The 54,794-nt window shown below is 41.2% G+C and overlaps 1 protein-coding gene across 1 annotated transcript; it reads left to right on the top strand.

Annotated features, from left to right (window-relative positions):
• The first annotated feature begins 3,073 nt into the window (after positions 1-3,073).
• RTKN2 (rhotekin 2) lies at positions 3,074-31,057 on the top strand. Its single transcript, XM_008941268.1, has 11 exons — positions 3,074-3,267; positions 5,328-5,386; positions 9,562-9,615; positions 10,540-10,657; positions 12,182-12,382; positions 16,849-16,943; positions 19,136-19,242; positions 20,243-20,374; positions 26,807-26,972; positions 28,901-29,008; positions 30,504-31,057. Exons 1-11 carry the CDS (start codon positions 3,107-3,109, stop codon positions 31,055-31,057), a joined length of 1,755 nt encoding a protein of 584 aa, XP_008939516.1. The 5' UTR covers positions 3,074-3,106.
• Positions 31,058-54,794: the final 23,737 nt, after the last annotated feature.

The following is a 54,794-nucleotide window of genomic DNA, read 5'->3' as shown; positions in this document are numbered from 1 at the left end:
CTCACTACTTGTCTAAGTCAGTATAGCAGGTCTACGGGATTTAGGTGAAAGCCACGGTGGTAATAAATTAGAATTGTACCTTGGAATAAGGGTTGGAAAGCCTGAATTTAACATATCAAATAAACTAAAACTTCAACCGGCAACCTGTCCTGCCATCAGCAGTATCTGTATCCATTTTCTTAGCTTTTTTTTTGATTTGTTTGTTTTGTGACTCCATCACCTATGTAAAACTAGAAATCCTTTAGAATTTCTTGCGTTCTAGGTATGCATGGATCTGAAATCCTCAACAGCTGTTAGGAATCTGACTGGATTCTTTTGCCACTGCTGGGGGGAGAATGGAGACCACAAGGAAAGTGGTGCATTAGTAGGCAGCATATGGCAAAACAGTGCTGTGTCATTCCTCTGAGTCCAGATGGTGTGCTCGTATTTTTAGAAGGAACTGAAATTTTCTTTTTTTTTTTTTTTTTTTTTTTTAGATGTGATGAACTTCATCCATTCTGAATCAGGCTGCTAAGTCATTCCTTCAGATGAGATTTATATAGTGTGATTATTTAAGCAATGGCCAAACAAACATTTAATGCTAGTGCAGCGTATTTTATATAAGCCTGGTTGAGATGCAGCATGGACTGAATCCTTTGTGTAGTTCTGAAAGTCCCAGTGTGGACACATGTAGATGCCACAAACTTGGAACAACTTTTTTCCTCACCATGGTTACCTGCCAAGTGATAGACCTGGAGAGGAGCTGTAGTCTGTGCTGGGCCAGTGCAGAGGCCTGTCCCCCTGGGAAATGTTAGGGGGAAGCATTATTTAACTCTTCTGAGATGAAATTCAGCTTTGTACCAGCTGATGTATTAGTTTAGGCTCAAAGAATGAGTAATTATTTCTTAGGGGCAGGTGTGCGCCTTGCTTAGCTTTTCATAGCTGCGTAAAATTTGACTCGGAATAAAAGAAGATTGATGAAAGCTATTTGCTTCTCCGTGCCTCCTGGGAGAGGAGAACAAGTGCTGAGAAAAAGCACAGACAGAGGAGCAGGTGCTGGGGCTGTGGAGGTGTTGAGCACTGCTTTATCCCACGCTGGCTGTGGTTACAACTTTGGAAAGCGAGTCCGTGAGGGGGGGAGAGTGGGTGATTTGTGGTGCCATACTGGGTCCAAGGCCTTTGTGTATTGACTGTAGGGAATACCAGCAGAACTTCTATGGAAAAACCTCTGATGTGAGCTTTGGGAGCTATTTACCACCAAACAACCCACTGGTATCAGAAAGCCTGGGTTATGGTGACCTGTGCATGTTCCAGACATTTCTCATGGGGTCTCAGGTTGAGAGTTCCTAGTTTCTGGGGAGTCCTCTGTACTTTATTAGTGTCTTCCTTCACAGTGGTGTCTAGTCATCATCTGTGTTCTTGCTATGTAACTAAATTGTCTTACACACTAGCAAATTTAGTAGGACATATATTTTTTGTTTGTTTTACCTGATTACACAACCCTGGGGTCTTTATCATCCCCCCTTTGAGTGGGGGAAACCCACTTCCTTTATTACCTGAGGAAAATGAGAAACTATGTGTATGGGGGCTTAGTGACCTGCTGGCTCTTGATGTGGGGATGAAGAACCCTCTGTATGGGTCTAGGTCCCATTTTAGCAAGAATGAAGTTGCCATCTGTAACAGAAGAGGTGGGAGATAGAATGAGAGGCTTACGCCACTGAAGACATCCAACAGTCTCCTGGTTTTTAGAACAGTGTTCTGAGGTCGCTGGGAACCAGTGCTGTTTCAGATGAGTAGAATATTGCAACTTGAGCATGTTGCTGTGCTGGTGCTGAGTGTATCTTATGCTCTGGAGCTGCTCTTCCTTTAGGATAACACAGGAAGCGTGGTTTGGAAGGAGAAATGCTCTGTGAGCAGATCAGCTGGAACTTCATATTATGGCATGAGGCCTCCAAAACCACTAAAACCCACTCCTGTGAAGATGATGCTCTTGTTCAATGTTGAAAAAAGCTTCACTCATCAGTGACTTGCAATGTATATGCAACACAACAGTGCATTATTTTACTGACAACACTCTGGTTTTGGTGTGTCAGAAATACTTGGTTTGGCCAGGGATAGACACATAACAAGGAACTGTGTATTGGAGTCACCAGGCATCTAGCACGCCTTTGGGAGACAGGAAACTGGTTCTTTGTCTTCATTATCTCCTGGCTTGGTGTGGATTGACCTCTTTGAAGTGACAGGTGAGGAATCGTGCACATTAATAAATGTTTGTTTCCTCTGAAAGTAGTTAGGGAAAGTTGATTTGCCAGAATTTTCTAGAATACCTTAAAAAAACCCATGCCTTCATAAAAACAGGGACACAGGATTCTAGTGACTTGACAGGCAAGTTTGTCTTATTTCATACTTTTGAATGAAAAGTGTGCATGGCTGTGCCATTGGTCAGGGTGTGATCCTTGGGTGGTGTTGAAGTTATTAACACAGCTGTCTGGCTTGTACTTCACAACTTGAAACAGTCAAGTATTGGAATATTCTCCTGTTTTTTTGCTTCTGATGTTACCTGAATTTTACATCAATCAGGAGTGAAAAAAACCCACATTTTTTTAACTCCTTTTAAGATGGCCAGAATAGTAAAGTGATTGAATTTCTGATGTAAGATATTTAAGTCATTTTCCTGAGTTGAGTGTATTTTAGTAGGGATCACTGTAAAAAGTGGGATGCAGATTGATCAGCTTTGTTCAGTTGGGCCTCTCTGACCATACGAAGGGACCATATGTTATTGTCCTATGAATGACACAGCAAGGCACAAAAATTTTTAGTAACTATCAGATGCTACGGTGAGTTAATGTTACTGCCTGGTTTGGAATCTGCATGTCTAATGGCTATAGTGAATCTGTTCCATCCTATGTTTTACTCTTGTTCCTGAGGAGAGAACTGTTATTTTTACCTTTATTAACCATCCTAATGGTTGCACATAATGAAAACCTAGGCTTTTCTATTTCAATGGTGAAATAAGCAGACCTCGTTAAAAGTTGAGGGTGTTGTTAGCTGGGCTTTTGTTTAGTCCTTTGTTTTTTTGCATATCTAGGAATGTGACATCCAAGAGAAGATTAACTTTGAAATCCGCATGCGAGAAGGCATCTATAAACTACTTGCAGTGAGCACACAAAAAGACCAACTCTTGCAGGCAGTTAAAAACCTGATGGTTTGCAATGCTCGCATACTTGCATACAGAACAGAGCTACAGAACCAAAAAGAGGAGCTGATCTTGTGCAGAACCGAAGAACAGTGAGTAGCAGCTCAAATTCAAGTGGAATGTTATGAAGCAGGCTTTTCTTATGTGACTTCTTAGCACCCTGTCTAGGAAACTGGATTTAAACCCTTCCTTCTGTCTTCTCCCATGCCAACTTACATTACTGCTGCTTTAAAACATTATTTTATAAGGCCGTTCCAGTCTCTTTATTATAGAAAATGAAATACAAGTCATGTTTTTCTGGGTAGTTTTTATTGTGGACACTAAACTATAATTCAGCATCTGAATATCAGGTAACACTAGACGTATTGTTTTGATTACCTTTAGCTTACAAAAAGGCACCTACCCACGTCTGAAAGAACAAACCAAAACTTCTGAGTCAGAATACACGTATTTCTACTTTTTATTCTTTCTCTTGTTATTAAGATGTGTTTAATGAGGGCATCATCGTGGTTAATTGGTACCCTCTGCTGGACACTTCTGTTAACTACAGCAGAGTAATAAAATTCAAAGAAAAATCAGTTTAGGTGAAAATATTCTCACACTATAACTCTTGAATGAGCTAAAATATATATGGTTTATTTGAATAATGGTATTTTTTTTGTGTAATGGAACATATTTTTGGTGCCATGTTGAGAACTGCAGTGCAGAGACACCACTGATTTCAGGTTATTACTTTAATGAAACATACTGCAATTTAGCATAGAAACACTTTGAGTACATACATGTGTAACTCCTCTTAAGTGTATCTATAGGAACAATCATGCTGCTTTTTGCTTTCAGAGATGTGGTCTTATAGGAGAAATTTATTGCAGGAAAGAACTGCATTTTCTGATGATAGAAACTATTATTGTGAAAGATAATTTTGAAAACTAGCAATTACAATGTGTGGTATTCTGTCATTATAACAGTTGTATTGCTTTTTCTTACTAAGTTGGAGACCTTTATAATGATTCATCCTGAATTTCTGTTTTTAACAATGGGCTTACATAAAGCCTATGCTGATGTACTCAACTCCTTGCCTTTGATGTCAGTGACCACAGAATGGCAACAGCACATATCCAGAACAAAGCTGAGATACCTGGAGAGGTATCTCAACATCTGTATTGTTTTCTTACAGCCATAGCCAGCCACCATGTTTATTTGATTTGTATCTGCCATGCATTGCTTATAGTTCTGTATTCAGGGGTCGTTTGAATTGTCAGTGGAGGTCCTTAGAAGAGGTGCATGCTTTAGAGTTATATCTCTACCATTGAGATTGTCTCTGTGGTAACTGATGGTGCATCTGCACTTCTTTTTTCATTATTTACTCAAGACTGGAATTTGGTTAAAGCTTAATCCAGATAAGATGATGATGACTGAGAAAGAAAATTCTAGGATTTTCAAGTGAATTTTGCCCCTGTTTCTTGTTCATGTGTGCCTGTGATCTGTGAATCCTGAAGATACTATAACTGCCTCTGGAAGACAGGATGTTGGTAGCAGCTAGAACTTTTCATTTCACCTTATTTGGCTACGAGTTAGGAGCAGTGGCAGATAGGAGAACAGTCTTGTTACTCATTATCTACAGACTGTTTTGACTCAGTTGAAGGTTGACCTTGAGATCTTCACTGTAGCTGCTTAGCAAATTCTGCTTGCACATAAAATCACAATATTAACAATGCATCATTTTGTAATTGGTCTCTATTAATAGAAGGGGTGGTAATTCTCTAACCAATAGTAGAACTGATCAATTAATTCATTGCTTATTCATTGATGTACAGAAGGGGAAAAGTTGATAGTGTATTTGATTCTGTTCAAGCTGGAAAAGACAAGGAAGATGAATCTGCTTGTCTTTTAATACCCAGGTTAAATAAGCTTTGGAATAAAATATTCTAGGGAATTAAGAAAATTGATGGTATACCTTCCTTCCAGGTTATCCTCCAGGATCTAATGACTTGTAGCTTAAACCAAAGATACCAAATTTAGCTTTAAAGAAAAGTGCTTTAAATGAACTCTAATGTGAAAACCCTGACACTTTTTAATGTTTAGAGGATGCACTTTAGAAGTCTAAATGCATAGATCTCAAGCCTAATTTTTCTTTTCTTCTTTTTGGCAGGTCTTCAGAAAATGGGACAAAAGACTGGGTGGCATGCAGAGCAAAGGTTGCTATATCAGGTAAGGGGCTGCATAGTCAATTAGAGGACCTAACTGGCTGGACAGTAACTTGTAATACAAATTATACAAACAAGATAGTGTTTTCAAACTGTATATGTGGTTCAGGGGCATAAATCCTCTTGTAGTTCAAGGGTACTTGTGCTTTTAAGTGGCCTATGTGCTTTTGAAGATCTTACCTAGTATTTCCATCTTACTTTCAGGGACTTTCACAGTGGGAAGTACTTTTTTTCTGTTTGTCACTAAACACTGAATACATTTCAAATTTAAATAAGTGTGAATGTACTGAAAAGGTTTTTTTCTTCCCACAAAGACAAACTTTGATGTGATCACAGAGGATGCGTCTAACAAATCAAGGGCAGAATTATAACTAGTATGCAAATGTTGTTTAGTAAACACAGATTACATTACTACAGGAGGGGTATAGTGGTATGGCTTAAATGCATACTAGTGAGAAGACTATTTAACAATTATTTCCAGTAGGCTGTTACACTGTTTCCTAGCCTGTTCTCAAACTTTAGCACTGAAGTTGGCATTTTGTTTGCCTGAGCCAACAGTGGATGTCACTACGTTCAGCTTTCCTGTAGTTGTTCATTGAGGCTGTTCTGCTAGCTTTGCTAACAGATCTGTTTGTGCTCCCTCACCTGCTTCATTAAAAATAAAGTAGTGTAGAAAGGTTCACTACTTAAACTGTTAAAGTTAATTCTGCGTATTTTGACATATCTTTAAGCAAGGTAACTTGTAGTGGAAGAGCAATGAGCACATGGTTCAGTAATGTTTTGTGCCAGCACAGCTGTTTGCAGAATGTGTGTCTGTCTTTCCTCCTTATGGTGGTTGGATGAAAGCATCTGTTTCCCTGTCTGTGCTGAGGTTGCACCTTGCCTTGGATTTGTAGAGTTATCTGCAGTGAAGACTTTAGGATCATACAACACACTTTTCTGATCTTTAACAAATCAGAGTTGTGCAAGGACTCTATTTTTAGTATGAAAATATTTTTTTAGGTCATTGAGCGAGTTTCTTTGGATGGGAAAGAGAAAAGAAGGGTAAAACAGACCACTTCCTATTATGTGCCAGCTGCTAATGGTACTGTCCTGTTACTAACAGTGGTTCTTGAACAGGAGACTGTGATCCTCAGAAGTGTGGCATAGATTGAGGCAAAGAAGAGAAAGAGGCATCAACTACCCCACTGTGAACTTGAGCCTGTGAGTGCTGGGGTACTGCCATGCCTCACCCCTATTCAGATGTGTTGGGAAGCTGAGCCAGGCCCAGTTTACAGCAGGAAGGCCCAAATATTCTTGGCCTCTGCTGAGAGATTTATGCTTTCTATAGATCACTTGTTAACTCCTTATTTTCGACAGTATGTGTCTGAAAAGCAGAGAACTGGAGTACATGAGAGGTAATTGTGGGGACAGGCTGGTTTGTACTTGGCAAGGGCAGGATCCTCTGGGCAAGATACATGATTGGGAGATCCCAAGATGATGTTAATACGTCTCCCTGGTTCCTCCTTGCATTGTCCTCTGACCCATTACCCGTGGCCGTTTAACAGGCCAGGTCAGGTCCTGTCTGCTTCCTTAGGTCCAGCACAGTCACAGCTGTAATGTCCCATTATTCTTCTTTCCCTCTATTTCCCAATCTGTGTGTAGCAAATGGGGCATGCTGCATTTCTTCTCTCTTGTATGCAGACCTTCGTGTGGATTTGCAGCTGGAGTTGCCCTGCGTGTTTGGAAGGCACAGGTGTGTGTGCATGTGCCTTCCTTGTGGAGAATGCATCTGTGGATACAGGCAGTGTGAATCAGGAGATGTCATGACTCAAATGTCTGGGAGAGGCTGGAGATGAGGAGTGAGTGGTAGTCCATGTAATATGACAAGCCATGTACTTTAAGAATTGAAAATATACAGTGGATTTTTTTTTGAAAGTAATCCATCCACGTATAAATTTATTAATATATTGAATGGTTAGTACATGCCAGAAACTCAGACTATTACCAAAAAAGTGTGATCATGTGGCCAACACCAAAAGTTCAGGAACAGCTATGCAGGAGGAGTGAGGAATGTACTCCTACAGAAGGCATGTCAGATACTGTGTGGGGAGTGTCTTCCTTAATCCACAGATTTTCACACGTCATATTATTTTTACTTATTTATCCCCCACGTGTGTGAGTAAATGATGTGATTTATGTTATCTTTTCAATCAATGATTTTGGCAGAAGACGATACATTAAATGTTGATCAAAAAGCATAATCATAATTTAAAGTAATTTTAGAAAGGAACCATTGCTTTAAATCTGATTAACTGTAGTGCTTGGATATATCCAGTTTGAATCTACATGGATTTACAACTAATGGTAGCTGAAATTAAGGTGTGTGAAAATTGATCTTTGTTTTTGATAAATCATAGCTCTTTCCATCCAAGAATGAGTTGAAAACTGATTTACAAGTGTCGTGTTAAACTTGTTCAAGTGATTGACTATCTATATCCTGATGATATTCCAAGTAAGGTGTAAATTTTTCAGCTAGCATGATATTGAAAGTGGCATACAGAAGCAATCTTTAATCTAGTACTCTAATTGTTAACAAGGCCTAATGAGGGCATCAAAATTGTTGTTCAGAGTTCGCTGTGTTTAAAGATGAGAAAAGCTTTTATTGTAACTCTATTTTCATGTATTTATGTAAATTTAAGACCTTTATCTTTTAGGAAAGAAACGTTCTGTGTTTTGTCTCTGATAGAAATAAATATATGTATTTAAAGTTCAAGAGACTTCTGTAACTGTTTTGCTGAAACTACTTCTGTTTCCTTCTTTTAAAAAAATAGAAATTTTTAGAAATGCTTACAATGCAAATGCATGTTCAGAAGTGAAAGGCAGTTTCAGGACATGGTGATTTTTAGGAAGCTGTGGCAGTCTGAAGCTGTGTACTGGCAGTCCACCGTTGAAAACATTAGTTTTCATGAACACTTAAAAATAAATATGTGCAAGTTTCAACATTGAAATAGAAAGTGTAACATATCCCATAATATAATGAAAACTAACTGAAATGTAAACTTTTCATTTAATATAACTTCTGAAACAGAGTGACTATATGTAGTTTTCACTGAAATCAACAGGAAGTTTTGTGGGTAAACCCCTGTAGGAATACATGACAATCTGTTACCAAAATACCATTACTGTTTTGCATCTTAGCATACTGTGTCTGGATTTTTCCACCAGCCTGGTATGAAGATCAACACTGGAATCAGCAATGCTCCTTTATAACAGTATTGAAGGTTTTTATCAAAAGACAATTGAGCTAGTGCTGTTCACTGCTGCCATCATGTGTCACTTAATATATTGCATATTTTTTTTAACTGCTGTGTTGTATTAGAGAAACCAGCTTTGGATTTATAAAGCCCTCACTGCATTTGTCATTTAACAAGGGGCTAGTAAGAAATATTATGTCTAAACCAGAGTCCTCAAAACTGGAGGAAGATGTCACTCAGTACTATGTTGGATCGAGTGTACAAATTGGAAAATTTGTTGAAGAAAATACTTTCCTAATATTAAAATGACAGGCATGACTTAATGGTTCTGTAATTGCCTCTCTGCTATGGTTTTGAAGTAGAAGGATCTTTCTGAGTTTAAAAAAAAAGATTTCTAAACTCTTCTTATGCCAACTAAGATGATTCTAACAGGGAATGGGATTACAAGTGATATTTTCGCTGTGGTTAGCAAAACAAGACTTAAGTGTTTGCAGTATAAGTATCCCAGTCTTTCCATTAAAACAGGAAGTTTTCCTTTTTGCAGTTGGATGAGTGGTTTCCAGCAGAAGGCAAGCGGAGTTTCAGTTTACATCTGTGCATAATAATGGGCTCAGAACCCCTGACTTCTGAGAATAGCTCTCAGAGCTATGTTACACAGCCACTCTGAAATGTACTCTAAAGTGCTCTTGGATGAGATTTAAAACACTCTTTACCATTGTGTAATTTCTAAAAGAAAATGACACTTCAAGTTGAACTAATTGATGAATTTTCTTTTGGCATGGATAATAAAATTCAAATAGTTATGCTGTTCTTTGGGTAGAAGTTCCTGTTACCCCCATAACATGAGAAAAAGAAACAAGAAACATTTTGTAATTTGTTTTGTTTGCAGATCTAAAGTATTGGCTATAACTTGATTTCTCTGCTTTTTTTTTTTTCCCTTTAGATATTCGAATACCATTAATGTGGAAAGGCTCTGATCACTTCAGCAATAAAGAAAGTATGTAAGATGTCACCAACTACTGTAATAAGAGATTGCTTATGCCTGTAAATTTAAACTGGATGGAGAGGTCCATACTTGTTTCAATCCCTTCTTTGGCCTTTCAGTAGGTCCATATTTTACTCCTTTGTGTAGCTGCTCTCAACTTGAAGTTGTTTGCTGTAGCAAGTTGAGTTAGTTCAAAGCTCTGTGGTTCTGTATGTTTAAACCCTAGTCTCTAAAAAGTCCTCCTGAGGAGAAATGCCAGAGAACTAACAGAAAATTGTTATTAAATGGATAGCTGGGAAACTTGTAATTAAATATGTTGTTCTGTGTCTTGGCTACACTTGAGAGACTATATTGGAGGGTGTTTTCAGTGAGAAATTTAAATGAAAGTTGTCTGTTGGTGTTGAGTGTATTATTGGATAGTCTTCAAGTACATGCATTTCGCTGTGTCATGGAGATTAACCCTAAATCTGTTCCAGCTGTCACGTGGCATTGATTTCACTTTGATTTTCAATAGGGTCAGAGGGGCTAAGCATGGCAAAATAGTCTAATCCTATGTAGTACATTCATAAAATGATGCAGGCTTTGGATCAAATGTTAGGGTTTTTTTCTTAAAATCAGTTTCATGAAAGAAAATTGCATTTTTAGTAACATTTCTGAAGTTTCTAGCACAAACTACCCCTGATTATTTGGGGAAAAAAAAAAAAGCTGAACAGAGGTAGGCATCTTTCCCTCTGTGAATGTTGCTCTACTTAGACAGCAGCTTTGATTGTTCAATTATCATAACGTCCTATGATGAAAATTTATGGTGGGAAGAATTTGAGGGCAATTCCTTAGAGATCTGAATTACCATTTCTTCTGCTTTTGTTTACTGGAATCATTTAGTCTTGTGATGTGTAGTATGGCTAATAAAACATTTCTTTGGCTCTCTCTCTGCAGAATCCCAGTGCTATGCAGTTTTTTGTTTGCTCAGAATGGGAGCTGAGGTTTTTGATACGGAGGTGGCTATTGTGGATAAAGCAATAACAGATATCTGCTTTGAAAATGTAACCATATTGTGAGTATTATTTATTTCTGTTGAATGAAGTACAAATACAGCTGTTTTCTTTTGAAGGTGGATATAATTATGAATGATATTGGCTGTGGTCCACTAAGTTTTGTTGTGGGCAAAGGAATCAGTAGGGATTCTGTTTATTTTAGTGAATGGTGGCTCCCCAATTCTGGAAGGTTTTTTTTTCATGTGCATAATGGTGCTGGTTGATGTACCACTTGAACTATACTTCTTTTCTTTTTTACCATATTGAAGCATTTTTCTTTATATAAAGAAATAAACTTGTACCTGAAGGACAGAATTAAATTAGTACTAAAACCTGAAAGAATTATGAAAGTATAGGCATGAATGTTGCACCCAGTGTTTTAAGTATTATTCTGTACAGCTATGGTCTTTTTCCACACCTCATGTTCTGTTACACCTACCAGTCCCTACAACTGAAGAATACTAGATGGAAGATTTTCACTTCTCTTTAAAAGCAACCTGGAAAAGAGTAGAAAAGTATTTTCATAACCTTTTGGAGCTTGATAATTTTTAAGAGAGTCCTGAGAGATGTTTAGCTTTTTTTGTTTCCCCCTGCTTTATTTTTTACATTAGCAATTTAGATTCAGTCTCCTGAGGAAGATTGATTGGAAAGCTAGAACTACTGAAAACTTTAAATCAAGATCCTGTAAACTGAGTGTTTGAGAGAGAGTGGATCTTTAAATCACCTTTTAAACTCCCTTAAATGCCTGTTGAAGTTAAGAGTGGGGGCAAAGAAATCTGCTTGTTCAGAGATATGAGACTCGACCATTACAGTTCTCTGGGAAATACTGCAGCAAAAGCAGAGAAGGCACTATAGCTTGCCTTGTATCCCCCAAGATAAAGAAAGACTTTTTTTTTTTAAAACCATTTGCGATGGTTTTGTTATGGGCATGTGTGTAATGACATGATTTGTACCTGAAAGGTGAGATTAAGCTTCTGGTTTGATGGCAAAGCTTGAGAATAAGAGAACTGAAAACAGCATAGGCCATGGACAGAAGAACACAGCAGTAGGTAGTCAAGTTATGAATGACAATTTTTGTTGGTTGTGAGATAGGATTTTTTTCAGCAATATGAAGGGGTTGGGTTCAAGTAAGATATCTTTAAAACAGTTCAGTGTGATTTAGGAACATAGGCACAGATGGGTTTTCAATCATGTGAGTTTTGCGTAACAGTAGAGGGCAGATTTAAGTGTGTTTGAATGTCTTGCCTGTGTATTTCCATAACATGGGATTTTTTTCTGTTTTTAACATAAACGTTGCAGTTCCTGTTTACAATTGTTTATGGTTTAATTATAACATCCATCTCATGACTTCAGCACTAAGTTACTGCTGTGTACTCTAGTCTTTAATGCCATATTAATGTATGTCTTTGCCTGAACCTTATGGCATTCCTTCCCTTGATTAGAAATATATGCTATTTAACATACAGAGTAGCAGCAGCATTCCATGGCTGCATACTCTGTTTATTAACAAATGCCCTGAAATTTTCTCCTCTCTCCCCATTCAGTGAGGACGCAAGACCAGATTTCCAGGTGAAGGTTGAAGTGTATAGTTGCTGTACAGAGGAGTCTTTATGTGTAACAAACACTCCTAAGAAACTAGCAAAGAAGCTTAAAACATCCCTGAGCAAAGCTACAGTCAAGAAACTCAAAGCTGTGCTGGAAGAAGACAGCACTGAATCCCTTTTGCCTGTTGACCTGCCCATCCAGTAAGCCATGTATATCCATATTCTGCTTTTATCATTTTTAAACCACAAATAAGCCAAATATATTGTAATCTTTGGAAAATTGCCAAGAAAGTGATTATTTTTGTACTTACCCAAGTGAAAAAAAATTTACATTTTAAATAGGAAATGAGAAAGTAGGTGTGAATTGCAACCGAGTCGCTCAGCCTTAGGGCCTCTTTCTGATCTTGAAACACAGGAGTAGGCTGTATCTTTTTGCTATGCAGAAGCTAGCTGGCTGGTAAATCCACTCTTATTTGCAAACTCTCTAATATTTTTAGTTTGATTGCTGGAGGAATTCAAGCTTGTTCCATCAGTCTCTCTCTGTTCCTCTGTCCATCTACCTCTCTTCCCTTTCCCATTTACTCCTTCCCTTGTATTACTTTTGTACCTAGCCAAATTTGCTCATACTTAACAGGCAGGTAGCCATGTCTAAAGTTCCAAGTTGTGAGAAATAAAAGTGTGGCATGTAGAGAGGAGAAACCTCTCTTGTAGCCTCTCCTCTGATGAAGCTAACCGAGCCATTTAGGGTACATGCTGTTCACATGGGAGCCATTCACTTCTGGCTTTTCCGTAAAACTCTGGACTGTCAAAGGCACTTCACAGTTACAAGGTGCTTAACAGGAGTTTTCTTAACTGACTTTAGCACAGAACATTTTGAAATTACTTACTGGTTTTAAGTGTTCATAGAATTAAGTCGGGTTCCCAGTAATTTACCAGTTTCCTTTTAAAAATGATCTTAAGTCTTTCATGCGTTTCTTTAATGAAGTTAACTGCCTACTAATATTTCCCAGCTACTTTAATTTCATTGGGATTTAAGCAGTCCAAGTACCTAAATTGTAAATACTCATAATGTTGATTTTATTTTTTTTTTAAAAGCAGTTTCTTCAAGGAATTACCTTTTTTTTGGCAGCTGAACAGTAAAAAATCAATACCAAATTCTTGCCAGGTGTTGAGTGTAGTCTTAGTCTAGTTCCACATCTATTTGTCTGAGTTTTAAAAGGAAACAGTCAAGTGTATTCTATCTTTGTCAAGCTGATATTACTGTATACTGATACCACCGTTTCAATCGAAAACACACATCCAAGAGAACTTATACAGAGGGGAAAACAAATTTTAGCACTGACTTTCCAGTGTGTTCTACCTAATGACAGTGTATCTTTCAATCTGCATCATCTCTGGTGGCTGTGCTTTCCACAAGCCATGACACACTATCATTAGATACAGTTTGCTTCAGATATAACCACCAGCTTATTTGCTGGCCATGCTTACTTCAGTGTAGATTGCCCATCTTAAGGAAGAAGCATCAGTAGACAGTCTAAACAGCTGCCTTCTCCCTCAGGTTTTGCTTTTGGTTTCTTAATTGTAATTGTGTTTTGCATTCCTCCATCTTGAGGTTGTTTCTGCTGTAACCAAGTATGTCATGGTGACTGTTGTTTTCTTAGCAGAGTTAAATGAACAATGATGTGTTTAATGATGGCTTTGATGGATGATTAAAAAAGATTCTTTGAAAGAAACGGGTTATTATAGGCAGAAAATAAGTGGTCAATTTTTTTTTCTTAAATAAGTTCCCCTTAGGATTTATATAAATAAGACCTTGGTATGTAACCTTTATGAAAGAGATTGCAAGATTACAAGACATCTTTCAGGTATTCCCAGAGACTTTTACCAGTCCAGCTGGTGAAATTAAACTATGACAAAAAAGGGAACTTTCTGTATTCTGTTTCTCTGTAGACTTCATTTGTACAGGCCTTTTTCTCTTCAGAGCAAATATGGATGAAGTTCTCTGTTCTCCAAAAACTCTGTCAAAATTCTTGGCTTAGGAATCTCCCTGGTTAGTGAAGAAACCATCAGCCTTGTAACCTCTTGCAAAAGCCTAGCGACAAGGGGCTTTGAATAGTTGCTTGGGTTGGTTAACTTCAGCTATACTGACATTCTCTCTACTCTTAATTATCTCACTTTTAATTTCTATGCAGGTTTTTTGGCTGCTTGTTTTTCCATTATAGGTTTTGATTTTTTTTTTTTTTAATTTTACTTTTGTTATAGAGGGAAAATGTTCAGTAGAGTTATGCCATTGAATTCCAGAGTGACTAGGTTGCTTTTTGGGTAAATCATGGGAGAGACTCCTTGAAGCTTCTGTTTATTCACGTGCAGAACTGGCCTACACCTGGACTTGTTGCTGTTGCCTTTTGTGTATTGTCCTCCACTGAGCTGGAGGCATGGCTTCCATGTCCCATGTTTGAATCAGCAAATTCATAGTGATATTTTGTTAGAAGTACATAGTCCAGTATAAAGCCTTTTACAGTTGGGTTCTTTCTAGTACCTGAAGGCTATATTTGTTCTTACCTTCTATTATTTAAGATCTGATTGAAAGGTGAGCATATTAGATGTTGATTTTCTTTTTGAGTCACAAATCCTCTATTCAATATACTGGATGAATGAGCTACAGCTGGGATTTCTAGTGTTTGGATTAATATTCAGGAACAGATCCTGAAATCTGAGGTGTATTTATTAATATGCATTGATAGAAAGGGTGATATAGTTGCACCTTCCCATGCCAGTGTCTGTGTGGTAACTTTGGTGCCTCTGTCTCTTGATCAGTAAACAGATTTAATGACGAGCCTTTGCCACAGGCATGTTGTGGAGATGAGCTGTTGGGTTTTTTTAATAAAGTTATTACATGGAAAAATACTACAGATATGCAAAGTACTGAATGAGATACAACAGGCAGATTATTCTCTGTTACACAAAGAAACTGCCATTTAAGGCAGTTGGCGAATTCTGTGAAACGTAGAGGCAAAACATAGTTAACAATCTTGATTAGCCAGTTAAATTTGAAAAATATTTGCAGATAAAACTTTTCTAAATTATATTGCAGCTGGCTGAAAGGAATGACTGTTATATTTTAGAACGAAAATGTTACTGTGGAGCATATTTTGAAAGTGAAGTAGCTATTTTTTTTGGCAAGGTTGTTGTGGTAATTAGTCATGCTTTAGAAAAAAAAAAAGGAACTTTAAAATCAGCACAGAAGTTTTATCTGTGAGAAGAAACTGAACTTTTTGCTACAGTTTAAATAGAATGGTCGTGTATGGCTCAACTGCAAGGCAAAACATAATCAGTGGAGAATCTTTTGTTAGGGAGCAGTCTAGCAGGGAATATATACAAATGCTGATGAGTTTTTGTTCAGATTGCCCTCTTGAAATGTTTCACAGCAGAGATTTTTTTGCCCACAATGTTATACCATATTTAATTTTCTCTTTATTCCCTTGAGATAGTTGTGTAACAGATTTCCCTGCTAAGAAACTTGCTACTTTTCCTCCTCTCTTGTTAGGGTTAGGGCTAGGTAGGCATCTGCTTTGTTCCTCTGCAGAGCCAAAGATTTTTAAAACCAAATGTTCCCAATGTGCTGTTTGTAAAAATACTATGCTAGAAAACTGTTTTTTAGTGTTGTTGGTTCAGTAGTGTATTCTCACCTTTCACCCCACTAAGATATCTTGTGGTGTACTGAAGATATTTTAAGGATTTTGTGCTAGATCCTGTTAGGGAGAATAGTTAGTGATTTTTGAGGAGTTTTTCTTGTGAACTTTGTTTAAACTGCTGTTAGCTAGGTGGAATTTTTACTGCATTACTGGACTGTAAATCTGTTACTCGGTCTGAAGAGTATTTGGGGGAAAAGGTTAAACATGTACCAAATTTATACTAGTTTATTCCAAGAATTGCATTCCACATGCACTGTGCTGAATTGTAAATGGTGGTGTGTTTTTTTTTTTTTTTCCCCCTAGGCAAAATCCAAAACAAAGACATAACATTCTGAAACCTGTAAGCAGAATAAGTGAAAGAGTCCTTTATGCTGCAAAACTGACTAGTATTTCTGCCCAGATTTCTGCATGCAAAGACTCGAGCTATTAGATACTATTAAAAAATACACATATAAACAGCTGTTCCATAAAGTGTAGTCCACACCTGCAGAGCAACATGGAGGAGCAGTATAAAGCCTTTTTATTTTTAATGTGTATTTTCAGATCAAGGTCATGTCATCGGTTGTTCTATTAACTCTAGCAATTTTTGCATCTATTACCCAATCTAGTTGATTTAGACCTCGGAATAAAAGCTGTCAAACTACTAAAAGTTACTTGGTGTCTGACTAGAGGAGAGAGATGCATTTAGCATGCTCAGGGTGCAGAGAGGTTGGCTAGCACAGCCTCTACACCTGGTTTTGGCTGCTGCTGGCTCAGCAGTGAGCATGAACCCAACTTCTAGGCAGCAGCCGTGCAAGAACTCTCCTTGACTGGCAGCTCCAAGAGAAGTGGCTGTGGAAAGAGATACTTCATGGGCCTTGCACCATGGTGTTCCCTTGTACCTGAAAATGTTCTCGGGTGTGTCTAGACTCCCTTTCACCTGAGCAATGTGAAGCAGAAATGTCTTAAATGTGCTTTTTCTTTCACATTTAGTGGAGCAAGGTACAGTTTGCTAGCATATACCACTTTGGGACTAGAGAGTGCTGAGGACAATTTCAGGACCCACAACCTTACTATTCGAGGAAATGGTAAGTACATATGGTACCAATTTAAGGAAATAAAAAACCAGTAACATTTTGCATTTCTCTCTTTTGTAAACTAGATTTTAAAGAGATTATTTTTCTTGATACTTAATATAGAACAACGTTAATAAAATATTTAGCGGCTCTAAACCAGGCATTTGTACACAGCTGAATAAACTGTAAGTTGAGTAAAATTTGAAGTCCAGATGAAAATTTTATTCTTTTGGGAGTTTCTTCTGTCATTTGCATCTTGGCCTTGTGTGAGTTGTAGCTATATACAAATTATTTCCCCTTTCTCACAACCAAGGAAGGATATCAGAATGAAGAACAAGTTTTTCCTCTGTAGTCAAAAGGAAAGTAGAAAAATAGGTTTATTTCAGCTAGGTTGTTTCACACCCAGGTTTAACACAGGACGTAAGCATGTGCACTTGCAATTTGCTTTGGTCACTGTGCTTCAGCTCTGGAACAACCCAAGTTGGCTGCAGTCAGTTTAGAATCATAGAATAGTAGAATGTTTTAGGCTGGAAAGAACCTCTAGAGGTCATCTGGTCTGACCTCCCTACACAAACAGGGACATTTCTACCTAGGGCAGGTTGTCCAGGGCCTGACCTTGAAAGACTCCAGAGTTGGGGCCTCCACTACCTCTCTGGGCAGCACATTCCAATGATCTATTACTCTTATAGTAAAGAATTTTTTTCTAATATCCAGTCTAAATCTATCCTTTCCTAATTTAAAACCATTACTCCTTGTCCTTTCATTACAAACCCTTTTGATTAGACCTTCCCCTGCCTTTGTGTAGGCCCACTTCAGGTATTGGAAGGCCACTATAAAGTCCCCCTGGAGCCCTTTCTTCTCCATGCTGAGCAGCCCCAACTCCCTCAGCCTGTCTTCATACAAGAGGTGCTCCCATCCCTTGATTGTTTTGGTGGACCTCCTCTGGACTCGCTCCAATGTGTCTACATCCTTCTTGTGCTGGGGGCTCCAGAGCTGGACGCAGTGCTCCAGGTGAGGTCTCACCAGGGCAGAGCAGAGGGGCAGAATCACCTCTCTTCATCGGCTGGCCACAGTTCTTTTGATGCAGCCCAGGATGTGATTGGCCTTCTGAGTGGCGATTACAATTTAGATGCTAACACAGGGACCATGATTACACTGCAGCTGAAGGTAATGTTTCAAGTAGCAGAAGTACAGTTTTTGGTACTTTGTCCATTATTTTCTGAAAGGATGGGCCATCTGTAGGGTCTATCTAACCACCCTCTAACTGTTAACATGAGACATAAGACTTTCACTATATTTCACTTAGTAGCTTCTGGGACTTTATCTTTTACTTGGGTAAACCTGACCTCAAAGAGAATTTCATTCTTTACATGTCACTAATTCTGAATAAGTACAGATTTGAAGATTTATGGGGCATTTGTTTCTTGAAGGGTTGGATGAATAATTCTGCTTATCTTTGATACTTATAAGCCTTTTTCTATATAGTACTTTATACTCTTTCTTCTTCAAATTCCTTTTTCTGTCATTAATTTAAATAACTTAATCTGGTGAGAAATGACATACCTGGATATTTTAGTTCATTACAAGCATTTCTAAAACATGACCAAAGACACAGTCATGTCAATGGAACTTTGTATTACCTGCTTCTAATTACAGAAGAGAGAGCCTATTAACATAGCAGAGCTGAGGGTGGGGGGATATTGCAATTCATTAGAAACTCCTTGGAATCCTAGATGCTCGTCTAGTGCTGAAGACAGAAGGAGATACAAATTCTAAGCCTTAATAAAACAATCTGACACAAAGTGCTCATCTGTAAATTTAGCTCTGCACCACTATGAGATGAGCTCAGGGATACTACTTAGATGAGATGGCTGGTGTATTTATCTTTCAAAATGTTTCTAGCTGTGAAATGAGATTAGAGCTATATTTTATGTTAGAACAACTTGTTCTTGCAGAACAGTATCTCCATTTTTATTTGAAATTCCTTTGGATATTTTTTTTAATTTTAAAAAAATGTACTGAGGACTAAAAATCAGTTTTGGTCTAATCCTACAGGATGAAGTCTCTGTCTTTAAATACAAAATTGCTTATTTACATTCATGATCTTAATGTAAAATTGGATGTATGGAAAGCTAACTGATATACTTAGGGAAAATGCTCAGAACTAAGTGTTTGTCTGTCTTTTACCTGGTCTTTTCCCCCAGAGGAATCCTCTTTTTGGCTCCCCCTGTATGGAAACATGTGTTGCCGTTTAGTTGCTCAGCCTGCCTGCATGACTAGGGATATGATGGCAGGATTTCTTAATCAGCAGGTAAGAAGACCTTACTTGTGTTTACATTCTCCTCAGTTAATAGCTGTCACTAAGAGTCAATTGTTACAACATTTACTTTTACCTGAAGTGGTTTCTTGAGAACTGTTATTTTTACCTGTTCTGCCTAGAGCCAGAGGAAAATTCTCACAGCTGCATTTATAAACAGTACATTCAGTGGATAAGTGTGAAGAAATAAATGTTTTTTTTGGTGTGCTTATCAATAAAATTATTTAGACTGTTACATAAAGATCAAGTATAGTTGTTGCCTCAGAACTGGTTTAAGCTGGCACTTGACGGCAGCAGCCCTAATAATGCTGTGGCTTGTACATACCTCTCATTGTGCTAGCACAAGAGTTCATATCACAGCATGGTGAATCTGTCTGGTGAACCGAGCCAGATTCAAACTCACCCCTTCAAAAATGATTCATGTGAACTCAGTTTACTTCTCTATTTTGCTTCACTACACAACTAGGCAAACAAGAAGGTGATAGCGAAGGGCTAGCGGGGCTGGGTCAGTTGTCAGGAGTGCTAAATTGCACGTTTGAAACTGGTTGTGAAACAATAATGGATTTATGAAAGCTGTCCATAAAAGTGGTGGAAATTCTAGACAAATGTCTTTGGTAATTGTTGAATGTACCATGTATTTCCACAGTGAGATACTCTTCATTTCCCTCATTGTGCAATTGCTGTAGCTAGTAAAGGTGGTTTCTTTCTTAGCGTAGACACTAGTTCTAGGTTTCATTGTGTGAACCAACAGATTCCGTGTTGTTAGTGTCACATGAGAATACATTTGCAAACCCAGAAAACACTAGAAGGCATTTGAAGTCTTGCTAACATTTAAAAAAATCAGTGACTCTGAAATGCTCTGCAGCAGTAAGTCTTTGAGGAAAGAATTCAATCTGGCTAAATTTTGATTACATAGGGCTGATCAGTGTACGCCTTCTGATATGCTCTGAATTTGTAGTTTATTTGGCAATTTCTGACTATTTCTTCCCTTTAGCAAATGATAGGAAGTCTAACTAGCTGGAGGAGGCTGTATTGTGTACTAAGAGGTGGAAAGCTCTTTTGTTATTACTCACCAGAAGAAACTGAGGCTAAACTGGAGCCAGCATTGACAGTTTCCATCAACAAGGTAAAACTGGTTGTATTAGGGCGTTGTTCTTTTGTTTTTGTTGGTTTGTTTGGGTTTTCTGTTTGTTTGGGGGGAGCTTGTTTTTGTTTTAAGACACAGGTACATTCATTGGGGCTCTAAGCTGCTGCTATGCAAAATGCTTTACAAGAAGCTTGTGGGTGGGGTATGCTTCAGTGCAACTGTCAGTTGCTGAATTTTTTTAGCAAGGTCATTCCATTTCTTAGCTGTGGACCTAAGTTCCTTCTGTTGCATTAGACTGGTTAACACAGAGGTAAAAAGCAGGATGTTTGTCCTGAGGAACAGTGATAACTTGTTATGTGACAGTTCCATAAGAGAGCCCTTGGCAGCAAATTCCTTAGAGTCCCTCAGCAATTCTCTGGTAGACTTTCGTCCTCAGCAAGGTGGATTTTTAACAAAAGCTTTTTTGTTGCTGAGTGTTATTTTACCACAGTCTTAATTAGAAGGAAAGATGGAAAATGGTTCAAAATATTTTAGTGCCTTAAGATAAGCTGCTTTTCTTAATACTTGTTTTGTACAGGGCACAACAACTCTGTAAGTTCTGTTCTCCAGGATGACATTATTGCTGCTTTTCATACTGTGATTGGAGAGACTGAGTTTAAAACATAAAGTTAAAATGTTACTTACTCTTTGTCTAAAGAAACATTAAATATTACTTCAAATTAAATACTTAAGTGTTCAATTTAGGCTTGTTATTGAGAGGGCCTTCTATGCGTTGTACCAGGGCAGGCATTAGGGCAACTGGAAGATGAATTTGACAAGGGAGCTGGTGAGGGTTAAAATTAGCTCATTTTGGGGGCAGGAAGAGGGTTGGTTTCAACTGTGGTTTCCTTTAATAAATTCTCTTATCGACTTCACCACATAGCTACACAAATGCTCGTGTGGTATAAGAAAGGGGCTAGACTACAACTTGGGATGCATACAGATGTAAAGGAATAAAGAACTGCTTCTTACATCAGCAATATCAGCTTTTGGTGGCTTTAAAGTTTCTGGAAAATATGACTGCACTCTCACGTATTTGTATATAAACCAAGTATTTAAACTAAGTATAATAATGTAACCTGTTTGTGTTAGGACTTCTTTTTCAGTGTGCTACGATTTAAATTGATTCCTTAATTGAAAACACCTTTCTGCTCGTGCCATATCTTTGAACAAAGCCCTTTTTTTTTCTTCCAGTTGTTCATGCATTTATGTTAAATAAATGTTTAGACTGTGATTATGGATTTAAGCAGGTTTACTTGGTTCCCTGTTCAGTCACTTGTAATGCACTAGTTGGCCTTTCCCATAATTCTGTTTTCCAACTGTTCTCAATACGAGTGAAGAAATGATAAACTTGATTAGATTATAGAATGAATGAATCCATATTCTAAAATGTAACAGTAAAAAAAAATCTATCAAGCTACCTCATCTTTCTGTGATGGTCTTTGGTATGGTCTATATCATAGTTCTGCTTTTCCTTTTAAAAGAACAATGTTCTACTAAGATATTTTGCTCCTTCAAGTTACCAATACGCTTAGGACCTAAAACCCAGCTTAATAAGCCTTTGCTGGGAGACAGCCTGTATGTTTGCAGAGTATCCTTAAAGCTAGCACTTAGAAGGTACATGAATCATGTATCTTATACCATTTTACAAAATTGTCAGACTGCTGGAGAATATGGCTGTGAGTCTTTCTTCAATTTAAATTAAAACCAGAAAAAAAATTGCAATTTAAAACCTCTTTGAATACTTTACTACTTAAACAGTTTCTCTTGAAAATAACTTAATGCCTGCAGATATTTTTTGATTCCTTTGTTATGAAATTTCTCTTATGGACTAAATGAAAGCAAACTAATCATATGGGCTCATCTGCTACATGTTGTTATAGAAACAGCAATTTCAAAATGAGAGTTGAGATTGAACATCGACTCTAGACGTTCTAACTAAAATCTCTTCTGGTTGTGTATGTGGCGTTTTCATTTGTAATATGAAGCTGATCCTTTACATGTAATTGAAAGATACTTTCTGAAAAGCAATGAAATCATCTGGATTTATGAGAAACTCTCTGGAAAATATTCACACTGATAGCCTTATTTCCCATTCCCTTTGAATTGAGACTTGAAGAAGCCATTAAGACCAGCAAAATCATTACTTCAACTTCAGATGACTTCACCGCTACCGCTGTTGAGCAAGAATGGCTCTGCAGTTCCTATTATGCAAGTGCTGCTTTTATTGTTCCAGCTAAATGTGATTATAACATATTATATTGCATAACTAACTAGGAAAAGAGAAATTATATTTTCTGCAGCAAAGAAAATTTGCCGGAATCCAATTTGAACAAGAAATATTCCTTATGGGCCAGTTCCTAAAATTTTTTCAAGTTTTTGTTAGCTTGAAATGAGTAATAAAAGCCTCTCCTGTACCTAGTAGCTTAGCAAATTGTTGCATGTGCCAGTGGTTCATGTTACTTGCTTAGTATTTGGAATACTATGTCCTAGTCATAGATTATACAACTTTTTTTTTTATGCTGTGTATGCCTGAAGCTTGAGGAATTCTGGGGCGTTGCTTCGGATTAATGTCGGCCTGTGATTTCCTTCCCGGCGTGTTTTGGCAGCCCAATCTTTGTTCTGGTGCCAGGCAGCACAGCAGGCCCAGAGCTGTCGCTGTGTTCGTGCTGATCATCGAGGTGAACGGGATGAGGAACAACAAGTGTTTCCAGCCACAGGCCCAGGGCTCATAGATTGGTTGCTGAGCAGTGTAGCAGGAGCGAAAGGACAAAATCAAGCTGGCATTTCTGTGGACTGTTACCTTGAATGACAGTTCTTGTTGGAGCATCTGTTCTGGGCTAGCTCAGGCAGAGAAATTCCTTCGAAAATGTAGCGATGGCTGCAGCAGCATAACTTCAAGGGAACCATGCAGTATTTCTAGGGAACCAGGGAGCTCACCCTTGAACTGGAGCAGAAGGATATTGGTACGAGTTCTTGACCATGTGAACATTTAGGGACCCAGCAATAGTGAGCAATATTCTGTGTGTGTGTCAAGGGACTGCAGCAGTGGTGAAACTAGCGGAGCCCTGAAAATATCTGTGTTCTCTGTAGTAAGGACTTTCTGCCCCTTGTTGGCTCAGACAAACTTTCATACATGTGAAAATATTTTGGAAAAGCACAAACCAGTTGGGTGCCTCCGAGTGTCTGATACCTCTCGTTGCATTGCTTAGTTTGGTTCTGCAGCTGCTTGAAAGAGACTGTGGGTGCAGTCAGGGGAAGCAGATGTGATACCCACATCCCACACCATCGGCTTCGTAACGCACATGCTCAAATTGAGTCGTTAGGAAACTGCTTTATGGCTCCCTGGTGCTCCACAGAACGCTGGCTGGTCACATAATGCCACCTCCTTCTCCTGGTGTCTAGCTGCTGCCTTGCACTGAGGATAGCTAAAATGACATAGAAAACCTAATACTGCTTGTCCATATTATGCTTACATGTGCTTACCATCAAGGTGTGCTTGACCACCAGGATGTTATGTTAATACAAGTTCACGAAACAGTAAAGAAAAAAGGAGGAGATATTTCTAGCTAATCAGGTGTTTTTGGTCTTGTGCATAAATGTGTTTGGAAGCCATAATTCTTAATTTAACTGTATTTCCCCTGCTTGCCTAAAACAGACCACATGGAAATTATTAACGTTACAGCAGAAAGCAACACATGAACAGATTATATTTTGTTTCCAGTGTTGTGTTTTTATTTCTTTGTTTATTTTTTGTTACTAAAAACATGAAGGAAGTGTGCTACATGTGATTTGGTTTGTTTAGTCTTAAAATGGGTACACAGAATGGGATCTTAGTTTATTCAATATTTTTCTCAAGAACTGTAGTCTGCTTTGATGTCTTAAAATGCTCTGTATAACCATTGCTTCTCAGTGTATTGGGATTGGCTGGGAAGTGCTGCACCCCAGCAATAAAAAAGTTCATGTGCTCTCTGTCTGCCTACTCCCCTATTTTTTTTTTTCTTTTTGTTTTCTTTTTATTAAAAGATGAGCTTTCCAGGTGGTATCATCAGGCAAAGTGATTTTTTTTTTTTTTGATTCGAGGGGAAAAGTGTAGAGGAAGGTTCATGTTAATACTCTATTAAAAAATAAAAAAAAAATTCCCTTTTAGTCTTCCCACATCTTCAAAAAAAAAAAAAATCTTTTGCATATAGGATGTAAAACTAGTTTCCCTGAAAGAGTCATTTGAGTTCAATATTCAACTCAGTTTTCCTATTCCAATCCACAGATTGTTCTGGTCTTTACAGTAGCTGCACCAGAGTTGGTTCAGTTGTCTATAAGACTGCAAAATGTTGAGCATTATTATAACATGGTACCTGAAGACACTTTTGTCGTTTTGGTGGTTGTGGGTTTTTCTTTAAATTATTTTTGTTCTTGTTGTTAAGCAGAACTGGGCGTGTAGTGTAATTCACCCAAGCTTGGTAAATTTATCAGCCCATTACTGTAATGGCATCTTGTATCACTCCTTAAATATTCAAGCATCAGATATAGATTGTTACTTGAGGATTTATCTCCTTTGAATAATACCATAGTTGTGGGATAAAACCTGCAGCAGACATCATTAAATAAACTTGTGTGTATGCTATGCTTGAAGTTCTTACCTGTCAAATGTTAATCTATTTGATTTAATTTTTTTGCTGGTATCTATGGTTACCTGAGTTAATGGGATATAGAGCACTTATGGATGAATTACTTCATCTCCTATTTTTAGACAGAAGAATTTAAATGAGCATATCCATCAGATATGCTACAAGCAGCTGTTGGTATTTCAAATGGTTACTTCAGTAATGCATTTCAAATCTGGGGAATGTTCTGTAGAGTAATTTTTGTTTTTCTGAGTATCAGAACTAGGCTTATCCCCATAGGATCCCACATATAAACTTAATTTCTGTAGGTGTATGTTTAACATCCTTAGCAGATGTTTGACATTTGGTTGAATTCTGTTAAAAGGAAGATGGTTGGTCTGTCTCCACTGCATTTGGAGGAGTGCCCCGAGGCCACCTTTGTGGTCAGATTCACAGGAGACATTCAAACTCAACCCTGGCTGTGGTTATCTCCCTTCAGAACCTGTGGCACACCCTGTGCCAGGGTTCATCCTCGTGTGGTAGGTCTCAGCGTGCCTCAGGCAGCCTTGGGTCCTGCCAGGCTCTGGGGCCAGCCAGCTGTAGGGTGCTGCCTGACTCCTGGTGTCAAAACCCATCATCCCATCAGGATTTGTGATTATGCTGCTCCCTGGGGTATGCCAAAAATTCTTTTAAGAACAGTGTTGTAATAGGCCATTGCTTGTTCAGTCAGGAAGGCTTGTACGTGTGAAACCCTGGAAATATCTTTTGTAAATGATGTAATGGTAATTTCATTTGTTCATCATGTTGTGATGAGCAGTGATGTTGACCAGTTGTGTTCTGGAAGTTTCTTAATTGGTGTTTTATCAGACTTTTACTAAAATCTACCAGTCTCTTACACATGAAAAAAAATAAATTCTCTCAGTTAGGTGTAAATGCATTTTTTATTGTAGTAATGCCATAGCAAAAAACCTAGATACTATGAAAATACTACTGGATCTATTCTAGCTCTAATCTAGATCTAGATTTGAACTACATTCTTGAACAGGAGGAGAAGCCTTGTCTGAAACAGTGCTGCTGTGTAATCTGAGAACCTATCTAACATTAGACAGACTTGTGATATTCTTCTCATATATATTTTTAATTCTTTCTCTGTGGCCCTCCCTAATGAGGCAAAACTATTTGTCATTTCAAAATACATTTTAGGATTGTTATTTTTTTATTAGAGCGAAATGTTTTTTCATGCTGGAAATTTGTTCTAACAGAACTGTATGGGTAAGTAGTACCAATGCTCCTTTAAATGTGAACTAGGTTTAAATTTCCTGTCACTACAGTGTTGTCTCTGCATGTCCTCATTTGCTAAAAAGAACATAACATAGATACAAGTTTGGAATACATCACATAAACAATGGCCCAAGGAAGTACAGTAGGAGACCTAAATAGTAGCTGTAACAATGTGGTTTTCCAGCTGAAGAGTTCAGAGAAAAGGAGCTGCTTGCTGTTATTTTAGGTTATTCACTAAACTGCTGTGGAGAAGAAGGAGCAGTGTGAGACGAGCTCGTGAAGGCAGAGGGAGGGGAAACGTAGAAAGTACATTCTTTAATTCAGAGCTAAACTGCAGCAGTTGTGCTCCATTCCATTATTTTTCATGTTTTATGCCATTTTAATAGTTTTATGAGAAGTTTTTTATGCTAGTTCCTATTTTTAATTGGAAATTAATCTGGATTAGATAAAAAGCCAAATGATACCTCCCTCACACTGTCGTTAGCCATAAGGTGCTACCAGCGTGGAGCTGAAGCAATAACTCACTACCACAGTTTCTTGTTCCTAGGAAACCAGAATTCGAGCCGTGGGTAAGGACTCCAAGAGAAGAACTAATAACTTCTCTGTTATCAACCCCGTGTCTGGAGAGGCTGTGATGCAATGTTTTGCTACTGACAGTAGGGACGAACTTCATAAGTGGATGGAGGCTTTCTGGCAGCACTTCTATGATCTGAGTAAGTAAGCAGGCAGTGCTGGCAGTGTGCCTGCCAAGTGGGGTAACATCAAAGGGATTTCTGAGCAATTTGAATTGGAATTGCCTCATAAGCCTTTGTTTGCAACGGTGAGAAGAAAAATGTTCTTTGGGATAATATTCAGTGATGGTCTAAGCTGTTGGAAGGCAAATATTTGACTAAACCAAAGTCCACGTGTTCGGTGTGAGCTTTTGCAGGAAACCAGGAGCACAATATGTCCATCAAATCTCAAAAGAACTCAGTCCCTTCTAGCAGTGTTCTAGGTAACATTTTTCAAGGACCGCTAAATTCTTGCCATCTCTTCCTCCAGGGCATCCTACCAGTGGTGTGTTTTTTGAGATTCTGCAAGTATGAAACCTTTGGGCCTGGAAGCCTTAGTGGGAAGTGATGAGGATGCTGGATTTACCTGGGGCCTTGGCTAGGACGCAGGTTCAGCCAGCACTTGAAAGTGGGCACATATATATGGGATTTTCTTGCTCAGCAGCATTATGGATGAATTAAACTGCAGTTTGTTGCAATAGGTTTACCTGCTGCTGTTGGTAATTCTAAGGTTTTTGGTACCCCTTCCCACATGGGAATACACTCGCCTATCCAGACTCCGGCCCAGTGATGCAAATACACACTGCTTACTGGAAACTCGTGAAAGCTGGACCTGAAGCTTTGTGGCAGATGATGTGCATGAGTTGATAAACTGATACCCTGATCCTTTTGCTAACCTCTGGGACTATGCTGGTTTTACCTGAGAGAAGAAACTAATTTATTGGTGTAAAACAGTGATACAAACAATATTGAAGGACGATACTGTATTGCTCGTTTAACAACAAATATTTAAGAACTACATAGATAACTTTATCTTCTATTTATCTTTTCTTTCCTCTGCTTTAGTAGTTTGACTCACAGGTTTATTATGAGTAGAGAACTACTGTCTCTTAGTATGTGGTCATTGACAAAATATAGTTAGGTCTTCATAGTCATTTTTATCAGGTCAGAAAACAGAATAAGGTCAATTAACGAAATATCAATCTTTAGTTAGAGGCCATGCCAATAAAATCAGCAAACTGAGGTGGTGGAAACTTGATATTGTAGTTCATATTTCTAGTCCTTCCTAGCTCTGATTTACAATGAGAAAAGGCTCTATCAATTAAAGAAACACACCAAGCAAAAACTAGGGCATCCTCTCTAAATTAGCCATAGAGTGGGGTGAAAAAATTACTTCTTATTCATTATAGGTAGAATACCCATGGATTTTTTAAGACGTTTTCCTTAGGTTCAGAAAAAATGGGTCACTTGGCATTTAAATGCCTTTTTTCTTCCCTGGTTCTAAAATTCTCTTAAAATTAATGTGCTCAGGAAACTTGGAATGATCGGTATGAACAAAGTAATTTTACTGTGACTTGTTTTCCTTAAGGTCAAAATCTATTAATAGAAAAAGAGGTTTCCTTGTCTGCTAAGGGATGAAAGGCAAGTTATCCTCTATTATAAAGACAGAACATTCCTTTACTATAACATTGTAACATAGTTGTGTAACAGCCAGTTTGCAGTGTATTGGAGGTTGTCACTGAGAACTTCATGAAGCTTCCCTAACCTTAAATTTTTTTTTTTTTTTTTCCCTCATGAAGTTATGCTGTGTTTGAGGATTTGAAGACAAATCTTGATATTTAACCTTCATAGTGTAACAGTACTGCTGGAATGCTTGAATTAAAGTTAGTAGCTTATAACTTTTGTGTTAAGAGAATGAGTACAGAGTTGAAAATCCAGATGAAATACAAAATACATCCCGAGCATTCTTTAGTAAATGCTTACTGTTTAGCACTGCTTTGGAGACAGTTTCCTAACACAACCTAATAACTTCAATTTTTTTTCAAGCTGAAGTGTTTAAGTTCCAGTCATTGTTCCCTTTCCCCTCTCAGGCCAGTGGAAACATTGTTGTGAAGAACTTATGAAAATTGAGATTATGTCACCACGGAAACCACCTTTGTTCTTGACAAAAGAAGCAACCTCCGTCTACCATGATATGAGTAAGTGGGATTTGTCTTTTCAAGTTGCAGGGTAACAGAAACAACATTGTCTTTATTCAGATGGCTTCTGGTGTTGATGTTGAAACACTGAGTTTTTCAAGGACAATTCAGACAATGGAAGAGCAACATAGTTGCATACCAAGACATTCATATTAAATCTGAATTTGTAATAGCACAAATAATGAATACATTTTTATACCTTGAGCCAAATAATCTGCAAACTCAACTCTAACTAGGGAGCCCTGAACATATTCAAAAAAGCTGTCACTAGAAATAAATATTCCTTGTAAGAGTTGTATAAAGCTCAGGAAATGTAAAGGTAAAATAGTCCCCTCTGCAAACCAGTAATATCTTTAACTAGTTGCATGAAGTCAGTTTGCTGTTCTTAAAGCTCTTTAGAGGCTTACCTAACATAACTTACCTAATTGTTTGGTAATGATGCTGGAAAATCTAGCCAGCATGTATTTGAGACTTGTATTTTTACAAAGCAAAATGGTATGCAGCAGAATTATGTTAATAGTTTCATTACAGAAATAATATTTACAGAGTAGGAAAAGTAGGTCACTTTGTTTTAATGGATCTGATGAAGTATTGACTGAGAAACCCTGTACGACTATAAATGCCTGACTGCTTGCTGCTTGAGATTGGAACTGTGAAGATGCTCAAAATGCCATGTGAGTCACTGAGTTGCTGGGCATCAGAGCACTGAACAGTCAAGAGAGTCCTATCTAGGCTATGAATGCAGAGCAGAAAAGCAGTAAATCCAACTATAGAAACTTTAGGAAGGTAACACAGCATAATTCTATTGATACTCAAGTATATCAGTGAGGAGCAGAACACAAACTCTATTTCACTCTTAATGTACCAGATATTTTTCCTGCTTATTTATAGTGTTCCTAGGTAAAACCCTGTGTTTACAAATGTGTTCAAAATCATTATTGTATGGCCTGCGATGGAAAAGGTCTTGCTGCTGTTTGAGGATAGTGCTACTGCAGTGTATGTAGAAAACTCAATATGAGGAATAAGAAATGGGACAAGACAGTCTTAAAGCACACAAAGAAAAATGATATATGTAAAGATGTTCCATTTGCTGCAGGCTGGAAGCACAAGAATATTTGGTTTCATGGGACTTTCATGGGTCTTCTGTGAAATGAAATTTTCAAAGCACTATACAACAAAATATGTTTAATATCTAATATGTATAGGTTCCCTAGTAATACATTGGTTTTTTTACTTTTACTTGGAAGGATATATCAATGCCTACCTGTTGCCTCAATGTCGTGAAAACAGTTCCCTCCTGTCACCTCAGTTCTCTCTTTGAAAGCATATGTAATCTTTTCTATTTTAGCCATTATTACTCTTAATAGCAGTCCAGACTTCATGAGACACATAGTTAATACAGTTTTGTATTCTGAATAGTAATAACGAAATAGGTAGCAGTAAAAGCATTGGTAGCATTTTAATCTGAGTTAATTGCTGTCCCTTAAACTTATAGACATTGATTCTCCAGTGAAACATGAGGGCTTAGCTGATATCATACAAAGGAAAATCGAAGAGAGTGATGGTGAGTACCTGCTTGGCCAGCAAAAAGAGTCTGCATCTTCCCTCTTGGCTTCGCTCTTTGATGGATCTCGTGAGATGGTTGTTCAGAAGAACATACATCTGGGCCCCAAAAAAGATACTACAAGTCCTAACAACAGCAGGGGAAAGAAAAGAAGAGCTCCACCTCCACCCTCCGATAAGTCACCATACAGTGCAAAGGCAGAGGTGAACACAGAGCAGCTGGGCAAGGAGAACTGGGAGAAGTCTGACTGTGCATCTGCCAGTGGTTCTGCCTTTGACTCAGAGGTCCCTGTGAAAACACACCCGATGCAGGCGCCCGTTGCTGCTCCTCGCAGAATGGGTCCCTGCAGAAAAAGCAGCTCAGGTGGCCATGGGAACCCCAGTTCACTGGCTAACAGGGCTGAGCCTGAAAGCAAACCAGTACCACTCCCCAGGCAGACATGCAGCATAGGAATGCTGGACCCTAGAGCGTGGCCGCAGCCATAGGCATCATGATTAGCTTAGGGGAGTCCCTAGAATTTTCAGTTTCTTAGCCTTCTGCTGTAACTCTGGATTAAAAATAGATTTTGGCATATAGCCTATAAGTATTGAAGCTAAAGTTTTTTCTTTTAGCCAGGGCATTACTACCAGCTGCAGTCTCAGCTGTACTCATTGCTAACATCTGAAGTATTGCACTAGTAACAGGGGGAGTTATCTCTATCTGAAATAACAGTGCTACTTCCAAAGAGAGTGGTTCAGTACTTACTCTTCAGAAAACCAGCAGTGCTCAGGGTAACGTGGTGTCCCTGCAGCAGGGATGTTACCATTGCCTTCTGCTGATCCCTCAGCTTAGCCCATCTGCAGCTTCTCAGCCTGGTTTGAGTGGGAATTTTGCACACATTCCACACAGATCTTGCAAAGCTGATTTTCTTGGGTTCCGTGTTTGGCTTCATCTAAAATATTATCTCCCTTGCTGTTTGGGAACTCCTGCTTATAAGATAACATACTATGAAAAGTTATTGTGCTCTTCTGAACGGTTCTGTGACTCCATATGAATGTCTGAAGCAGTTCCATCGATTCAGTGTGGGATCTCCCAAGTTCTTGGTGGTGCATGTGCTGTCTGAATGAACCAGGATTATCTGTGTACAAGCAAGAATGTCACTGATGCTTATTTCAGACTAACAGGAACATTTAAAACCAGTACTGCATATGGACTCCTATTCAGGATTTAATTTTTACGGTTATTTTTTCTGACAAACAGGGCTCTGTAGCATAGCTTCTGCTTTGTGGAGCTTCTCTGCTGTTCCTGGTAGGTAGGTAGCAGGTTTGTAAACATGGGAATGTTACTGGTAAACAAATAGGGTTTTCTTCATGGCTCATTCTTCTTGAAATAGCAGAGAATAAGTACTTCAGGTGAAAATATTGAATTTTGATATTCTTCCATCAGACTATTCACCATTTGTGTAAGAAGCATGGGTTATTAAGTTTCTTAGGGAAAAGATTCTCTTCTCCTGGATCCATGGCTTAAATATCCAACCCTTTTCTTGGTTGATGCTGGAACTTATCCAAGAGAAAGGGTCTGATTGCAGATATCCCTCTAGAGCCTTGGTGTTCAAACCTGTGTTGAAAGAGTCATATCAGCAACTGTATACCTACAGTTCTTGTTTTTTTTTTCTTCTCCCTAAAGTGCAGATGGCTTTGGGAGCTATACCATTTCTCCAGAAGATACTGTGTGCCTGACTGGTTGGTTTGTTTTATCTATTTTTTTTTTGTCTTCTGCTAAGCTTGTGTCTGCACAGCTGTAAAAGTTATCTGCTGAATTCCCTCAGTGGTTCATTGGTTATTTGGGATGGGCCTTGAGAGGCAGGTTTCATTTACAAATCCTTTCACAGGATTAGAGCCCTTCATTTCTGGAATGTCCTTGTTCATTCTTCATTTAATCACATTCCATTTTCCCTTTGAAACAACCATAGTCATTCTTACAATAAATCATCCTTTTACTAAAGTGAATGGTTTGTGAATGGCTTATAAATAGGAACAGAAAAACTGAAGAATAACTACATGATTATTTAAATCAGACAGTTGTCTAAGTGGACTGTGCAATTCTGAACAAGAAAAAGGAAAAATAAACAGATGGGGAAAAACCTATTTTCCAAAATGCGGCTGCAGTTTGTTTAGCTTTACATCTAGCCTTAAATGTTGCTGTGCTCTGAAAAGAAAGAATACCTTTTTCTCGGTAACCTGCTTCCATTTAGTTGTTATATTTCAAAATAAACCTCATAAATATATAAGGCAAGAAGGCACCATAATGAGGATTTATTTTTAAATTCAACAGACCATTGAATTTCAACGAGCAGTTTCTCTGTTAAATTCAGTGGCTTTGTTTTGAGCTGAACATACATATTTTAGAAAGGCATTTAATATTAAAGTCTTCCAGTGATGAGAATTCACTCATACCTCCTGTTGCAATAGTTAATTATGCCACGTACATTTCTCACTTGATTTTCTATTTGCATTTCTAGCTCCACCTTAAGTTATTTTGGTCTTTTTATGCATTTGATTGCTTATATTGATCTCCGTAGTATCAGCTTTTCTAATTGCTTGTGTGTAGTTATAAATCATGATTACGTCCCTTTTAACCTTTTCTCTGATGAGATGTACTGAGTTCCTTCGCTTTCTTATGGCAATGAACGTTATCCAAGACTAATTAATCTTCACATTCTTCTCTGTGCCCCTCCTGTATTGAAATATTTTTGAGCATGACATCTGAATGAGATGCCACATGCCAATAGTGATCCATCAGGGCATAACGTGATCCTCTTACTCTGATTAGTATCTCTCCCCTCGTTCCTGAGAAATTGTATTATCTTCTTTTTGTGGAAGCATTGCCTTGGATGCTGACTTTTATGGCACTAGTCCTCTTCAGTCTTTTTCAAGAATGCAGTACATCATCCTCTTGTTATCCTACCTTCCTTCTTAGAAATACACACTGCATTTTACCAGCATTAAAATACTGCTCATGAAGTGATCCAGATTGCTCTGTCTAAGTGACCTGTCCTCATTCGTTACTACTCCAGCAGTCTGCATGTCCTTTGCAAATTTATTGCAAGTGATTTTTGCAGTTTCTTCCAGATCATTGGTTTTTAAAATTGAATGCAAGGCAAGATTTGTGGAGAGAGGTGATAAGTTTTTATTACATCAGTGACATGGGTAGTTGGGTGGGGAAAAACAAACAGACAGGCCGTTGAGTTCATGTCCCTTTTTTCCCCAAAGCCTTTAAAAAGTTGAGTAAGATGGAAAACAACTATACTTCTTGCTGATTCCCTATTAATACTGCATTTTGAAATTAGGTTTCTGTCTTCAGCATAACATTCTATCTTGATTTGATCTAGTGCTGGCATTTTAAAGATGTTCATCTGGTTTTTAGTAGGTGACTTAAGGTTCTTATGGGTGCTCCCTCAATGCAGGTGTCTTTGTAGGCCAAGCTAGCTGTATCAAAGAGTAAAAAGCAACATGTTGGTGAAGACCTATTCTCCATGAATTGACATTCTCTATTTATCCTTAAATTAGGCCCATATGAGCCAGTTCACTGCATTCCCCTGATCACCACTAAGCAAACCAGGCCATTAGTTACCCTGCTTCAGAACAACAGTGTTGTTCATACGGTCCTGTAAAACGTCAAGGTAGCGTTGAGACTTGTTCAGCTAATTGCACTTTTAGGCTCCTACAGCTGGAAGGGCTTGTGCTACTGAATGTAGTTTCTGTTATTTTATAATCCTTATTATGAAGCATCATTTGACTTCAGGTTTTAGTATTTATTGTTTCTTAGTCTTTTTTTTTCTCCTCCTTCTGTATTGACATTTATTATCGCCTTCGCATCTTCTGTTAGCAAACTGGTTTGACTGACAAAAACTGCAGGCTACCAGCAAATGTTGATCTTAGCTATAAAGTTAAGTCGTAGGAAATACATTTGTACTCAGCTTCTGTCTACGCAAGAGAATATAAATATTAGTAATAAAAACAAAGCACAATTTTAGGATTATAATTAGAAGGTACATCTGTGAAGAAAATTGACTTTTTTTTTTTTTCTCTTTTCCACATAGTGACAAATTGTAATGCTTTATTACTCATATTGGTCCCTTATTGTTCAAAAATTAGAACTCTTCTTTCTTTTTTTTTTTCCCCCCTCAAGTTTCCCTGACTATAATGAGGATGAATATCCAAAGCAGGGATTAAGCCAAATAAACTGCGTGTACTCAAGCACTCTAATGGGAGGCAGGCAGCTATGTGTGTGCTACAGTGATGTTTCAGGTCTTGCACTGATTCACTGCCCAGGCTCCAGTTTTAAGGATGTGGCTCATCTTGTTGAAGCCCATCTACTAACAGTGTGTGGGGCTGGGGAGCTGTTAGCTCTCATCCTTCAAAGTGGAGGTGAGGGGCAATCTAGAGGCAGCCTGTTGCTTACGGGACATGGTGGAAACCATGTGACTGCTGCTTTGGGCACTACAGGAGAATATACCCATTAAACCAGCACTAGTTGCATTCCACTATAAACAATGCCAAACTAGGAATTATTTTACAAAGGCATGGGTGACTTTAGCCAGCCTCTTGCTGGGACAAGGCTTGGAAGCCAGCAGGAGGCCTGTGGCTTCTCCCAGCCCTTGTCCCATTGCTCCATGTTCACACACGTGTGCAGGCAAGATGGTATGCAGCTGCCTGGCAGCTGAGTACATGGAGAAACAGTATTTGTCCAGAGACACTGCACTCAGAATGAATAGCTCAAACTACCCAGTGCAGCATGGTGAAGATGTTGGTGACATCTGCTGCTGAACTATGTGTGTGACTAGGTACTTTTCTGAGGAGTACGTCGGGTCCACTCTGAATAGTGTACCTGCTTGTTTGCTGCTGGAATGATTCAGTTGCTGCTTAAAAGCAGAATTAAGTAGTGGGATTGCCATCCTGAAGTTGTGCAGAGACAACAGTCAGCCTGAACTATTCTTTTAGGAAGCACAACCTGAAAGCAATTGCTAGTCTGAACTTGAATATAAATTTCACAGAACGTGCACAACTTTTGCAGTACTGACTGAACAAAGACTTGGGTTAGTGACGTTCTGTATTGTACCTGATCTCTTCAGCTGTTCACTTGGTCTTGGGATGGCAGATGGTACCTTTTGCAATTTTAAAGAGATTAGCTTAAAATGTTTACATTTTTACTAGTGTTGTGATTTTTTTTTTTCTATGATAATTACATTAATAGTTATTTTACGGTGGTTTGTACATATTTGGAAATACTGTACTGGTATTCAGAGTTGGTTTGTAATTAATTTAGATTGCCTCAATGGAAAAATGCAGATTTAGACACTAATAGATTATGAAATGTTAGAACAGAAGTCTTCTGGTTTTTTTTGTGTTAACATACTGTGTTTCTGTTAAAATATGCAAGTGAAATTAAAATTTTTGCTTTGTTTTGTTTTGGTGTCATTTTCTTGAGTCTAGAACTACATTACGCTTTACTCCAGTTTATAAAACATGGGTGATTGATGCTGTAGAATCAAAGAACTTACAGGCAGCTACTTTTGTGCTGGGCCTGCTGAATATATCCCCCTAGGCTCCTACTGGCAACAGGACATGGTATTTGCCTCAGTTTTCTCTAGGGGAGGAAGGGATCAAAAGCCATTTGGCAGCCAGCATGGATTACACAGTGAGTTGCCTGATGCATCCAGTAGGTCTCTGTGTGAGTATGCAAAGTCAGAAATGTTATCCAAGATGTACCTTGTTTCCACAAATGTGCCTAAACATTTTGGTCTTGCAAGAACACGTGTCATGAAGCAGGTTACATCATCCCAGCTGCTTTGTTAGGTGACTTCATGAAAGAGCCACTGACACCACTGCTACCACCACCCCCCATTAACTTTTCTCTTTCCTAGGCAGTCTGGTGCTGAGGGGGAACTCCTGTTCTCACCAGCTAGTGCTTGGTTGTAGCACTGCTTATTTGAAGCTACCTGTGTCACTCAAGGAGGGTGTTCTTTGTGCCAAATCATTCCAAAAGAACTGCAGTAAACATAGAGGGAATTGTTAGACATTTTAATTGTAGAATATTTGACTGGTTTAAGACTCCATGGGAGGAAAAAAAAAAGTGTGACCCATAATTACAAGGCAAGGCAATGCAGCTGAGTGATGTAATTAAAATCATGCTGCAGCTAAAATTGCTGCAGTTTGCTTTAAGGGATCATAGTAGAGTCAGGTATGATGATCACTTCATACAACCTTTAGCAAATGCTTATATGGTAATCTTCCCATATGTGTGTTATATATTTACAGAAAAATCTGTTTGTGAGGCATCAAAATAAATTGCTTTTCATGGGGAAAATACAATCTTTCCATATTTTTATATCAAAATAGCCTTCTAAGTGTTCTTTGTGTACCTCCTCAAAGGGAAAAAAATTATAGTAACTAGTGAAGTGTTAATTTTGGCATCACTATTGCTTTGTAGAACTTGCAGTTTCATGATATGCCACAAGAATTTTCTTTCCAAACTTTAAAATTTGTAGATTTTCCTTTGCTAAGAGGGTAAAAGTCAGTAATCATCCATCACCTTCCTTTTTTTTGGTCACTGGCTACAAAGATGGTACCAAAATATAAATATCTTAAGTTTTTACACCCTGAAGGCAAACAGCCCCAGTCTTTTCCATCTTTCTTTGGATTACATTTTCCATTTTCTAATTAGCATCTATTTTAAAATCCTACATGTATTTTGATGGTATCTTTCTTGAGCTGGGTGCCCAGAGCTGAACACACGCCCCTAGCTCAGGGGTACTCGATTTACAAGAACATAAAATGTTCATTGGTATTGCCTCCATATTTTGATGGTATCTTTCTTGAGCTGGATGCCCAGAGCTGAACACATGCCCCTAGCTCAGGGGTACTCGACTTACAAGAACATAAAATTTTCATTGGTATTGCCTCCATTTTAGCTGCTCATTCTGCATTAACAAAACCCAAAAACGTTTACATTGCTTTATGGCCAGGGTGGTCTGTGCTTAAGTCAAGAAAGGTGGGCCTTAGGAAAGGAGAGAAGATCCTAGCATGGTTATGGTGAGCTTAACATCCGACTTACAAATTTCTCAATATTGTTATGGATGTGTAGCTGGCACAAGCGAGCTGCTTTGTCCACACAACATTTGTTTTTCAGATGGCAGCAGCTGCTTTGCTTCTTTTGGTTGTGAGTGATCATTACTCTGCAGTCCATCGTGTCTGCATGCAAGGGTTGAGAGCTTTTAAAATAAACAGAGAGCAACTGAAGCAACCTTCTCCTCAGGTGGATGTGTCAGCTGGACTCAGAGCTGTCGAAGCACTGAGCTGTCAGGTTCTTAGCCCCTGTATTTGGCTTGTGGGAAAATCAAGGACCTCTGGGAACTTTGCCTTTCTTCCTCCTGGATCCAGAGTTACTGAGTGAAGGCAGAGGACGAGGCCACTCTTCTCACCACTGTAGCCTTATCTCACAGCAGGGGCCATTTGAAATGCAGGGGGCAGGGGAGCTCTTCAAACATGGAATAAACTTTGCTAAAAGTTAGAAGAGTTTCGCTTAAATTTTATTAAGTAAATTGAAAGCTTTTTATTAAGTCAAAGTCCTAATAATGGTATTCCACATACAGCTCTAGGTCAGATTTGATTTACTACGCCACGTTTTTAATATATCAGGATTTTTTATTATTTTAATAAGAGCTCATGTCTGTGTCTAATAGTACATCACATTTTATTCAGAACCTCATTTGAAAGTTTCTTAAATATTTGCTTGATCATTAACCTTCCATAACAAATGATCTGCTGTCCTGGGACTAACTGGGGTTTAGCCCAGCTCATGCAATAGCCAGTTAAGCCTCCAGACCAGTGCATGCTCTTTCCATTTAGCCATTTTAAATAACTATATGATTCCTTGGCCAGTAAAGTTAGTGATTCCCAGGCATTAGTACGTAACCCTCTCTTGACATTTTTCATAAGGATAAACTAGAACATATCAGTCTTCTGCTACTCTACAGCTTGCTAGAGTGATTAATTCAAACTTCAGCAACAATTTGTTTACTTGCTTTTTTTTCTACATGTTTTCTTCAGCAGGGCAAATCCTGTCAACCATACCTGCAAAAAAAAAGGAAAAGATGGAGCCAATTATTTAGTTGGGCTCCATCTGTCTCTTGCTGAAGCATTAAAGAGAGCCAAAGGGTTACCACAGAAACAATTATTGGAATGAGGTGCATAAATTCACTTTGGGCTCTCACCTCTACAGAAGAAGAGCCAATGCAAGGGCCACAGCTTCTCAGCTCCTGGCCTCTGAGTGGGGACAGCTGTGACAGCAGCTTCCAGCACACTTTCTGAGGTGTTATTCGTTTCTGGTGCTGGGTTTGGCAAAACAGTGCAACGTTTTGTGACTGTGACCTAAACTCTGCCTCTGAACTGGGGGCACATAGGAGAGGGAAAAGAATTCAAGGTTTCCCTGTTTAGTCTAGAGAGGTGATGCTAACGAAGATATTTTTAATGTAAGAGCAGGACAGTTTTGAAAAGCTGACTGTTAGGACTGTCATGAGACCCACAGAGGCTCAATTAGGATGTTTTCTGCAGAGCTGCATCACATCACTACCCTTCAGCTTTTTATAGTGACATCATATTCAGAGATTATTTTGTTTAGTCCTCGTACTTCACTTCTGAAGCCCTCTATAAGCGAGGGCTTTGAACCCTTAAGCTCTCCTACCTTTCAGTGTCACTGGTAGGACTCAGCCTTAGCTGGCAGGAGCACAGTGCATCTCAGCTGGCTTGCAAAGCACACAAGGTGCAGCAGCTGAATGAAGGAAGCGTGGCCTTTTGTTTGGCCACTGTGCTGCAGGCTGTGACTTGTCCGTGGAGCAGAATTTGGGACTGCCTCATGTGAGACACTGTGATCCTCCCTGTGCTGTTGAAGGAGCAGCAGTCCCATCAATGAATGCACCACGGACCTGATCGTGCTGAGGTTTGTTTGCCCTTTTAGCATCCTAATCCTGTAATCAAATCATATGTATAAATTCCGGTTTTGATGAACCGAAGTTTAAAAGAACAAACAAGCAAATGAGCTTTTCCACAGCCCTTCAAGGTGTGATCCTCATCGAGTGCTCCCTGGAGCAGGGCTGCAGCTCGCCGAGCCCGAGTCCCTTCTGGCGCTCCCATTCATGTGTTCTGTCAAACAACATTTTCTTTGATTTTTTTTATCAAGATCTTCTTGACTGAGATCTTCAAAGCAATTAATTCAGCACTCCGTGATTGCAGCTGCTGAATAATTGTTTATTAGAGTATTTTCTTTCCCAGGCAAGAGATGTAAAATAGTTGCTCCCTTTAATAAACAAGTTGTCAGATGTGATTAGTTAATGGACCTGTAATCATGCAATAGCATAAAGGTAAGGATGCGGTGAGCGTGAGCTGAAAATGCATATTTAAATTAAAGCTATAGGGGAAGATTTTCCCATAGGAAATCTTGCTATCAATGCTGGAATAGACTATTTACCATTCAGAATGATTAACTGGAGATCATTAATTAAAGAAAACAAGAGATTAGTCATCAAGCATTTCTAATTCAAGGCGCATTGATTGTTTGAGGTACTTTTAGGTCTGGCTGGAAGATCAGGTCGGTGCCTGGGTTCCCGTGCCTGAGCCAGCCTTCTCTTGGAAACTGATATGGAGAAGTAAAAGCCTGTTAAAATTAAGGTCAAAAATTTACTAGCAAATAGTGAGCAGCGAGAGCCTGAAATGTGATCCTGAGGTCCTGGTCACTAGCCCTGGGATTGGCTCGACTGGGCTTAGTCAGGTGCACGCTCAGAAGCAGAACCAGAGCACTCGGGCTCATCAGTTCACGGGGGAGAGGGAATATCTGGGTTTTGGCAAGTGAATGCTAAATTCCAAGCTAAATGCAGTTAGAGTGAATGTGTGTTATAGCTCAAAAAGCTAAGTAACTTGTTTTCATCTATAAATAATACATCTACCTTTCTGCCAGCCTTTTGGAAGACATTTCAGACAATCCTGTAGTGGCATCTGCAGAAAGCTGAAGTCCTGTGCAAAGGAATCTCACAACTCTTGGGGTTTTTTTTCAGCCCTTAGTTGGGAAACGTACATTTGATGGTATCATTTCCTAAAAGAGTTTTCCTTGCCCAAAAAAGATTTTTTTTTTTTGTTATGAGCTTTATCTGTTACAGAAATTTAATTTTCCATTTGGGAATTACAAGCAGTAATACAATAATAATAGTTGTTGGTTACCACACGCTAATTTCAAACTATTCCAGGCAGCTGCCTTCTGCTTTCTGTGCAATCTCTTAGCGTTAGGCTCCAGTATAAAATGAAATTACTCTAAACTGTCTGCCAAATTTGACTGTTCTTTTAAAATCATGTAGCTGTTACTTAAATTATGTAATGGCAACTGAGGTAACTTAATTACTAAGCCATGTATGAAAAATAAGACTTCAGCCTGCAACCTTCAGGTGATTAACCACCTAACCACTGTTAAAAAGAAAATAACTAGGGCACATAATGCTGGGGCCATGGACATGTCAAAGCTGCTTCACCAGTGGTGTGGTCAGAGGCTGTGGGCTCAGTGCTGCTTATAGCCCCAACCTGCTCTTTTTGGTTTGTTTATTTTTGGAGGACAGTGGGAGGCAAAGCTTTCATGAGTTCAGTGGTGAACATCTCTAAAGTCTGCCAGGGTGAGACCCCCTTCACAATGCCAGTCCCCATGTCCCTGTGCATGTAGGCAGAAGTATGGAGAGGTGGGTTGACACCAAGAGCTGTGGTGAGAGGGGGTATCAGGGTCCTCACTCCTGGGCCAGCTGCAGTCTGTGGGCTCACAGCCTTGCTCCCCACCTTGGGTGGATGGTGCTGGGTTTCTGCAGGACTCATGTTTGATGTTTGAGGTCATGCTCCAGGGGCTTTTCTCCTCAGAGGCTGTTTTATAGGGAAAGTTGAGACTCATGACTATGCTGATTTTAGGCACAACCCCACAAGTTGCCTGTTTAAAGCAAAACCTGCTGTGCTTCAGTGTTGGTGCACATACAGCTTTACCCCAGGGTTTTCTTCCAGCACCCCTCCAGCCTCATCTCCTCTGTAGTTTTCTTCAGGGCCTGTCCTACTCATCATCTCCCTCCTGACTGTCTCCCAGTGGGATCCTCTGACTCCTTCCACACTACCTCTGCCTTTCCTGTTGTGCTATCTAAGGACAGTGGGTACCTGAGAGAGTCTTTCAAGGTAGTGGACCTTCTAAAAGAGAGGAGGTTTGACAAAGGGTGGATTATACACATAAAATTATGGTTAATTCTAGGACTCCAGCAACCAGAGCATGACACAGATGGCCACATGTCATGATGCTCACAATGATATCCTCCAAGCCAGTGAGGCCAAGGTTAGGACCGGGCTATTCCTTCAGCTAGCCCCATTGCTCACAGAAAGCAGCCAGCTTTTCCTTGAAGGCTACATGCTGGTTGGAGTGGCTGCATCCCTTCTTTGCCCACACGTTGCTCGAGAGCCATCCTCATCCTTGTTAGTATGCTGCTGGTGTGGCTCACGGGCTCTGCCAAGCAGAGCTTTCTAATTCTCCCTCACTGGAGAGAGAGAAAACTTCTGAACAAGAGAATGATTAATGGGGGGGGGAGGGAAGCAAACAAAATTAAAAAAGGGATAATAAAAACTCTCAATGGAAGTGAAACGATGAAGATTTATGAGAATTCTGTGAATTCCTCACCCTGTTCGAAGCGAGAACGCACAAGCTGCAGCGCAGGGCACGCGGCACATCTCCTCCTGAGCAGAGCCCTGGTGGTGCTTTCCCTGACGCCGCCTTCGTGCCCAGAGGCTCCAGGCGTGAGGCCTGTTCTCACATGTAAGGAAAAGCAGAAAACCAGGCCTGAGTCACTCAGGACCAGCAGGAAGGTTTCTGGTTTCCACCAAGGGGACAGCCAGGGAGGGGGGACACGTAGCAGGGCACTACAGAGAGATCTGTTCTTTCATGACTCCACCAAGTGTGCTGTTTGGTTAAACACATGTGTCCCCAGGAAGGCCAAGCAGCTCGTGTTCAGCAGTGCTCACCACAGCCCTGGAGAGCTCTGTCAGGCACTTGTGCTCCTTCCGTCCTCTCCACAGCTCTGATGGGAGCCAGGGAAATGTTGCCCATCAGGTTTCTCACCGTGGCTGTGCACATGCAGCCTCCCGTGCTCCTACAGCAGCAGGCACACGCCAGGCTGCACCAAGGGTGCCTCTGAGCTGCTTGAAATTAGAAATCAGTAGAGTACCTATATTTTAGCAGGCTTTTTTTTCCCAGAGAGAGTCCACCAGAGGCGAAGTGCCAGGCTCAGCTGGGAGACATTTGTAATGAATTGTTCTCATATGAAACACCAGACTTGAATAATACCCTTCCACTTGCCATGACAGCAGTGGTGTGTGTCTGAGCATTTCCTTCTAATTGCTCAACTTTGCCCTGACCCCTCGTGTGTCTCTTCATGACCAAACTGCCTCTGCCACTGTGGGTGGGTAAGGGGCTAAGCTGGATGGCACAAGCTGGGAGATGTCAGGTCATCACCAAGCACAGTTCCTACACGATCGTCTTTGTAGGCAACACCAGCTCAGGTTTGTTCAGGGTGGATCAGAGACACTTTCTTACATGATGTGTTGCAGGATAACTGACAGAAGAGCTGGTTGTAAGTGGTAGAGATGGGCAGAGATGCTACCTGAGCACAGAAATGTCTCAGCCTTTTCAGACAGAGGTCATACCTGACCTCCTTGAAGGAGGTGAGGTTTGCAGCATGGGCACTCCTCGGAGCAAGGATCCAAAGACTGCAAACCTTTCTGAACAGGTTTGAAAGCCAGGTCAAAAATGTTACAGGTTACTACAACCTAAACCAGAGTATTTAAGGAGCTGCTGGTGCAGTATACAGAGCCCAGGACAGGGGCCTGGGTGTGGGTGCAAGTCTACCCTGCAGAGCAAGTGGCACACAGCCATGGGCTCTCATAGCAACAGGTACCTACCTACCTGTCTGCCTGCTCCAAGGGGAGATGTTCAGCTGCAAAAATGACAAACCTTCCTTTGACAGTAAATAAGAAGCAAAATTAAAGCAAAAAGTGATGTGGCACATGCACAAAAAAAAGAAAATAGAGGAAAAAGGAAGCCCTCAGAAGGGGGAAAATTGGAGCATGAGCTTTTTGTGGTGGACATAAAGAACAAGGACAGAAAGCTGTGGGAAGATCAGCTTCAGCTACAAGACCTCTAGGCAATGCCCATTAAACCTGGGGGTGGGTGGTGTTTGCAATGGAAAGGCATGGAGGGTACAAGGAAAGCATCTTTATAATATAATACAAATTACTTATATTAATGACTTATTATAATTATAACAATATAAATAACTTGGCACCTGGCCAAGCTATTTTCTATTGCTGAAGTATTCCACCAGAATTTATTACTTTGACCTTGCTGGCTCTACTCTTGGTCCCCCTGCTCATTCTTGGCATCCAGAGGCTACTGGTGGTTTGTTGTGCCTGCTTAGGACACAAGTATTTCTGGGGCAGATTTTGGTGATCCTACCTGCCTCCGGAGTGCATACAAGGCTGTGCCACCCTGCCTAACACAGCCTGACCCTGCAGTGACACAGCAAAGTGGTTGTGCATACAGCAGTGCAGGGGGATTTTTAAGAAAAAGTTTAGTTTGGAATGAGTAATACGATTGAAGCTCAATAATGAATCCAAAACCTGCTCTGCCAGAGCGAGAGGAGCAGTATGGAAGATCAGCCATGGCACCGAGGCAAAGGGTGGCACCAGGAGGGTGCAGAGCCCCCTTCCAGCCCACCAGAGACAGAGGGGCTGCTGGCTTTGTAGTCCAGGTAATCTTGTTGCTTTGTTTGCAGTATCCAGCATGCAGCTGTCATTCCTTTGCACCTGACCCATGCGGAGATGCAGCCTAATTCTAATAGTGTACAGCTCCTCCTGCCCTTGCTGGGCCTTAGATGGGCCTGCCAAAAAGCTGAAGCTGGATGGAGTTGGGAACTGCTGTTCCCTAACATGCCCATTTCCATACTTAGATCCACGTATTTCCTCTGAAGGAAGGAGGACCAATAATCAATAGGTGCTACAGGCATCCTATTTAGTGGGACTCCTTAATTTAGATAAATCATTTGACCTCCTTCTGCCTCCATCAATCGTGTTGCAAAAGTAGCTTAACTCTGGCTCTAAATGAAGAACAGATGCTCCTCCTGAGCAGAGCTATCATGCACCAGTGGGGAGAGAGAGGGCTAAACAAGCAAACACACACTCCAGCTTCAGCCAGGGGGAAACACAACCGGTGGCTCCACTCTTGGAGCTGTTCCTCTGTCTCCACTAGCAGCTGAAAGCACTAGATGCAAGGGAAGATGGAGGGAATGTTGTTTTGGTAAAGGCTGTTTTCTCAGAGCTCCACTGTGACCCTCGAATCCCAGGAGACACTTTGTGAAGTGTTCTGTCAAACGCTTCATCTTTCAATACCTATACAAAGTCTTCCTCCAAAGGGTGAAGCCACTGTCTGTGCTTTGTGCCCTCCTGGGGACCTCCAGGTTTCAACAGCTGCTGTGCACACACGTTGCCTTGGCCCGATGCTGCTTCAGGCACACGTTGCACTTGAGTGTAATTTGCTCCTTTGCAGGCCCCTTATGCAGCTCAAAACCCCACACAGGGTTTTTTTTTTTTGCTCTATTTAAGTTGTGTTCTGAGTATTAAATGCTGTAAACTGAAAGAGGGATACACAAGCACAAGAGGTGATCTAAATCAAACTATGCTCCTAGGATTGGACATACCTGACATTTACTCCTGAAAATTAACATCTCCAGTCTAGCTGAGGCAGAAGCTCAGGAACCATCTAGCAAGCTTGGACAAGGCTCAGGAGCACACTGCAAAGCTTCAGCCAGGCCAGATGGCTGCAGCAGAGTGCCCGCCTGCTCACTGCCCTGAGACCAAGGCCTTTACAGACAACACTAAAACAGGTGTGGAAAGAAGAACATACTTTTAACAAGAAGCAATTGAACAAATTCTTCTAGGAGCCCATCTAGGCATTAGAAACATTTGCGAGCTTCTGATGAAAATCTGGGAATGATGGGATTTAGGAACTTCTGATGAATACAGAAGCTAAAGATAGATAGATAGATGAAATGCTCTGCTCAGCACACAGCAGACTAATGGTACAGAGAACCAGGCTACCATTGGCAATTTGGAGTCACTGTGTATTAATAACCTAAAGTTAAAGCCTCCTTCTATGCTCTGTGTTCCACAGACAAGCTGGTATAAAAGCACTCACCACTCGCCCTCCTGCAAACCCCAACTCCAGCTATGGATGGGTTATACAGGTAGGATCCGTGCTGACAAAGACCAAGCAACAGCTTCAAGCATGTCCCTGATGGGACAGAGGTGCTCATTTTGCAGTGGCAGAGCAGCACTGACACTGCTCACAGCCGGGTGTGTGACTGCAAGGTGTCAGTGTTTGATCCCACAGCCCTGCTAGAGCAGGAGCTGGGCTCTGCCGACAGCTGCCCCACACAGGAACCTGCCTTGCCCCAACCCTCTGCCTCTCTTGCTTTTTCCCAACCCTAGCCCTGCTAAAATTGCACTGAAAGCTCAGGGAACAGAACTGAAGTCTTCATTTTTGGATAATATCACCTCAAGAAACCACCACCAGCTCCTCGTGGAAAACCACTTTGGTGAAAAGCCATCAGAGGTGCTGTTAACCTCATTGTCCTCATGGCCAATGCTGAGTTAACTTTAGAGATTAACAGAAATCCTCTTTTCTGCATTATTTTGTCTGTTCTCACTCCCTTCCTTAAGAGACATTTAGAAAATGACTTGTCTCTCACCCCCAGCTGGTATGAGCCAAGGGCAGCAGCCACTGACACCCCAATAGCGACTCACTCTTGGAGACATGGAGTAGCAGCACTGAATAAACACACACACACTCTCTGTATGTTAGTGTTGTACATAAATCAATATTTTCTACTCCTTACTGACTGTTTTCTCCACCAGAAATTCAGCTCCACCTAGCCACAGCTCCTCAAATGTCACAGGTGGCCGGGGGGGAACCCGGCAGGATGGTGGCAGTGCCCCAACAGCCAAACCCAGTGGCTGCAGGAAAAAGCAAATACATGGGGCACCCTCATTTTGTGAGCTTGAGCACCCACCGGCGTGTTGCAGGATGTTTCTGTGTGTGCCTCAGTTTCAAAATTTATTTGCAAGAAACCAACAAACAACTGGAACTACAAACAGCAACCAAATAACTCGCTAAAGGATCCCAGCCACCAAGGAGGGAGAGCAGCAGTCTTGGAGGTAATTATGTATTTTGTGATGTATTTATATAATGGAAGCATATACATTTTTATCTATATAAATAGATAGAATGACTATATTTAATTATCTGTTTTTATAATTAGGTATTTCATAATGCCCACAGGCATTCTGAAACCCTGCAGGAGGCAGGAGGGGCGAGCCCACTGGTGTCCACACCCCCAGCAGAGTTGAGGGGCAGGACCAGCCCTCACAGGCACTGGGGACCCCCAGGGGAAGAGGTGCTGGAGGGGAGATGCAGAATAAACCCTCCCCGAGGAGCTGCCCATCAGAAGGCAGCTTCCCCTTCCCCACCACAACCAGCTCTACCCCTTGCTGCCTTTGCTGGCCTGGTCAAATTCCTGGTACTCCATCAAACAGAGAGAGAAAAAAAGATGTGGCTGCTACAAATTTACCATCTCACTGTTTCAAGCAAGCACTGCAAAAAAAACCCCATCCATTTTACACCCTCCAAAACGCTGCCCAACTGAAAGAGAGAACATCAGCCTAGATATATGCAGTCCCAGCAGAAAGCAATCCTCTGCTCTCCTTCATTAATTTTTGGGGTGAGGATGGGGAGGGGAAGCAGACAAGAATGACGACAGTGGGACGAGGTGGCAGTTGGGCTGGAGCCGCTTCAAAAAGAGCATCACAAGAAATCAGAAGTGGCACAGATTATTTTTGTCCATCTTTTGTAGGTCACCTTTAATAGAAATGTTGATAACGCTTGCTATCTGTGTATCTGAAATCTTATAGGGTAGCTCTGTAATTCACTGTCTTTATCAGGCTTCTTTAATGTATAATTTAATGCTTGTATAACTATTTTGTTTGGGTATGACTCTCAGAATTACGACTGAAAAAAAAGCTGTGTACTAGTTAACTGCTTTTTATGGAAAGTATTTCTTTCATGTTATTTTAAAACCATGGAGCTGGGGGAAGTATTTTATGGCCCACAGAACCTCACAGGGAAGTTAATTTCTGTTTGAGCTGGTTTCTCTGCTATTTTAAAGGGTGCCATCAAGATCATTGCTATTTCTCTTGGTTGGGAGCCAGCGGACTCTTCTGCAGTTGCGACACATCCTTGTGCTGTTATTAAAATAGTAAACACGGGAGCTGGGTGCTGCGTGGGTGCCAGTGGGTGGAAGGAAGGAAGGAGGGTCTGCCTCGCTGTCCCAGGGCTGGAAATCAGGCACCGAGGTTGCTGCATCATTCTTCTGATGGGTAGAAACTATTTCAGCCTGGGAACATGGAGAGAAAACGGTGACGCCAACTCTCACCCCCCTGCCACGGGGTGCTGTGGCAGCCATCACGCCGGCTGGGTGCAGGGGCCAGGAGAGCTGGTGCAGGCCCATGAAAGAAGCTTTCTTCCCCTGGGCACCCAAAGGGCCTCGTCACGTGCCGTGGGCTCAGTGGAGCATGTGGGTCCTCGCCGCGCACGCCGGGGCTCCGAGCGGCAGCTCTCTGCTTTGGAGGCAGTCATTGGGTGGTTAGCTGAGCCCTAGGCGAGTGCCAGTTATGCACTAAAGAGTCTGCCTTTTGTTTCATAATGAATTATTTTGTGTATCTAAGCAAAGGGGGGGGTTTCTTTTTGGGCTTTTCTCTGCAGTTTGTTCCTCGCCTGCTTGTGGGTGTGTGTTGAAATCTCTGCTTTTCGCTTATGAGGTCAAGTGCTTTAATCAGGAGCAAAAAATTTGCGTGCTTTAGTCCTAAATTCTCTGAGCGCCTGCCAAATATAATTAGAAACAAATGGCTTTATTCCTCATTTGAGAGCTCCACAGACATTGGGGGGAGTGAGGGGGGGAAGAGTTAGCTTTGCCTGGCCAGTTTTTGGGGAGCTTGCAGACAAAAACACCGCCAGAAGAACCCAAGGAAGGCCTGTGAGAGGAGCAAAGTGCTTCGTGCTCTCTGCAGAGGAAGGAGGGTTTGAGCAGCGGTGTGAGAAGCAGTTGCATGGGTGGGATGAGGCAGCCCATGCACCCCTGCTTTGTGAGAAGCTCAGGATTTCCCCTCCATTGCTACTGGAGAGCAGAGGGGCCAGAGCAGGACAGTGGCCTAGGAAAGCTGCATGGCCATCCCCTGCCCGTGTAACCACACACACCATGTGCCCGTGCACTTGGAGGTCACAAACTGCCTGTTGCAACAAACCTCCAGTTTTGGTGCCAGAATGGCTAAAGAGGATCTTATCAGCTTCTACAAGATGCAGCATCACAGCCTGGCATTGCCTCACGGCATGGCATCACCTCACGGCGTGGTCCTGGGGCATGGCATGGCCTCATGGCATGGTGTCACCTCACAGCATGGCTTCACGGCAAGGAATCATAGAATCCTAGAATCCTTTAGGTTGGAAGGGACCTCCAAGATCATCAAGTCCAACCCTTGAGCCATTAGGGCTCTGAAGTCCTCTGCTAAAACAGATCAGAATCTGTCAGGGCTGGAAGGGACCACAAGGATCCCCCAGTTCCAACCCCTCTGCCATGAGCAGGGACACCTCCCACTAGATCAGGCTGCCCAGAGCCGCCTCCAGCCTGGCCTTAAAGACCCCCAGGGATGGGGCCTCAACCCCCTCCCTGGGCAACCCATGCCAGGGTCTCACCACTCTCCTGGGGAAGAACTTCTTCCTCACATCCAGCCTGAATCTGCCCACTGCCAGCTTTGCCCCATTCCCCCTAGTCCTGTTGTTACTCAATATCATGTTCTCATGGCATCACCCCATGCCCTGGCATCCCCTCACAGCACGGCCTCACGGCATCCCCGCGTGGCATCACATCGCCCTGTGGGCTGGTGCTGCCTCGTGGCACCCTGCTCCAGGGCACGGTATTGCTCACACACTGGGCTGGAGGGAAGGGTGTTTTTTTTTCTTTCCTGAGTAAATTTCAGACCTAACTGAATAAAATTTGAAAGTTCTGTGGTTTTTCCTCCCTTTTTTCCTTTCTTCAAGCAGATCCCCCTGGGCTGGGCACCTCCTTTCCCAGGACAACAGTCCCACCCCCCACCAGGTGGGCTCTGGGGGGCACCTGGGATGCAGGCAGGTGAGGTTTGCACCCTGGCTGCAGCACCAAGCTCAGGGCTGAGACGATTAATTGGCTAATCAGCAATTTGTTAAACGCTTTTACGCTCATCAACAACAAAAAGCAGCTGCAGAGCAGCTCTGCCTCCAGGAGCAGCAGGTGTAGGGATAATCAGGATTTTTGTGCCCCCATGTTAGGGTGGGGGAGATGAGGCACGGAGTGCAGCACCCATGGACAAGGCACCTATGCTGGCCCCATGGCCACCTCTCCCAGCACCTCCTGTGCACTGGGGAGCACGGGGAGCTCTTTGTAGCTGCCACGACTCAGGGCTTTTGGGTGTCCTGAACATGGCATTTGTACCTGAGCCATTGGTTTTCATCAGATACAAAAATCTTCACGAATTAGTCTAATCCAGTTTTGGATACATTTGTCCCCAATGTCCCAGGCTGCTGGCCCCACGGTCCTGGTGCTGTGGGGAAAGAGGGTCCAGTCCCCAATACACCAGCCACCAGGACAGGGGACATCCTGTCCCAGACTCTGCCCGTGACACTGGGGGGGTCACTCCCCATGTGAGACACTAGATGGAGCATCTAACATCACAAATAATAATGTTTTTTTTAATCCCATAAAGAATAAATTGAAGAGCTAAATGAAAACACAGATTAAGTTGTATCCCACAGCTCTCACCCCCGTCTGCTGGCTGGACACGTGCCACCTCCACGGGCACGGCCTGGGCCCTGGCTACAGCCACGGCCTTCTGCAAACCTCCAGGAGCTGCAGGTCCAACATGAGGGAGACAGGGGATGCTTTGGTGGCCACTTCTGCCGCTTCGCTCGAGGCCATCCAGCCCTCCCCAGGTTTGTCTTCAGCTGGGGAGGCAACATGCTCTGATAGCACCTCAGCTGTGAGCCGACCCAAACTGGAGAAGGCAAAGATAGAAGCTCCGGTTTTCTTGATCCAGGAAGAGCTGAAGGTGTCTGATATTCCTGGAAAGCCTGTGGGCGAGTGCTGCATTTCCCAGAGCAATTATGGTGCCAGTGAGGATTACCGGTGATGTCTGTGCGTGATCTGCTCCTCCCAGCAGCAGAAACTTTCCTTGAAATGTTCCTGAAAGCTTCTGGAGCAGAGCCATCGCTGGTACAGCAGAGGGGGAGAGGAAGGGCCCTGGTGCCTACAGGTTGGCATCACCACAGGGTTAGTGTCAGCCCCAAAAGGCTGCTGGTTGAGCATCTGCAACAAGCCACACACGCTTGCCAAGGATCCACCCACGACAGGGGGGTCCCGTCACAGGACCCTCCATCTGCTGCCAGGCTTGCCAAGGCCCTGCGAGGTCCTTGGAGGCCTGTGCCTCAGGCAAGGAGCATGGCAGAGGGCACTGATGTGTAACCACAGACAGGCAAGATGGAAGGAGACAGAACCAAAAGCCCCCAGCCTCTGAACTGCATTCAGCACCACCGCTGTTTGCATCTCCATTTGCTTCAGACCCTCCAACTGTTTGTCTCCTGCTGCTGGCACCTGCAATTAAGAAATGGTGTGACAAGGTGGCAAGCTCCATGGCACAGCATCTCCTGTTCTCTGAACTCAGAGCATGGGCCATTTCAGAAGTGGTTGCCTCCCAAAGGCTCACCAGGTGTTGGGGGGCTTTTTGGACCCATCAAGGAGAAGAGGACAGATGAATTTTACTTGGTGGTGGTTTACTGTCATCAGCAAAATCACTCAGTGGCATGAGTCTGCAGAACCTTACTCATGGTCAAGCTGGGAAGAACAGGGGACGATTTTCAGATCCCAGCTCGAGCCTGCAGTAGTGGTGGAAAAAGAATCCCACTCTGAGGTGCAAATGGAGCAGATTTGCCACTGGAGCCACTGGCTAAGTGTGGATGTTCTCCCCTAAAAACTATTCCCAGTCAGCCTGACCACAGCCACACTGCAAAAACCAAGGGGCACCGACTAAACATCTTGTCTCTTCCTCCTTTAGGAAATTGCAAACTCCCATTTCTTTAATCTAATCATTTGCAGGAGGAGGTATTTTCTCTAGAAAAGCCAATATAAGAGGGCTGAAAGGTCGGATGGGATAATATGTAATCCGTTGAGATAAGGGCTGTTTACAGAATTATTAATCAAACACAAAAGGGAACAGATAGTAACATTTTTTATTAAATATTACAGTGGATCAAAAAGTACAAAATATCTTTTGCCTGCTATGTGATTGGGAAACTATTGGCACATAATACAGTATCAAAAGCATTAATAAGTACAATTTGGAAAACATACAAAAATTGAGTGTTTATAGTTGGCTCAGCTTTATTTCTGGTAGTGTTTAAACTAACGCAAAGGTTACTCAATAACCTTTTAAATGGGAAACTATATAATATTACTGGGCCATTTTTATATATACAAATCATCACCTTACAGAGCATATAGGCTACATAACTTGAATCACAGAAAGTATACAATATTTACAACAAAAGAAAGTTAAAAAAGTATAAACAGCTAGTAGATTATGCTGCCATTATTAGAACATATTTAAAACTGTGGGGCTGGGGGGGGAAGAGGGGAGGAAGAGGAGGAAGAGAACGAGCAAAATATCCACTGGGCTTACAGCAAAGACCGCAGGAAGCGCCCCCGGTGCTGCCCGCCTCGCACCAGCACCCAAGTCCCACCACTGCCTAAACCCCACCTCAACGGAAGCTACACACGAGCTGCTTGCTGCCGGGCCTTCTCCTTTCCACCCCACGACCTTCAGCATCCCTCATGAATCCTGGACATCGTGCGTTTGGACTGCAGCACTTCTTGGAACTAGCTCCCGGTAAATAGATTTATGACTCTATTGCCAATTAGATTCCACAGTTTCCTTTACAAACCTACCAATAACAATGGGTTGATTGCACAAAGAAAGGCTTGTGCAATTTCATTCAATAATAAGGTCCCTTGAACTCAAACAATGCAAACAAAGCCCCATTTAAGACATTTAAAAAAAAAAAAAACAAACGATTTTTTTCAGCCAATGGAGAATTCAATGGTCTTTTGAAAGACTTCCAAGATTTCTGTGAAGAGTTTTTAAACAAATAATGTGCCACTTCTGTTGGGGGATGATGCTACCATTCCTTTTCCTTCGCCCTGACATTTTGCCCAGTATATGATGAGCTTCCCCAGCCAGCAGTGGCCAGTCTGCTCGTGGGGCAGGCGAGGAGCCTTCCTCCCCTCCCCTCCTCTCCCCTCCCCGCGGCCTCGGCACGGCTCCACGAAGCTGACCGTCGAACTCCGAGGGGACCTGACCAAAAGGGACACTTGGCCTCCAGAAGCGCACAACTCCGGGACACACAACTGAACTGAAACGAGGAAGAGAAGCGTTCGCTTTGCCAAACACACCACAAGCGTCCGTTCGCGTTCGCTGCAGAGCTTTATACTCTCTCCCCTTCCCCCCGCCCTCCTCCCCCCGTCCCCAGACCCCTGATCCTCACGAGATTCAGATCTAGTGCAACTTTTACTAGAGATGTCCTCCACACCGTGGCCTCTGCCCAGGTGAGCCTGCGGTTCTGTCTCCTGTACGATCTGTGGAGCAGCGGGATGCTCTGCACTGGCACATCCATGTTCTAAGTTCTACTAGTCTGTTTATCCATCAATTAAATATAGTTTTACCACAGGAATATAAAGTATTTAATTGAAGAAGCTGGATCTTTAACAGTAGACGAGTATATTTTTCTGGTTTCCACCTTTGGATATTGAGTATGATACATTACATATTGTATTTGGCTTCATATCACGGGAAGATTTAATGACATGCCTAGCATGCAAAGTGTTTCTGAGTAGTTTCCATTTTTCTTCTCCCATCGATTCTGCTGTCTTTGAACAGTGACTGAGACGGTTTGAATCACAACCCATTTTCACATTGTAAAAAGCCTCCAAGTGGCACTTGGCTTTATCAATGTCTACGCTCAGCTGCACGGTGGCCATGTCCTGCAAAGCGAACACACATCCACAGGGAAGCTCTTCCGTAAGGAAAACCCAGCCCCTCCACGCCAGGGCTCTCCTGCTGCCATCGGATGCCCAGGGGGAGGCACGGATCCCCGTGGGGGTGTGGAAGGACCATCCCGACCACCGCGCACAACCCCACACCCGCCCTACGAGCCCAGCCCGCTCGTGAGGCACAGGACCCATGAGCCTCCGAGCTAAATCCACATTGGCTCCCATCCTAATTTCTGCAATTCTCAACGTTCTCGCAAAACACCAGTCCTGTTTTCTGGACTCCTTTGTCATCCAGCAGCTTGCGCCAGGGAGGTTTTGTTTTCTAGACCGTTCCTCTGGTAGGCAGGAGGGTTTCACAGCCTAGGTAAGGTTAAGGACAACGCTCGACGAACTCACGGACCACGATACGGGAAAGCAAAGCTGGGTGGGAGGGGAGAAGCGGCCCGGGAGCCATCGCAACAGCAGGAGGAGGGCCAGAGGTGCTCAGCACCTCGCAGGGGTGGTGGACCTGGGGGAAAGGAACCTTGTTTGCATCCTTGCACCGTAACATCGCCCACAGTATGCTCATAACCGTTAAGATTAATCTGAACCAGTTGCTTCAGTTTGTAAACAGTAAACGTTACCACAAAAACGAAACAAAAACGCTGCTCAGAAGTATAAAGGAACTGGAAAAATTACAAACACGTTAAAAACAAAATAAAATCAGGACAGCCACACCCTTTAAAAAAAGTTGCAGATAAAATGATACTGTTTAATTTAAAAAAAAAAAGAAACCCAAAACAAAACAAAAAAAGAAAAAGAACATAAAGAGCACAGAATATACTGGACAAACAAAACTATATAAATTATTGTGACCAAATGTGACACTGGTAGTTTACGAAGTGGATATGTACAGTCAAATTAAACAGTGTTTACCCTTCTGTTCTAATAGTGTTAAA

The sequence above is a fragment of the Merops nubicus genome, unplaced genomic scaffold (genome assembly GCF_000691845.1).
Source record: "Merops nubicus isolate BGI_N331 unplaced genomic scaffold, ASM69184v1 scaffold10660, whole genome shotgun sequence".
Classification (NCBI taxonomy): Eukaryota; Metazoa; Chordata; class Aves; order Coraciiformes; family Meropidae; genus Merops; species Merops nubicus.
This window is presented reverse-complemented; position numbering and strand designations above follow the sequence as displayed.

Bases quoted from the DNA above. Each gene is read 5' to 3' on its own strand.
- RTKN2 (XM_008941268.1), top strand. From the start codon at position 3,107: ATGCGAGAAGGCATCTATAAACTACTTGCAGTGAGCACACAAAAAGAC. The intron at 3,268-5,327 runs GTGAGTAGCAGC...TCTTTTTGGCAG, and splicing joins TTGTGCAGAACCGAAGAACA to GTCTTCAGAAAATGGGACAA. The intron at 29,009-30,503 runs GTAAGTGGGATT...TTAAACTTATAG, and splicing joins CTCCGTCTACCATGATATGA to ACATTGATTCTCCAGTGAAA.